Source organism: Micromys minutus (assembly GCF_963924665.1).
Source record: "Micromys minutus genome assembly, chromosome: 21".
NCBI classification, from domain to species: domain Eukaryota; kingdom Metazoa; phylum Chordata; class Mammalia; order Rodentia; family Muridae; genus Micromys; species Micromys minutus.
The window spans coordinates 30,133,631-30,205,227 of NC_137956.1; the positions used below are offsets into that span (position 1 = coordinate 30,133,631).

Genomic DNA, 71,597 nt, shown 5'->3' on the forward strand with positions numbered 1-71,597 from the left:
GCTCTGCTAGTCTACCACACTGGATATAGTTCACATTTAAAACATTTCTCAATTAATTTTTGCAGTTGGTTGCTGTAAGGTGTTTAATTATGTGATTATTCATCTCAATCACGTAACATCTCATTACTGAGAGAAAAAAGTTGTCTTTACTGAGAAAGAATAGTAAAAATGGATCTTTAGAAACTGCCCGAATTTTTGTATATGGAAAATTGAGGTGCATAAATCTCCCAAGAGCCAGGAACTTCCTGCTGAAAACATCCTTACCTCTCTCAGGCCGTACTCTTGCTTTCTGGAAACCTAGGCTTTTCTCCCACCAGAGGTTTATAAGCAAAGGGCAAGTTCCATTTGTTTCATAACATTATCTTTTTAAAAGGTGTGTGCATGAAATCAGTACACAATGCATTTGGACTTTTCTTGGCAATCCCTAGGATGTGATATTTTCTGAAATTCATCTAACTTATTAAAGATTTACTTTAGCGTAGCAGATAAGAGCACAGGGATCCCAGGGCATATCCCTACTGAGCCCAGATCCTAACAACACTTCTTACTATGCCATCCTGGCCAGTAAACCCACTAGCCATACTTTCCTAATCAATAAAATGGAAACGACTCCGTGTGATGTGGCGGTACAATCAGCTGAAGGTACATAACCACACCAATGACCCGGCGGATGTTCTTTGAAGGGCAACCATGCAACTGACTCCGGGAGGCTCCAGAAACAAGGTTTCAGGGCTCCTCTGAGCACCGAAGGCGGGAGACACGCCCACATCTTTTCGTTCCGGAGCCCACTGGAGTACACTATTTTAGAACTTTCTTTTCTCCGTCAGAGGCTCACGCTGTTCGGATGGAGTTTCCGGGTCCCTCCGCTGCTGTCTTCTTCAGCAGGAATCCAGCACTGCGCTCCATCTTCTTAGCTTTCTGAACCTGATGGAAGGTGGAGCAGCCCGACCGCTCCTAGTCACCGCCCTAGCCTAACCAAGCAGCCAGCTCAGCAGCAGGAGACGCGGAAGATCGCGTTACCTAGGAAACTGGGGCGGGGACACACAAAGACAGGCTTACGGAGAGTTTGCGCAGGCGCAGAAACTCGCTCCGAGTATCGCGAGAGCCGCTTCCCGGAAGTTCCACGTCAGTGGGTCCGCTGGTCCGCGGGTCGGTGTGTTTCCGAGTACCAGTGTCGTCCGGAGCCTTTGAGAGGCTGGGGCTCGGACAGTCGTAGCCATGGTAGGTCGAGTCTCATGGGACAGAGAGCGGAGCCCACCGGCTACGGCGGGTTCCCGGGCTTCCGGGCTAGGAGCCGTAGTTACAAGCGGTCTGCGCTGCTGCTGCTGCTGCGGCCTGGCGGAGTCCTTCTGTCCTGTTGGAGTCCTGGGAGGAAGGCCAGACCGGGAGGTTTCAGTGGTGGTTATACGGTAGTGTAATTGGGTGCCTGTGATTTAGCAGCTGCAGACTCTCCTGGCAGTTAGGGTGCCTGTCAGTGCACTTGCAATTTGCACTGAGCCCAGTAGTGCAAGTGAATGCTAAGAGGCAGGATTCGGACGCCAAAGGCTACTTTGACAAAGTTACTTCATTATGTCATTGAGGTGGTGTTTGCTAACCCAGTGTGCAGACACAGAATTGCAAACTTAAGCAGAGATGGGAAAAAGTTAAATGTATATGGAGTCAGAGGTGGAATTTCAAATGCTTTGGCGGCCCAGTTCGTTTTCTTCTAGCTGATGTTGATTGGGACTTCTGTGTTCACAGAGGATGACTTTTTTTTTTTTTTTTTTTTGGCGGGGGGAGACCCTTAGATCTGCCTAATTTCATTTTGAGACATATTTTTAATAGTGAAATCTTGCTTTCATTATTTCAATGTATGTGAGTCCCCATACCCACAGATCGAATCAGCTTTTGGTGGAAGACATTTGGGGAAAACTATTGTGTGAACTTGTGCTGTCATTTTTGTCTTGTGATAGTATCCAACAACTCTTTACCAACTTTGACCCTCTATTGGTGTTGCAACTAGTCTAGAGATGACTAGGAATAATGGGTAAATTATGAGCACTTAAATAACTGCAGGGGTTGGGTTTGGTGGAGGGAACCATGTGCAGACACCAAAGGATGACTGCATTTTTACGTCTCCAGTAAAAAGTACAAGACATGAATTTATCTATTTGCTCACTACTAGGAGTAGTCATTTTCCTGCATTTTGCCAAACATTTACCAACCGATTGCCACAGCAGCCTGTAGATAATGATGAGTAATGTTTATGATGGTTACTATAAGCCTTGCTCTGCTCTAACTGAACTGTGATTTTAAATCTTGGATTGCTAAGAGAGTTACTACTATCCCTGTTTATACAAGCCAAAACTGGGAGGTTAAACTTACTACCGTGTGTCTGACTTGAGTGCCGCCGCTGAGACTTGAGTGTAGCAAGAGTGTGGGTGTCAGCTAGACCACCTGTTTTTCCCTGTTCCCAATAAATATGGTGTGGAGAGAAGGACCTGAATAAACAGTGATCCTGCCCTGAAGAAATAATCCACTCCACAAGCAGGGAGAGCTGTGTACGGGTTGTGCCGTAAATGGGGAAGAATTCTCTGGCTAGGCCAATTAGAAGGGGCGTAATGGTTCCAGAGACATTTAAACTAGGTCTGGAGTTGAGGGTGCAGAGTGAGTAGTTTAATCATCTAAGACCTAGTATGATATCTTTAAAAAATAACCATGACTGAGATGGTGAGTGTGACTACAGGAGCAGTGCCTGCAGTGATGGACATTTTTAGATGGCTGTCTTTGCTTTGGAGTATGTGTGGCTATACTAGGTAGCAGAGATCCCTGGCCACTTTGAAAACTCAATTTAAAAACGTTGTTAGGATTTATCCTAATAATCCTATTACACACACACACACCATACTTAGATGTGGTGGCTTGTGTTATGGTGAGGATCCCACTATGGCTCCTGGCATAGTAATGCTTCTTGCTTGTTGTTGACTCAAAGATGAGAGGGAGAAGTTAAAATCTGTGTCAGTAATTAGTGGGGCAAAAATTCAGAAATCATTGAAAAGGTTTCCTGAAATTAGCATGTGACTTAAAGATGGTGTCTTGAGTATGTTAGAGATGTTCAGGACCACACAACAGTGGAGGCATTCTCAAGAGAACTGAAGAGAGAGAACGCGGGTCCTAAAGAGAGGGAGGCAAACATTGAAGACAAGTAGAAGTAGACAGCTACCTACATTTGACAGACAGGAAAAGAGGTCAGTAAAAGCCTTGTTAGGTGTTTGTTTCAGGATATTACCTCTGCTGGGTCATCATTTTGTGCTTAGAAGCCACCTTAAATTTCTGTCCAATTCATGATTGCTGTGGGACAGCATAGATACACTAGCACAGTGACTCATCCTGGCAAATGAGCTTTCAGGTTGTGCATTAGGTTTATTGAAGGGGTTGTGCATTTTAAATGAGCCGACGAGAGGGTGGAAGAAAGTCTTCCAGGGCATCATTGTCTAACGAATTAACTTTTCTTCTGTGAGCACATCCCCTGGAATGGAACACAATCACTCAAATTCTGTTCTGTGGGTCAGATAAGGAATCTGACTGCAAAGGGGGCAGTTTTAAACTATTGCTATTTTATGGCTTAATTTTGTTTAAATTTTTCTATTTTTCAGTATGTTTCTGTACATTCAGAAGGCCTTTATGAACATGAGTGAACCCTTATTAATCAGACATTACTACTGTCTACAGTTTAAATGCCTTCCTCATCTGATTATTTTTACAGAGCTCATTTAATATTATGATTTAGGATTAATACAGCTTTATGAATGACTTATCTTCACAACATTTTCTGGTACAACACTAATGCATGGACAAGAAATTGTGATGTAGTTGATGTTTTAAATTTATTTACCTATCTATAAACTGGGTGTTCTAGAAGTAGTCTCTGTAGTTCCTTAGAGGTAGGTCTCTTACTGTTTCAGGAAGTCACAGATGAGCAGTTTTAGTCAGATGCTCTTGGCCTTCCCGCTGGGTTTATATTTGCACTGATGAAAGGTAACCGTGCTGGTGCAGTGATGCTCGAATGTGCTGGGATACATTTTTTTTGAGACAGTTTTATCTTATAGCTCAGGCTGACATTGAACTCCTAGGCCTCTTTCCCAGAGGATTCTGGGAAACACCATCACATTTAACCTGATAACATTCTGATTGTCAGACATTTGTTTGTAAGAAGCCAGGTTTTAGGTCAGAGTGCCGTGGATGAGACAGTAAATTGTTATTAGTGCTGTCGATCTCAGCGCCTAAAGATTCTGTACTAGTATTACGAAATAAGGATGCATAAAATCCTTGTAGAGTAACATGTGTCTGTTGGACGAAGCACTTTAATAGAGATGAAGGTTGAGGTTGCAAGCTTTCCTGAAATGGCTGAGTGGGATTGCAAGCTGGTACAACCACTCTGGAAATCAGTCTGGCGGTTCCTCAGAAAATTGGACGTAGTACTACCTAAGGACCCAGCTATACCATTCCTGGGCATATACCCAAAAGACACACCAACATATATCAAGGACACATACTCCACCATATTCATAGCAGCTTTATTTATAATAGCCAGAAGCTGAAAAGAACCTAGATGTCCAACAGAGGAATGAATACAGAAATTGTGGTGTACTTACAGAGTGGAGTACTACGAAGCTATTAAAAACAATGAATTCTTAGAAAAATATGGAACTAGAAGCTATTATCCTGAGTGAGGTAACCCAGTCACAAAAAAAAAAAAAAAAAAAAAAAAAAAAAAAAAAAAAAAAAAAAAAAACACATGATATGCACTCACTGATAAGCAGATATTAGCCCAAAAAGCTTGGAATACCCGAGAAACAATTCACAGACCTTATAAAGCTCAAAAAGAAGGAAGGCCAGAATGTGGATGCCTCAGTCCTTCTTAGAAGGGAGAACAAAACACTCATGGGAGATAATACAAGTAGAGGAGCAGAGATTGAAAAAAAAGATCATCCAGAGGCTGCCTCACCTGGGGATCCATCCCATATGTAGCCACCAAACCCACACACTATTGCTGATGCCAAGAAGTACTTACTGGCAGGAACCTAATATGATTGCCTCCCCAGAGACTCTGCCAGAGCCATACTGATACAGATGAAGATGCTTGCAGGTAACCATTGGACTGAACACTGGGACCCCAATGAAGGAGCTAGAGAAAAGACTGAAGCAGCTAAAAAGGGGTTGTAACCCCATGGGAAGAACAACATTATCAACCAACCAAACCCTCTAGAGCTTCCAGGGACTAAAACACCGACCAATGAGTCCACATGGAGAGACCCATGGCTCTAGTTACATATGTAGCAGAGGATAGCATTGTCTGGCATCAATGTGGGGAGAGGCTTTTGGTCCAGTGAAGGTTCTTTCCTAGTGTAGGGGAATGCCAAGGCGCTGAGGTGGGAGAAGGTAGTTGGGAGAGGGAGCACCTTCATGGAAGCAAGGTGAGGGGGATGGGAGTAGGGGAAAAGGGGATAACATTTGAAATGTAAATACAGAGAATATACAATCAAAATGAAAAAAATGATGGCTGAGAAATCGCTTGTTCAGATACAGTTAGTAGACATTTCCTTATGCCTGAAAGAAGCTTCCATGTCTGTTACTGATGACAGAATGCTAGTTTTCAAATGAAATTTTGAATTTTAGAGACTGAATTTCAAGACCTGTCAGTTAAAGTAGGAAGTGGTATTAATAAATGTGGCTTTTGATTAAAGCTAATGAAATTTGTCGTCTATGTGGATCTATATAACTCAATGAACCATCATTTCCCAAATGGCCAGTGTATTCTGTTGTAAAAACCAGGCAGGAGTTAAAAATCTGCAAAGTGTGGGATAGACTAGTGGATGTTAATTTAGCCAAGTGTAAACAGTTACTCCTAAGGCTTCAGATCTCACAAGTGTTCTCTAAGTAGCCCCCGCTTCTCAGGCAGCATCAAAGCAGAACAGCCCATTCTCCAAAAATGGCTTATATATTCCACTTCCTAACTATATGTGTTTGATGCCAGATGGTGGTTGTTTTGTTACATAACAACCGAAACAGTATACCACAACATACTGGAGACAAAGCCAGATAGAGCAGCCTTCTAAAAAATCAAACTGAAAAAATTTACATAAATATAAAACATTATTGCTTGAGGCCCTCTTAAATTTTAAGGGTGTCAAGAAAGAGGTCAGGATAAGTAAAATTGGAACACCACCTCTGAAAGACAAACATAAAAAATACCCCATTTTTGTAAATGTGATTAACATAGGTGCTTTAGACTTGAAACTATTCACAATTTAGGAAAGTAAAAACAGATTTTTTTCCCCCCATAAGCCTCTTAATACACCATTTCAAGCATATTTTATTTGGCTTAAGAATTTAATTTTAGTCCACAATTGTCTTTTCCCCTTAGCCTCTGCGACTTGACATCAAGAGAAAGCTAACTGCTAGGTCTGATCGAGTCAAGAGTGTGGATTTGCACCCAACAGAGCCATGGATGTTGGCTAGTCTTTACAATGGCAGTGTGTGTGTTTGGAATCATGAAACTCAGGTAAGATTTTTCACAGAACTTCATTAGCAAAAAAAAAAAAAAAGCTATAAAATATCAGCACTAAATATGTGACGATGCTTCTCAAAGTAGGAAGGAGTGTTTTATTTTTAGGAGCTAGGTTTGTGTGGGTGTTGCCTGTAGTAGAAGATCTTCTGGGCATATTATATGTGATATTTAAACATGGCAACCTCAATGTAGGTAGTATTAGCAACAGATTCTGTTCTGCTTGTTTCTCCCTCCCTCACTAGTGGCAAAGAGGTAGCTTCCATTCGTGTGTATTGAGAGTGGAACAGCATTCTCACACAGCTGTTCTGCATTGGGTGAGTCCAAATGTTCTTACACTTCAGATAAGGAAGTATTGGACTCTCCTTGAGGTAGCCGGTCAATGTTTTAAAACAACAACAGTGTTTTATTATTTAAAGACCCCTGCTGCTAGTTTACTGGCAAGTCTTAGACACTGAGCCTCCATTTATTACTCTAAATGGATGACAACTGTTGTGGCCTTTGCATGAAGAACATGGAATAAAATGTTAGGCAGTCGTTTCTCACTCACAAAAAACCATCTCTGTTAGCTGTTGATCCTTAGACGTGGCACTCCTGTGGTCTGAGAATGCAGCTTTTCTGCTCGTGGAGAGTAAGTTGACTTTTCTTGCCATTTGTCCAACCAGGGCATCTCATGTGGTACTCAGTCATGGAGGTTCTGTAGCTGGCCTCTTTTACTGCTCCACTTATCCTTGGATTTGTTGATGTCTCAAAAGATTTTGTACATTTTTCTGCTGTCTTAGCTACTGCATGCTCAGCTTGCTCTGTTCATGTAGTCACCTGGGAGCAACTATGTATCTGTGTGGAACTCAGTTTTGTCTTAACCTGGGAGACCAGGTGCTCTCAACAGTGAGCGGTAAACTCCTGAAGTACTCCATTATGATTTTCTTGGTACAAAAAGAGACATTAAAAATGATAGCTTAATTTTCAAAATTTTAAAGAGCAGACATTTAAAATGGGACAGCAAAGAGATCTGCTCATCTCTGGTTTTCCTAGGTCTCCTGAATTCCTACCTTTAATTCATGTAGATGAGTCATTCTAAACACCCAAAAGACATCTAAACCTCTTAGTTTTTATGCTTACTACAACAACCAAGCAAACTCTCAGCATTTTTTTCTGGAAATGTGTTGCTAAGATATAAAAATAAACAAACCAAACCAAAAAGCCTAAAGACATCTAGTTTGAGTCATTTCTATGGGTTCAGTTTTTTATTTTTATTTTTTTGGAGACAGGCTCTCACTATACAGCCCTGACTATTGTAAAAGTTACTATGTAGAGCAGGCTAGCCCTGAATTTACAGCGATCTGCCTGCCTCTGCCTCCAGGTGCTGGGATTAAAGGCATGTACAAGCCACTATGCCTGGTTTATGGGCTCAAGTTTTTAAAAAAGGAAACTAAGCTAAGAGATAATTCACCGTGGAGTGAACTGCACAGTGGCTGAATGAGGAACTGTTGTAGGTGTGAGCTGTACAGTGGTGGTGAGTCCTGCTTGAAGAGTGAGGAAGAGTGAGCATGGAGTTAGCGCTTGGCGGTGGTGCAGGAGCGAAAGGCAATGACGGAAAGGAGAGGCAGGTCAGGCCAGGGTTTGGAGTGCCATTTGTCCTGTGACCATCTCTTTCTCTTCTAAGTTTCTGACTTTCAAATCTACTAAAGAAAAGTTGATTGGTCCTTCCCCCCCCCCCCCCACACTTTAATGTTAAGCTGCTTGTTTTTAACTAGAAATACGTTATAGCCTGATGTTTTAATTACAGCAGACTAAGATTCTTCAGTTACTTGTTCATAGCTTAATGTGTTTGTTCTTGTTAAAATTTCAAGACACTGGTGAAGACGTTTGAAGTATGTGATCTTCCTGTTCGAGCTGCAAAGTTTGTTGCAAGGAAGAACTGGGTGGTGACAGGAGCAGTAAGTAGTTCTGATTATCAGACCCTCCCTTCTGATTGGTCAGTGTTATGGATACCAGCTGCAAAGTTGTAATGCCTTGTTCATTAAGCTAATTAAATGAAATGTTCTAAAGGTCGGAGGTTATGCCTTGAGCCTATAGTACAGTTTAGTTGTTGATACAGTTTATCTCATAATAGTGATGCTTTAAAATCTCTATTCCTAGGATGATATGCAGATTAGAGTGTTTAATTATAACACCCTGGAGAGGGTGCATATGTTTGAAGCACACTCGGATTACATTCGTTGTATTGCTGTTCATCCCACCCAGCCGTTCATTCTCACAAGCAGTGGTAAGAGACAACCTGCTTTAGTCTTATGCACTGAGGAATGATTTGCTTTCCAGGAGACATGTTGTGCTTTATCTCTGCTGTTACAAGTGGAGCTCTCTCTCTCAGCATCTCTTAAACTATTTGAATCCATTACTGTGCTGTTGACACTCTACACCTGTGTATTTTAGTATTTTAATAGGATTATACTGCAATTGCTCTAATTTCTGATGAAAAATTTGAAGGTGTAGATGCATCAGTATCTGGGGAGCTCATTAGTATGCTGATGAGCAAGCTGTTGGCTGATTGCCACAGGCCCTGTTGGTTTATCTGCATATTCAGACTAGCTAGCTAGCTCCCTGGTATAGTGGAAAGCAGTAGACCTGCAGGAGGGCGATTACCTGGGTATCCCTGAGTTGGTAGTAGCCTTTGAAATATTTTTAAATTTAACAAGTAATAACTTTTGTAAAAACAATTTATCTCATCAGGCACATTTTCCTCTTTCCACAGTCAGCTTTTTCAGCCAGACTTAGATGGTCAACACAGTTCTTTTTAAAATAAAATTTAAAAGTTGTCATGTGTTTTGTATGTCTTTAGTAGCTGTCTGTATGCACTTTGTCCCCACTGTTCTGTAGTTAGGTATGCTCTGAGGGTAGATGGGGACTTGAAAGTCTTTTTCAGCATTGGTTCTATGGCAAAGATAATGGGATGTGTGAACTGTGCTACATTTATTGCCTTAAAACCAAGACTGTCTTACTACAGAGATGAAAACAAACCACAACTGACTTGGCTTTCTTTTGGTCTAGATGACATGCTTATTAAGCTCTGGGACTGGGATAAAAAATGGTCTTGTTCACAAGTGTTTGAAGGACATACGCATTATGTAATGCAGATTGTGATAAACCCCAAAGATAACAATCAGTTTGCCAGTGCATCTCTCGACAGGACCATCAAGGTACGTGTCCACACTGTTGGTGCTTTGCTTTGGCTGGCCAGAAAGCTACTCCTGTGCTCCTGTGCCAGGCAGAAGCAACATGGTATAATGTTGGTTTCCACTCTAGGATCTACAATTGCATTGCCATGTTTCTAGTTTCTAGTTCTCTCTCTCTCTCTCTCTCTCTCTCTCTCTCTCTCTCTCTCTCTCTCTCTCTCTCTCTCTCTCTCTCTCTCTCTCGTGTGTGTCCTTTAGTCATTCTTGTCTTCTCATCATTGGTCTGTTTTACGTTTAAGTTCTTTCTGCTGCCATCCCCCCATTCTGCCTCTGTTTTCCTCTTTCTGTGGACTGCCTTTCTTCAGAGTCTGTTTGGTTATTTTCCTCTTGGAGAATACATTACAGATGTCTTGAAATACAGGATGGTTAGGGCTAGCCTGGGCTGATAGTACAGACACCATCAAAGTATAACTTTGACCTACTCGATGTCTTCTAGAAGTGCTGTGAGTGTTCACAGAGCATTGTCTTCATTTCTTCCCCCTGACTGTCTGTCTTTTCATTTCTGATTTGCATTTATTTTTCTCTGAGCATCTTCATAGCTCTCTAAGGGTTAGCACAAATAGTCATTCTGAGAAATTCCAGTCTAGCTCTTAATGGCTTTAGACAGAGTGTGTGCCATTCGCTTTAGCTTTGTTTCTATTAACAGTCTTTACATTGAGTCATAATTCATGTAATTTGAATCATTTATCCCCATTATATACTGGATATTTGGGATAGGAACTGTGTCTGGAGAGTAGCACAGTGCTTTGGCTGTACTGGATACCGAGTATATGTTTCCGTGACTACAGTCAGATTTTCTTCATTCTATATCTTAGTACAGTGACCTAAAATAAATTTCAAATCACATTAATTTTGCTTATACATTTGCTTACATGTGTATAATATTTTTAGTAAATTAACTCATATAAACCATTTTGTGTTTAAAGATCTTCAGGTTTTTAACCTGACTTTGTTACTGTTTGTTGCATTGCCCTAGCTTTTGATATAAAACATTAGTTTTAACTTCTTTACTACATTAAGTTTACCTGTTTTTTTGAGTCAGGGTCTATAATGTATGCTAAGGTGGCCTAGGATTTACTGTGTATCCTACACTGGTCTCACATTTTTGATTTTTCTCATCTTCCCAGATATTGGGAATATCGGCTTGTAGTTCTCTCCCTGAGAAGTTACTAATCACTAAATCTCCCATCAAACCAGTACTTACTCTAAAGTAGAGTTTTTCAGAGTGTTGTTGATTCCTGCACTTCACCTGTAGTTTTCTTAGTTTGCTTTCTGTTGCTATGATAAAACACTGACCAACAGCAATTTGACAAGGAAGGGCTTCTTCCCTTACAGCTTATAGTGTCGATCGGCCAAGGACGCTGGGTTAGGAGCTCAAGGCAGGAACCTGGAGGCAAATGGAAGCAGAGCTATGGAAGAACAACATTTATTGGCTTGCTGTTCATGATTTGCTCAGCCTGCTTTCTTATACCGTCCAGGTTCACATGCCCAGGGGTGGCACCATCATGCCTCCCAAGGGTTGTGTACAGGCCAGTCTGATGGAGGGCATTTTCTCATGAATCCCCTCTTCCCAGATAAGTATTGTGTCAAGTTGAAAAAAATGGAACAGGGTCACCAACTGAATTCTATATAATCTCCATGGAGAAGCCTAGGAATTGGCATCTTCAGAGAGCAGTGATTCTGCTTTCTGAAAATTAACAAGAGACCAACAGCAAATTTCCTTGAGTGCACTCTGTCTTGGACTGTGGTGTTTGATGTCTTGTCTTAAAAGTGGGTGGGACTGCCTCTGAAAGTGCTGACTGGCAAATGCCACTGTTCTCTGAAGGTGTGGCAGCTGGGCTCTTCATCACCGAACTTCACTCTGGAGGGACATGAAAAAGGTGTGAATTGCATTGATTACTACAGTGGTGGTGACAAGCCATACCTCATTTCAGGTGCAGACGACCGGCTCGTTAAAATATGGGATTATCAGGTACAGTTTCTAGAACCTTCCTTGCTGTATGCTAGACTTGGTCTTTACTGCTTCCCATAGCACCTCAAGGCTTAGATGGAGCTCTTCACAGAGTCATAGGTTAAGTCATAAGTATTTGCACCTAAATTATGATCCTAGTATTTTCCCCTTTATAAAAACAAATGCAAATGCATTTAAGATTTTAAAAATAAAATCCAAGCATGCTTACTGTTTGTTTAAAAGGGTTTTTACACTGTCATATTAAACCACACATCTCTGAGTGTCCTTGTTACCAGACATCTGTATCTGAGTGAAGCAGGCACGACAGTGAATGTTGTGATATAATTGTGGTACACATTTCACCACACAGAACAGTCATAAACCTAGTTATTACCCACATTGCTATGCTTTGTGTCTCTAAGGTTTTCTTACACTTGTCCCCCTTTGCTTCTAACACAAGTTTCCCAACAGTGGAACATAGTGGCTTTCTATGTCTTGATTTCAGAATAAAACTTGTGTGCAGACCCTGGAGGGGCATGCGCAGAATGTGTCATGTGCAAGCTTCCATCCTGAGCTGCCCATCATCATCACAGGGTCAGAAGACGGTAAGTCAGACTCCGTGTTATGTATGTGCTTGACATGGCTCACTGGTTATTTAAATCAAGTGCTGGCCCTGCATTGCAGTGGGAAGTTTCTAGCAGCTTCCATATCTTGATTAGGATTCTAGACTTAAAATACAGAAGAATAAAATGGCTTTATCATCATCACCATTCCAGTGCCTTTTGACTCTATCATTTAAACAAAGGGGCATCAGATATTCTAGGGAAAAACTGATAAAGCCTGTGCATTAGTGTTTGACAGGCCTGGGTTCAAAATCAGGCCCTGTCACTTTGCAAATGTATGGTTTGGGTAGACTAAGAGATAAGAACTTGCTAGTGTACTCATAGGATTATAGCAAGAGAGAAGACGAAATCATGACAGCAAACATGTAGCACGTGGTAAGCACTCTACCCAGGAAACCTTGTTATGATTTTATGATTAAGATTAATTGCCTACTTCTAGTTTTCTAGTTGCAAGTTTTTGTTATTGTTGTTGTTGTTGATTTGTAAAATCAGCTAAAGAATAAAAGATCTTAATGTCATAAAATTGCTAGAAAGTACTTGCATTGAAATAGAAAAACTTCTAGTAGCTCATTCACCTAGTAGGTTATTTTGGATGTTCACATCCAAAGGGAATGTTCACATTGTTGATTTTTAGGAACAGTGCGAATCTGGCATTCCAGCACCTACCGGCTTGAGAGCACACTGAATTACGGAATGGAGAGGGTGTGGTGTGTGGCCAGTCTGAGAGGGTCCAACAATGTCGCTCTGGGCTATGATGAAGGGAGCATCATTGTTAAGGTAACTGCACTTTCTTTAAATGGATGGAAATAGGCAGAGCCATTCCAAGTCACCAGTTTTGTTAAACTAGCACTAATGTTGTTAACTAGAAAAGATTAGACAATGACAGTTTAATGTGGAAGGAAGGAAATAAGACTCAGTGAGGAGAAATTGGTCTGTTCTCTGGTTTTTGTTGTCCTTTTAGTCACTAAGAGCTATCTGTCATTGTTCCAGCTTGGTCGGGAGGAACCTGCCATGTCCATGGATGCCAATGGAAAGATAATCTGGGCCAAGCATTCAGAAGTTCAGCAGGCCAACCTAAAAGCAATGGGTGACACTGAAATTAAAGATGGAGAAAGATTGCCACTGGCAGTAAAGGATATGGGCAGTTGTGAAATATATCCACAGACCATTCAGCACAATCCTAACGGGAGGTAAGCTGTCGGTGACATCAGTCTCTAAACTTGTGAATGTTGGAGCAACTTTGCATATGCACAGTATCTCCAGTCTGCCTCCTGGAGTTGTGCCCTGGCCCACAGTCTCCACGTGTCAGCTGTCAGCTCAGTCCATGGAGTTGGCATGCAAGGTGGTTCAGTTACACAGTATTATTTCCTTGTTCTTCAGATGCCCAGGATTTGTGTTCTTGGGCGTCTAGAACCTGCTGCTGTCCTAGGAGTAGGAGCTATGTGCTGCTTACTGCTCTTATGGAAGACTAACTCCAGTGTGTCTTCTGCAAACGTTTGGAATTGTGGATCTTCTATTTCTTATCTATAATTTGAATAGTCAGTTCTGTTTTCCCTTAAGATTTATAAAATAATGGTAATCATGTGAGAGAACATATACTTCTCTAAACAGTAAGTTGATGTTCAAACCTCTAGAGCAGTAGTTCTTAACCCTCCTAAATGCTGTGACAACTTAGTATAGTTCTTCATGTTGTTCTGACCCCAACCATATTATTTCATTGCTATTTCATAACTGTAATTTTGTGACTGTTATGAATCGTAATATAAATATCTGATACACAGGATATCTTATAAGCAACCTCTGTGGAAGCGTCATTCAGTCCCCCAAAGGGATTGTGACCCTAAAGGTTAAGAACCACTGCTCTAGAGCTTTCAGAATCATTTACAGTCTATCTGGATGTCTTAAGCTGTATTCACTGACATAAATGACAAAGTCTGGTATTAAAGCTCAATCACTGATGCCTATAACCATTTTTAAATATCTTATGAAAGTTAAAGGCATTGCATATGTGTGTGTGTGTGTGTGTGTGTGTATTTAATAGCTTTAGACATCTTTTCTGTAAGGTTTTAATTTTACCTGAGAGTCCTCCAATCACTGACATTATCATGTTCTAAAAAAAAATTTGAAGAGAAGTATTTTGTCTTCTGGGGAAAATGTTTGGCAATGTAACATTCTATTTTTAATCATTATTTAAAGGTTAATGGTCCTATTCATTTTAATAACAGTTGAATACAATTTTTTGTTCACTTTATGATTCGCATTGGTGCACAGGTAAGCATGCTGAAAAGCAATGGCTTCTTGTGTTGTGATGCTGTGAGCACAGTGTAAGCCTCGTGGTGCTCAGCAAGCATTACTGCATAGTTGGAGACATCGGCATCTCCAGCTGTGCTTGCTCATCCCCAGGCTCTGAGACTGGGAGAGAAGGCTGCTGCAATGTTTTCATCAGTAACCTCATACTGATAATTGCTTTTGGTTTTGTTTCTTAGAATATTTATTTATAGCATATTCAAAGTATATAACTCTAACATTTTAAATTATAATAGAGTAACATAGTACTTGTTAGTGACTTATTTTATCATAAATATGAATTACTGTTTCCTGATACCTTTGTCATTGTCCCTGACTTCCGTCATTTCTAGGTTTGTTGTGGTATGTGGTGATGGAGAGTATATCATCTACACAGCAATGGCATTGCGGAACAAGAGCTTTGGGTCTGCCCAGGAGTTTGCATGGGCCCACGATTCTTCAGAGTAAGATACATGATGCTCAGTTTGCCCTGATTGCAAATAGGGTGTTGGTAGCAATAGGGCTGATACTTTTTCATGGTAAAAGACAGTTCTACCATAGCTGCTTTGTTGAGGCATTCAGAGTATAAACCACTCTTGCCCTGTCTGAATTACCATGCTGCCTCATCAGGTGGATGTAATCAGCTGGGGATTCAAGACCAGTATCCTTGATGGAACCTGTGATGTAACTTGATGCTTGGGTTTAAGGCAAAGTAGGCCCTGCATCAAGTAGGCCCTTAGGAAGCCCTCCCAGACATGGCCTCCAAGGGGCTCCTGCCCTTTATAAACTAGTTGGGAGGTGCTGATTATGCCAGATCACCTTGATAATTTTAACGCATCTTTTTAAAAATTCAATTTCTGCATGCCTCCTACTGCTCATTCTTAACCTATTTCAATCTGAATTTATAATATTCATAAAATGCTCTAATTAAAAGCAGAAGTCACATTAATTCTTTTCAATGTTTACAGTTCATAGCCATCATCACAGTCAGAATATCCCCCACCCCAATCAACTCACTCCCCAGGTCCAGGCCAATGCTGATCTTTTTGTTACTATATAGGTCAGATTTTCCTTAGTCCTCTTGATATTTTATATGAATGGAGCACTACAGGCATGCATTCTTGGATCTGGCTTTTGAGATCATCTGTGATTTTTACCAGCACCAATAAGGGGTTGTTTTATGTACAGAGTAGTATTCCATTGAATAGATAGACCACCATTTAAGCATTCACCTTTTGGATATCAGTGCTATTTCTAGGTTCTAAAATGGTTTCTAGGCTTTAGTAACTTAGATAACATATAGCATAAAACCCATTCACTATTTGTCTAGTAACATTTTCACTACATCTTGGGACAAAACTAAGTCAGTGAATTTTCAAGTGGAAATATATTTTTATTTTTTAATAATTAATATTTTATCAGAATATTTGAAGATATTTTTAACATTTATTGGAACTATGGCTTAGTGTTTAATATGCTGTTTCCCCTGTCCCTCAGGTATGCAATAAGAGAAAGCAACAGTGTTGTAAAGATATTTAAGAACTTTAAGGAAAAAAAATCATTTAAACCTGATTTTGGAGCTGAAAGTGAGTGCTGTTTGTTTATCATACACTTTGAGAATCTTTCTAATGTCTCAAAACATTCAAGTGGATTCTTCCTGTGTTCTCTTTAAGGTATCTATGGGGGCTTCTTGCTGGGAGTCAGGTCTGTAAACGGCTTAGCATTCTATGACTGGGAAAGTACTGAGCTCATCCGCAGAATTGAAATTCAGCCCAAGCACGTGAGTTTCTCTGTGGTTGCTTTTGGGAGGTTTATCTTTGAAATATGAGTTCTTCATGTCAAGAATGGCTCTTTGCACACTGCTAGAATGGTCCCATTGTGCTGAACACTGTGCTATTTACCTAAGGAGTACGCAGGATATTAGTTATGTATTGGAATCAGTAATCAATGACTGTTTGTATAAGTATAGAATACAGATACAAATTTCAGAGCTCATATTTTAAATGTCTTTAACAAAATGAACATGTTGAAGACAGAAACTGGAAATATTGATGTGGGGAGGCCTTTTCATACTTCATGTGATGACGGTTAGGAGCACTGTAGTAGCAAACTTAGAGCTGCCAATTGGTGTGTCCGTTTTCACTGTTAGGATGTTGCCGTTAGACAGCATTTTACCTCGTTGTGGTCCTGGGTCTGTCTAGAGAGATTGGGTCCATGAACCACCAAAGGTACCGGCTGGTGGTATTATTTTTTCTTTCTTTATGTATAAGTGCACATATGTGTGTGGAGAAAGAGGAAATAAGGAGTGAGAAACACTGTTTAAGGAACAGGGAGCAGCTCACCCCTCCTGAATGACAGCACCATTTCCCATTGGTGTTCCACAACAGTGCTGTGCTGTCTGCCTTCCCAAATGTGTGTAGAAGTACAGTGCACCAAATGCTAGTGCACAATGACTGCCTTGCTGTGAGACTTATCCTATAATGAGCAATGTGAATACAATGTAGGGTGGCTGCTTAGAAAGACAGTCAGTCATCTGTCTGTCTGTCTATTGGATTGCAGATCTTCTGGTCTGACTCTGGTGAGCTGGTCTGCATCGCCACTGAAGAGTCATTTTTTATTCTTAAATATCTGTCAGAAAAAGTCTTGGCTGCACAGGAAACACATGAGGGAGTTACTGAAGATGGCATTGAAGATGCCTTTGAGGTAAGTGTCTTAGTCCAGCTTTGGCTTTGTTTTTAGTATCCTTAAAACATTGATTTTTAACATTTCTGTATAAATTAGGTTTGGGTAGGGTAACAAATTTTAAGTTCTGATAACATACAATTTTGGCCAAAACAGAGTTTGAAAGCATGTGTCTTAGTTAGTGGCCATGATCAAGGCCACTCTTAAAAAGAACATTTATTTGGGCTGGCCGTCCATTGTCATCATGATGGGAAGCATGACATCCTACAGGCAGACCTGGTACTTAGAGAAGCTGAGAAATCTACATCTTGATCCAAAGGCAGCTAGGAAAGAAAAAGACTAGTGGTTTCACACTGCTGGGCAGAGCTTACCTCAAAGCTCAGCCTCTGGTGATATGCTTCCTCTAATAAGGCCATACCCAATAGCACCCATGGGCCAAGCAGTCAGACAGGTGAGTTTATGGGGGCCATACCTATTCAGACCACCACTGTATGTTTAAAATAAATATGTGCTCTGACTTTTAGGAAATTCTCAGGCTTGCTTTGCTATCCTCCACCAAGGAAATGTGAAGGTGTTTGGTTCTAAGACTGCTGAACTAGAATGATTCAAATGAGTTCTGAAACTGGAAAAACAAACCACCCACTGTTGAGAGATACTTAACATCCCACTTTTATGTGTTGGGCAGTTTAGATAAATACTTTCTTGGTTATGTTTATGTCAGGACTCAACAGTGAGGTTTCACACTTTAAATATCCACTGAAAACTGGCTTTAGAAAAAGAAATACAAAAGTTCTTAGGAAGAATGTTCACGAAATTGATTTTTCTTTGCACTCCATATCACTTTCATCATATCTAGCTTTTTGTCTGACTAAGATTGCAGTAGTCTTGTTTTCTTTTTATAGGTTCTTGGTGAAATTCAGGAAATTGTGAAAACTGGTCTGTGGGTAGGTGACTGCTTCATTTACACAAGTTCTGTGAACAGATTAAACTATTACGTGGGAGGAGAGATCGTCACCATTGCCCACTTGGACAGGTACTGAGTATCATTTTGCTTTTGTCTTAAGCAGCCTAAATTTGAAAGTGCTTTATGAACCAAATGCGTGTTGACTTGTGTTAACAGTGACAGGGTGATTTCCCCCACATTAGTTTGAGATTTTCTGATGGTAACCAAAATCACATCCATCAAATGTAAGGATTTGAGCAAGAGGGGTGTGTGTGCTAGACTTCTAAGTTTCTCTTTTTTTTTACAGGACAATGTATCTTCTGGGATATATTCCAAAAGACAATAGGCTTTATCTGGGAGATAAAGAATTGAACATTGTTAGCTACTCCCTGTTGGTTTCAGTCCTGGAATACCAGACCGCTGTCATGCGAAGGGATTTCAGCATGGCTGATAAGGTGCTCCCTACCATCCCCAAAGAACAGAGGACCAGAGTTGCACACTTTTTGGAAAAACAGGTGAGAAGTTTTGCCTGCCTACTTTTAAAAGTAGCATTTGACAGAATGTTGACAGGAGGTTGTAGAATGTCATCTATTTCTCACCACTGACGTCTCACCAAGTCAGGTTTCTGTGGCAGCTCATAGCACATTTGGCCTGAACTCTTACTTCTTTAGGCTCAGAACCCTCAGTGCCTGTCAGTGTTGGTGCTGATTTGATCACTCTTCTCCTTACACCTCCCTTTAAAAGTTCTTGATATTTTTATTTCTAGCTGGAAGTGGTGATACACACCTTTAATTCCAGTACTAGGGAGGCAGAGGTAGATCCAGAGTTCCAGGCCAGCCAGGGTTACAGAGACAGTACAAGCAACCTTGAGCTGGACTTTTTTTTTTTTTTTTTTTGGCTTGCTTTAACTCTTTAAAAATGTAGTTAAATGCTCCTAATAAAATTTATGATTATCAATGTGCCTTTGCATTGTGCAACTTTTTTTAACTCCAGTTACATATTCACAGCATATAATGTAGGTTCTGCAATGTGTAAGTCATGTTCTTTCTTGACTCCTTTGTATTTCCAGAAGTACTGATTCTGTTTTCATGCCCAAGGACATAGCAATACACTGATTGTTCATGTGAAGTGAAGCCTATGAGTAGGGACATCACAGGAAGCACAGCTTTTGCAGAGGACTTAGGTCTGGTTCCAGTAACCTACTTACCAGCTTACAATTGCCCAAAACTTCCATTCCGGGGGGGGGGGGGGGGGATTCAGTTCTCTCTTCTGGCTTCTATAGGCACCAGGCACATATATAGGCATGCATACATACATGTATGCCAAGCAGTCATACACAAAAATAAATCTTGCAACAAAAATTCTCTTTAAATTTTGGTCATATTTTCTCTCCTTTTGTAGTATGTCCCTAGGAATTTATGCCCCCAAACACAAGTTACGTTAGTGTCACCTTAGTGGAGACTGGAAATACAGCAAAAGCAAGGACACGCCATCCTCTTCCTCTGTTCTGCTCCATCCCTACCTGATCAGTTGCAGACATCTGTTGTTTATTCTGGGGTTTTCTGCCATCTGTGCTAATGAAGAAAAGCAGTAACTTGGATTATTTAGAACCAGTGTTTACACTGCACCAGTGGGTAGATGGGAGAAGCGGTGTGGCATGATTCCAGCAACAGGAAGATACAGTTGGGCTGAACTGAAAGTTGTCCTGCTTCTCTGTTCCGATCACCCTACACTAAGCATTTTCCTTCAGTGTGCTGAGAAGTAAATCACCTGACTTTCCTTCTGACTGCCACATTCCCATTGCCCATCAATGGTTTTGTCTTACAGAAATTAACTTTGTAACTACAAAGTTAATTTAAAAGCCTGTCCTATCACTTTATGCCCTAATGGAGCACAAGAAGAGAGGGATACTTGATAGGCTGAATCCGAAACCAAACTAAAGCCTAACTGATGACAGCCCCTCAGTGCGGAGCCCAACTACAGGCTAAATGGCCTACAGATAAAGGGAATATTGAAGGCTTACCTTTGGCTTCCCATTCTCTCCCCATTTCTGTCACTAACCTCTATGAGTCTTGGAGTAGATGACATTTATGGTTCACTTCTGAGGTTTCCAGCAGCTGAATTTACCTGTGCCATATTTTATTTTGTATTTAATCAGGACCAAAATTATATGATGTACATCAGTTCTCTAGTTCTGATCCACATCCCACTCTCCCAGAAGTCTTTTAAATTTACGTATTTATTCCTGTAGCATCTTTGTTACAGGATGATCTTAAAGACCTAAATATAAAATTTGTGCAAGTAGACATTTTGAAGAAGAAATGGGAACGCAAACTTGATTTGATAAAAAGTGGCTCCCATTTTCCATTGTTGGTAGCATATTCAGATGCTAATGGGTATCTGGTTACTGGGGTTAGATTCCATTTGGTCCACTGAAATAGATGGCTGTGGAGTCTTCTGTCTGTAAGGTCTTTTGAGAGAGAAATAATTTGTTGTGTGTATACTATGTATTCTCATTCTTCTGAATGTCTGAGTCACACATTTTCTTTTTAAAAACGTATAGGGCTTCAAGCAGCAAGCACTTACAGTATCCACAGATCCTGAACATCGTTTTGAGCTTGCTCTTCAACTTGGAGAGTTGAAAATTGCTTACCAGTTAGCAGTGGAGGCAGAGGTATGTTCTAATCTAAGACTTTTCCATAACTCAGGGAAGGGTTAGTAGGTACTGGAGTGTTGCTTTTGCTGAAACATTGTTACCAGTGATTCATTTCAGTGACACTGTTGAATCTTTGGTCTTTCTAAAAAGTGCATTGTTAATCCTTGGATAAATTTAGTGGGTTAAATTCGGGGTGCTCTCAGTTCTATACTCTGTTTAAAAGTTTTTTCCTGTCTGGGTCTCCATGGCAACAATTTGCCATATTACAAATTAGTAAGAGACAATGATTTTAAATGAGAGTTCTGACATTTTGTAGATCTTTGCATATAACATGTACTGGAAATTATGGGTTAAGTATAGCATTCATGAGTAAAGTAATTTCAGACTGTACAAAAAATTAGCTGTCAAGATCATTTAAATGTACATTTTATTTGATTTCTGAGAAGCTACAAATGACCACATTCATTAAATATTTAAGGATGTAATTTTCTACTCTTCCTAAAAGTGTTACTAATTTACTTGTTAAAATAATTGTAGTCTAATGACATTTTAATTCCATTTACATGGTTTTAGATTCAGTTTCACTGTGTAAGTAAAAATTGAAAATGAGTTAATTATTCAAGTATCATTTGAATTACTTGTGATTTTTATTTCCTCATTACACATTTTTATCATGCCTTTGATAATTTACCAAGTACAACTCAAAAATTATATATATCTATATATAGGTAGATATATAGATACACACATACACACATACATATGTCTTGTATACATATCTTCTAATTGTCATCACAGTGATATTCAAAGTAACAGGATGTTGATGTTGAAATGCTATTTCCAAAGATGTTTCATCTTAAATTCTTACAGTCGGAGCAGAAGTGGAAACAACTTGCCGAACTTGCCATTAGTAAATGTCAGTTCAGCCTAGCCCAGGAGTGTTTGCACCATGCCCAGGATTACGGTGGTCTGCTGCTCTTGGCCACTGCCTCTGGAAATGCTAGTATGGTGAACAAGCTGGCGGAGGGTGCGGAGAGAGATGGCAAAAATAATGTGGCATTCATGAGCTACTTTTTACAGGGCAAGTAAGTATTATCTCAGGGTCTAAAAACTTTAAGGAGTTGTAAGCAGTATTTCTCCATTGACTGTGAGAATGGTATTTGAGAGGAACATGAAACAAATCCTGGGGACAGAGCTGGTGGTGGGTGGCTGCTGTGAATAGTAGAGGCAGCCAGAGAACAGTGCTACCTACCTTGATGGCACTGGCCTTCAGCAAGGAATGCTCTGGTAACTTCTGACTTGTATCTTTATGCTTGAGCTGTTAATTAAATGTGTGTTTCGGAGTCAAAGAGCCTATCAGTTACGTACTCCTAGATGATTTTACTGAATGTTAGGGGGCTGCTTTCTCCTCCAGTTGGTACCTAATGGCAAGCAGAGGACTGTCTACACCAGGCAGTTCTGATGTGCAAAGATAATAGGATTAAAATGCTATTGACTATTTGAGCTCGACTGTGAAAACATAATGAATTTTTAAGTCTAGCAGAGTTAATGTGAGTTAAATCAAATGGACATCAATTTACCTTACAAAAGTATTACTAGTCTTGCTGTATATGCCAGTTCTTAAAAAGTCCTAGACCTCACCATCAAACATCTTTATGGAGGTATGCAAAGGAACCCAACTCCAGGGATTTGTGTACACCAGGTAAGTGCTCATTACTGAGCTACACTTCCAAACCTGCCATAAAACTCAGTTATTCAAATAAGCTGAAAGCAGTCATGAACACTGCTGTGCCTCACACCCACAAAGTTTCAACACTGAGACAAAAGGCTAAGCAACAGAAATGAATGTGTTAGGGGCACTGGAGGATTTTTGCCTCTGCAACAGGTTCACACTTTCAGCTTTATTTGCTATTACTGTTTATTTCTCTAACAGTATCTCTGCTTTATTCTGTAGGCTTGATGCTTGCCTAGAGCTCTTGATCAGAACAGGAAGACTCCCAGAGGCTGCCTTCCTGGCCCGAACTTACTTACCCAGCCAGGTCTCAAGGTATGGTCTTAGTTTAAAGAGAAATGTTTCAACTAAAACAGGGCCCATGTTCTTCATCTGTTTGGTTCTGTGATGTCTTTTATATTAGGGTAGTGAAGTTGTGGAGGGAGAATCTCTCAAAAGTCAACCAGAAAGCAGCAGAATCCCTTGCTGACCCCACAGAGTATGAAAACCTTTTCCCTGGATTAAAAGAAGCCTTTGTTGCTGAAGAATGGGTGAAGGAGACACATACGGATTTGTGGCCAGCCAGGCAGTACCCTCTCGTCCTGGTGAGTGGCAGAGTGCCAGGCTGACACAGACTCACAAGTCCAGCTTCAAAATGTGCTACATACATTTTAAAGAGCTAATGTCCTAAATTTGGGCATAATTTTTGATTTTTAGAATATTTCATTTTATCATTTTATTCTAACAGCCAAATGAAGAGAGAAATATTATGGAAGAGGCAAAAAATTATGGGAAAGCCACGACTCAGCAGGTCTGTAGAGAACCGCATATGACAACATGATTGACATTGCTGATTTCAAACGCTACCTGCCACTTCCTAATCCTGGGCTTCCTCTGCATGCTGGAACATTTACATCTCTGGGCCAGTTCCTCTGGCTTCATATTTACCTCTTATTTTTTAGGAACCTGATGGGAAACCTGCTTCTAGCCCAGTTATCATGGCCTCCCAAACTACTCAGAAAGAAGAAAAGGTGGGTTAGCCATCCTCTACCCCAATGTCAGGAGCAGGCCTTTGAGGTTTAGATATCTTTGGCATCCTGATTAAGAGAGGAGGCTTCAGAGTAGAATGATGCTGCTCTTTTCAGTAGTAAGGAAATTTGGCTCTGGACTGTGAACCAGGTAACACAGTACTGTGTAATATTTACCCTCTCCCTCTCCCTACAGAGTTTACTGGAACTAGAAGTTGATTTGGATAACTTGGAGTTAGAGGATATTGATACGGCAGACATCAATCTGGATGAAGATATTCTGGATGACTAAAGTGTGCCATTTACTCCAGTGAGAGATTACTATGGCACATACAAATCACCACCCTGACCAGAATGATGGAAAACCTTAATCTGCATATGTAGACAAGGCGGACATAGCCACTTCATCTTCAGAGGAGTGGACGGGCAGCCTTTAAGTTACTGTGTTCTCCTTGTTAACTGAAACAGACACTTCTGCTTTTTTCATATTGTCATTAAACCACCCCTCATAAAAATCTTTTGAATTAATGAAAAACCCTGAGTTTTCTTCCTAATGAAAATGAACATTGAGTTTAGGTGGGTGAGTCAAAACACCTCACTCAGGATTAACGTCACCCTTAACGTGAATAACTAAGCGCATTTTTCAAAACCTTCTTCTGACCTTGTATCATAGCTTGGCTGCCAAGCATCTGTCCTGACTTGTCCAGCTGGGCTCTCAAGATTACCCGCTGGCCTCTTTGTATTGTGGCAGTTTGTTTTGTTTTTTATCTGCATTGATATAAAAAGAGAAATGCATACCCAGGTACTCACATATAAATGTCAGTCATCCTGTGTCACCTAGAAACTGAGTAGGAGAGCAAATACTTGACAATTTAAAAAGCAAAAACAAATTACAGAAAACTTTACGTCAGTAAGTATCTTTTAATCCTGATATTTTTAAATGTTCAGCTCAGTATTACCAAAATGGAAGGACATTGACATGAAACGTATTTTTAGTTGTTCTCAGGATGCTGCAGAGTGGCTGATGACTATCTCTTGATAAGTCTGAAGTGCTAATTCTATATATGCTCCTCTCTGTGCTTCTGTTTTCGCAAAGACCTATGGAAATAGAAAAACAAGTTCTAGAATCTAAAGCAACAGGCTACTAAGTGTATGAAGTGAGTTTCAAGATGTCATTAACGTTTTTGCCGTAGGAATACGATTTCTAATAAGGTCTTTAGTGTCATGACCTCCCTGAATAGAGAAGTGTATGTGGACAGAAGTACCTTATCCAACTGCTGCAGCAATAGTAATTCTAAACGTTAGAATGGCTTTCATCTCTATTATTAATAAACTATCAGTAAAGATTAAGACCCTGAGAGAAACCAGCAAGAACGAGAGCTAGCAAGCTTACTTTTCACACAAAAAAGTTGACTGTGTGAGTTCATGTCTTAGGGGTATCACCTGTTAATTCTGTACTTAGAACCTGACACAGAAAATTTCCGTGACCTTCCCTCCCATGTGAAGATACCATCTTAACCTAGCACTGAGGATGTGTCTGGGGAGCCCATGGCTTGAGAGGTGTGCTGTTCCAAAATGACCATAAACCAAGGTTTCCTGACACGCATCTGTCCCTGATGAATGTGGGGACTTGACCACCTCCTTCCCACAGTCTGAACCTCTCAACTACAGCTGCCAGCTTGCCTACTACAGCACCTAGAGTGCTACGTAATTCCCCACATGACCCCTAGTCCAGGTAACAGGAAATATGGAGTTTATATTCACAATCATGTTTTCAAGCCTAAAATGTTCCATATTCACTATGTATCATTAAATATAATCCACATCTGGATTTTCCTAACTCAATCATCACCACAAAACTGACGAAAGGACTCTACCTTAATTAAATTGACTCCCTCAGCAGCCTGCTCCTTGGCCTCTTGAGCTGACTGGCCATCTGGATGGAGCATGTGGTACAGCTGGACCAGGCTGGTGGCATCGTCAACCCTGAGAGTGAGAAGGCCTAGCATTACCATGGGGTTTTCATTAGTTTCACAACCCTGTAAAGGTGTCTGCCAATTCTAAGTTAAATTACATTTCAGACTTAACTCTGGTGAGGAAGAAGGTAGTTCTGTAATTCCAAAGCATTTGGAAGGCAGAGGGGATGGTTTAGCGAATAAAAAGCATTTGGTGCACAACCCCGATGACCTAAGTTCTATCCTTGAACCCATGTGAAGGTGGACAGAGAGAACCAAGTCTACAAGGCTGCTCTCTTGTCTTCTGACGTATGAGGCAGGTAAGACAAGGCCATATAGGAAGTGGCCACTCTATGAAAATATGGCTGTGTTCTTTGGGAGATGAAACAATAGAAACATAGAAATAATTCCTAGTGGCAAGGATTTCCAGACCAGGCAACTTGGTCAATATGAAGTAGGTTGATCCAACTCAGGCTACAAATTCTGCTTTATACTTCTCAGTTTCTATCAACATGAAAACTCTTAATTGTCCCTAAAACAGTCTTCCTACACAGTCCACACCTTCTAGGCTGATCAAAGCTGAGGAATGGGGAGGACATAAAAATAACCCCAAGTGTTCACATGTTGAGGCTCTGCTCGCTGTGTACACTTAGCTCCTGGCTTCCAGTTGGGGAGATAAGGGTGAGGACACCATTCAGTTTATAGGTCACATAATACAAAAAGGTGCAACTAGGCCATCTGATGATGAGGTACTGATGCTGTCTTCTGAACTGAATCGCACTAATGCTGATGAAGCAAACTACCCAGGAATCATTAGGAAAGCTGTCCTGATGAAAAGCAATGCTGCATCTTAGGTGATATGAGTGGAAGTGTTGAGTGTGACTTTGAGATTGCAAGTAAGATACTTCTACCATCTGAGGATGGAATAACTACTGATATCTCTTATTCAATCTTAATAGTACAGCAAGGGCTTTGGAGAAAGTTAACTTTCTTACAACAGCCATGATGGTTCCTTCCCCTGCAATTTTTGATTTTTCACCTGATGTACAAAGCTGTTTTCTTTCCAGTTTTATCTCAAATAGTAATACTACATACATTCCTCAGAAATACTGAGTTTTGTTCAATAAGCAAGTTATGAACTTTTAAGTTTACTAGTATAGTTACTTTAAACTAAACAGTAGTCTACTGACTGCACAAAATATTTAGTCATTTTTACAAAATGTTACTTTTAATAAATAATAGCATCAACAAACTCCCTTAACCAAAGATACCAACCATCCTTTCTTTTTGTTTTTAGACATGGCCTAAGTAGACCAGGCTGGCCACAAACTCAAAAGATCCTCCCATCCCAGCCCCCATGCACCACCACACCCAGGCAGGATTTAATGTGTAAGATGTAAAACCTTCACAGCACAGTATGTTATGTTTATGTTATTTTCAGCTAGCAACTCGGGAGCACATCAACTCGATGCCGAAAATATTCTTTCAAACCACTTTAAAAATAACTTTACTGAAACCTTAGAAGCTTTCCAGAAAACCAAGGGCCATCAAAAGTTATTTTCATAAGTTAAACATGTTCACAGGGAAGTCCTATGGGTAGAGTAGTTCTGCTAGAAAACAAGTGCCTACCAGATCTGACATTTACTTTACAATTCCCATGTAATAGCCCTGAGTGCTAGAAAAACAGTCAATATCCAGGAACACTGGAAAGGGTGATAAAAATCTCAGTCTACTATTAGGATCCAAAGTCATATATGTTTTTCTAACCATCTAGCTCTGATTATGTAACACAAAAGCAAAGACTAGAAGACCTATGCTAGAAAAGCAAATCCAAATCACTGGACAATACACTGCCATTGCAAAAAGACTGTCTTACTGTTAGGCAATAAATGATTAATTATTCAGCCATTCATACTTACAAGTCTCTCTGGATCTGATCGATGAGCAAACCATCAATCTTTTTTTTATTTACAAAATACCAAGCCATTCCACCAAAGTGCCTTGTTGAACGTAAAAGCTCATATTTTCCGTGTCTGTCTATATCTTCATAGGTCTGATGATGAACCTATTTACATACAATGCACAGAAACATAGAAAGTGGGTGGCATCACAAGGTTCATACCAACTAGAAGAATGCTACCCCAAGTCAGAGCATAACCAGGACTACCTGTGAGCTGCCGCTCTAGCCTAGCTCAACTGAGTAAAGCACTTGCCTTACTCATAAGCACAGGGCCTGTGTATGATCCCCAGAACCCACATAAAAACCATATGTGGTGGGCGCACTTGTGTTCCCAAGGATGGCAAGATGGATCCCTGGAAGTTCACTGGCCATCTAGCCTAGCCAACTGAGCAAAGTTCCAGGCCCATGAGACCCCGTATCAAACAAAGCAGACTACCTGAAGAACCCAAGATTGTCCTCTGACCCATACCTAGGAAATGAGCATTTGTCTACAACAGCATATCTTGTGCCTTCCCTACTATAGAATGTATCAGGCTTGTGTGTGTACACCTTTCCTGTGAGTATATACTTCAACAAGGTCAGCAGGATCCCCTAGTCCTTTCCCCTCCAACACTGGAGTCACAGACAGGTATGTGCCAATTTTACACAGTGTTGGTAATCTGAACTCAGGTTCTCCTGCTTACACAGCAAGTACTTTACCTACTGAGCCCTCTTCCCAGCCCTGTCCTAAAGGCTTCAAAACTGATGAAGAGAGTATTCCTCACCTAGTACTGAGGTCACATTTGACACAGCCCGTCTACCTTGAACCACCCCCTGCACATGCACCGTATGTACAAACACATACTTGGTTATTTTCTACCTACTGCTTTGTTTGTCGTTTGATACACCTCTACTCACCAAACTCCCCTCTCACACTGTTCCTTGCACTTCTAGAACCCCTTCCAAAACACCTAGGAAGCCTTTTCTGAGCACACTCTTAACACTTAACATTTTAGACTAGAGGTGTCAAGTGTCTGCAAATTCTTATTTCTGTACATCACTGCTGGAGCACAGGCCCTGACGCCCACTCAATCCTGGTTCCTGGCATCAGCTATGCTACCCACAATAACACTGCCCACAAACCTGGCTCTGTGAACACATCCTTACTATGCTATACGACACACACTGCACTTGGACAAATTCTAATGGATAACTAACAGTTCCTATAAGGTGAATGGAAAGGAAAAAAGGCTTTGTCATCATCTGAGTCCTAAACCAACCACTTTAACAGCAGTGCAACCAAGAGCAAGCCAGTTCACTCTACAAGCCCAGCTTCCCTCATTCTTAGAGGTGGCTGAACACATAAAACATGTATCTGCACTCAATGATTTCAAGGTAATTCCCTTTCCTATAACCTGCATCAAAGCCTGTAGTAGGATTCAAGGGTTACATTAAACACCTTCTGCATAATCATATTTAAAACACATTTTGGGAACTATTAAGTACACTCACCTTGATATACTCAGTGGAATCTGGCTCAAACTGGGCAACACAGAGATTGAGGACGTCAGCATGCCGGTCTTGGCTGTACATGGTCTAAAAACCACATGGCATAATGGGAATCAGCTGAGCACATGAAAGTTTCCATCTGTCCTGACATCCTGGCAGGCCTGCCCAACATACAAGTCACCTGTGTGCCTATCAGGAGCACATAGGGAGCTGGGTATGACGGTGCAGCCCCTTAATTCCAGCATTTGGTTGGAGGCAGAGGGAGGCAGATTTTTATGAGTTCAATGTCAGCCTGGTCTACATAGTTTCAGGTCAGCCAAAGCTACATAGTGAGACCCTGACTCAAACAAACAAAACAACAAAAAAGGAAAAAACAAAGTTTTTAAAAGCATATGGAAGCAGCACAGGCTTTGTAAATGCCACACTTGGATTCAACACCCCCTCCCCTTAAACTAACTAAGAACCCGCATCAAGTTACTGCTACATCAGTGCCTGTGTTCACCTTTCTGAAATTACCAGCCGCACCAGAGCCGACTGCTTCAACAGATGATCATCATGGAAACGGAATTCAACGTACCTTAAGGTTTTCATCTTTGAATATTACTGGTGGCAAAACTCTACGACCTTCTTTCGGAAAATAAATTTGTATCACCCTGTCCCGTTCTTCCCACGAAGCTTTGCGCAGTGTGCCACTTGGTTCTCTAACAACAATAAAACGTTCCTGAAACAGAAAGCAACCAGAGGTAAGAAAGTTGTGAAAACTTCGGTTGAGCTCTTGTGAGAGCAAATACTATCACCGTGGCAGTAGAGTCACTCTGGAGACAATTTATAGGTGTGTGAGAGAGAGGGGCAGTATCTAGATTGGGTTGAGGCGGGCAGCCCCGCCCTGATGTGGGCAGCATCATTTCATGAGTTGGGTCCTGGACTACACACAAAGGGAAAGGTGAGTGAGCTCCAGCACTCGTCCCTCTGTTCCTGACTGGATGCAATGTGACCACAAGTTGGGCCAGAGATAAAGACAGCTAAAATCCTAAAATCCTGACTTCTAAGCACAACTGTGTATAAGCAGAGCGGGGAGGGGCCACCTTTCTAACCTCAGCATTCAGCAGCATTTTAATGCACTCTGAGGGCCCAACTACAAATCACTCCTCCTACCCTTCACTTACAAGGTTCAAATGAAAACCTGCTGTTTTCAGATGACACGCTGCACTTCTAAACTGGTAATCAAGGGAACTACAGTGGAAGCATTAATGTCTGAAAACTATCTGTGAAACTTCTGATGGGTTTTACTAAAAAGTGAAAAATCTATTGGGAAGTTTGGGTTTCTTGCATTACTGACCTCAGCACTTGGGAAACAGGGGAAAATAGATCTTTGAGTTCAAGGACAGCTGGTCTACAGAGTGAGTTCCAGGACAGCTAGGACTATATAGTGAGACCTTGTTTTGAAAAACAAACAAACAAAATATAAAAAGAAAGACAGACTAAGCTAAACAACTCCACCTTGCTCAAGTCTAAACGGGACATCTATACCACAACCCTCCAGGGCTCAGGGAACAGGGCTGGAGAAGGGAGAGGCATGCAAGAGTAGGAGAAGGAAAGGACGGCTGCTGCACTCATGTGCTCAGGGAACAGGGCTGGAGAAGGGAGAGGCATGCAAGAGTAGGAGAAGGAAAGGACGGCTGCTGCACTCATGTGCTCAGGGAACAGGGCTGGAGAAGGGAGAGGCATGCAAGAGTAGGAGAAGGAAAGGACGGCTGCTGCACTCATGAGCTCCTTACAGTGCTGGTTACCTGCATGAGACCTGCACAGATGTCAAGACCAGGCCAGCGAACATCATGGACCAGTGAGGGGCACAAAAGGCTTCACCCTTCCCTGAGCATCATTCTTAATTAGGGTTACTATTACTGTGATGAAATATCATGACCAAAAAAGCAAGTTGGAGAGAAGTGTTTGTTTTCCTTACACTTCCACATCACACTTCATAGTCAAAGGAAGTAAGGACAGGAACTCTCACAAGACAGGAACCTGGAGGTAGAAGCTGGTGTAGAGGCAGTGGAGGGGTACTGCTTTCTGCCTTGGCCATCATTGCTTGTTTAGACTGTTTTTCTATAGAACCCAGAACCACCTTGGGGATGGCACCACCCACAGTGGACTGGGCCCTCCCACATCAACCACTAAGAAAATGCCCTGCAGACGTGCCTGCAGCTTGATCTTAGGGAGGCATTTTCTCAACTGAGGTTCCTTCATCTCAGATGGCTGTGTCAGGGTGACATGAAAACTAGCATCTATTGGCAGTTTTGTTGTTAGGGAAGAGTTATCACTTTCTTTAATCTTGTGGACACTGATAAAGTCGCCCAGGCTTCAGTAAGTATCCTCACTATGCTCAGGAAAGAACCCAATGAACTAAAAACAAGAAAACAGTAGGGGGCTTCTCCGGGTGGAGGATTCCAAGATGAATGGAGTAAGAGATGAGGCTAGAGGCTGACAACAACTAAAATGCATTATAGACATGTACAATTCTGTTAAAGAATAGTCTTAAAGAAAAGGGATAGGATGCCATGCCTCCCCTCATCCCCGCTCCCCAACACACACACACATATATATATATATATACTCAAGAAAACTCTTGATCTTCTCCAGAAGTGTCAGCTAAGGAAACTAGTCTAGCCCAAGTCAACTGAATGTCTTTTTCTTTCTGACCATTGCTGTCTATGCCATCTGCCTGGCTACACTTGCCTCATTGTATCTCAGCACAAGTGTCTTAGGGTTTCTACTGCTGTGATAAAAACACCATGACCAATAGAACCTGGGGAAGTCATACACAATCCATCACTGAAAGAAGCCAGGGTGGGGGCCTGGAAGCAGAAACTGAAACAGAGGCCGTAGGGGCGTGCTCCTTATGAGTTTGCTCCCCGTGGCTTTCTCAGTCTGCTTTAGTACAGCTCCCAGAACCACTAGCCCAGGGATGGCACAACCCCGTGAGCTGGATCTTCTCATATCCATCATCAAACAGAAAGGCAGCATAGATTTGCCCACAGGCCAATCTGGTGGGGACATTTTCTCAATAGGCTCCCTCTTCCAAAATGAAAGCAAAGGGATGCTAGCTTTGTAAAGTTAACAACAAAATCAGCCAGGACGGTGTGTTTCTGGTATTAATCTGAAATATACCCAGTCCACAGTATGTAACAACATGACCTGGACCTGCCACATTTCTTTAGAGGCACTCTGCTCTGGAAGCTTCAGAGAGGGATGTCACGTCATCCCCCAGACTCATCTCCATGTGGTATATCAAAGATTATTCAGTAATCTGGCATTTACTCACCCGATGTGGTATGTTATATGATATGTCCGTAAACACATATTTGTGTGTTTCTGTTCCTTCCAAGATCTTATCCTCAGCTAACACGTCATTTATTGGCTTTCGTTCTTCCAGAACTGGTGGCATCTTTAATCGTACTTTAGCTGCCTCAACTGCCAGTCTAGTAGCCTAAAGAAGTAAAATATCTCTTAAGGAAAGTCATAATGTCCAAAAGAAACATTTGGTAAAAGCAGATACTCACCAAAGATGCTGTGAACCTATGAGTGAAAAGCCAAACCTGGACTTGAGGACCTGGCTTTCCATGGTGTGACAAAAAACACCAGCTACCCACTTACCCGCTACCTAAGCAGCAGCAGAAGAGATCCTCGCAGCAAAGCGTGCATTTCTTCAGCGTTCACTATGTACCGGACATCAAATATGCCAAACAGATGCTGAAGTGACAGCTCAGCCGTGAAGAGCAACAGCCGCTCACGCAAGAGACCTGAGTTTGGTTCCCAGCATCTACATGGTGGCTCACGACCACATGCAGCTCCAGTTCCAGGGGTGCTGTGCCCTCTTCTGACTTCCATGGACACCAGGAATGCACATGGTGTACAAAAATATATAGGGAAAACACCCATACACACAAAAAACAAAGGAAACCAAACGTACTGGGTTCACTCAATGCCCCAAACCTACAAGAGCCAGGTGCTTTATTATCATCTCTAGTTGATGGAAAGCCAAGAGTAACAGAGAAGGTCAGTACTAGGAGCTGCTGCACTGGTGACAGAACTGAGCTCCAAAGCCTCCACTCTCAAGCAGGGACTGCTGCTTTATGCCGCAGCATTTACAGTGCACAGTACTTGTGCTCTGAGAGGAGAGAAGCATGTCAGTGTCTCACACACGCACACAGCAGAGTATACTCCTCAGAGGACCAGCCACACCTCTGTTCCTCTCTCCCTGCCTACTCACATGTCTTTTCCTCAGCTCCTTTGCCCCTCACCCATGCCTATGGAGGAACGGCCCTGAGATCTACAGTGGCCTCTGAGAGAAAGCCATTCTACCAACACTGCGGTTGACATACCTCCTCCAACTGTGCCTGGGTCATCAGCTTGTAGGTGGGCGGCTTCAGTGGTTGTACAGCAGGTCTGAAAGTCTTCTGCAAGTCCAGGCCTGTCATCTTGGTGAGGATGCTCTGGACCTCCTCATCCATAAAAGTGGGTTTCCTGACTTCTGAGCTATCCGATCCTGTAAAATGGATTTCAGTAATAAGAAGCTGCCCACAATGGCAAGCCAAGACCTCTAAGTGGGGAAGTTAACAATAAAAACCATCTGTACAGAAAACACTTCAAAGCTACATGATGCTAATATGTAGGGGATCCTGAGATTCACCACGACACGCACTGCCTGCCAAAAGGTGGTCTATTACTGTGAGCACCATGGAAACTAAAGATGACAATCACTGTGACCTCGCACAGACTTGCCTCCTCTTTTTAGTTGTTATTTTGGAGGTGGTGGAAACAGAAGGGAGGACCTGCCATGCAGTGCTCCATCCACCAGCAAGCTACATTTCAACACTCAGACAAACCGGGTCCTAACTTCCCAATTTTACCAAGGAGGGTATCAATGCTAACCCAAAGAAAACTAGCTAATAGGAAAAGGTTCACTTGGGTCTAGAGCCTCGATCACTTCTCATCTAAGCCCAGCTCTGGCTCACACATTTCCCTCTTCCTTTGACTCACTTCTTGTTCTCTTTCCTACAAGCATAATGTTTTTTTTTGTCCACTGTATAAAGTTTACCCTGGGGTATTCATATACTGATTTCCCTGCCCTCATACCTGTTTCAATCTCAGGTTTGTGTAAACAGTTCTTACCATTTATTCTGTGCTTGTCAATAAATGCTGATCACCCAGTGGCTGAGCAGAAGAGAGAAGAGGGCGGGACATGCACCAGCCAAAGGAAGGAGAGAGGGAGAAAGCAAGGAGGATGGAGGACTTGGCACCATGAGGAAGGGGTCCAGAGGGAGATCACAGACTCATAAAGCCCAAAGAGCCAGGTCATGGGATAGGGCTGGCAGGTAGCCAGATTAGCACAGAAGGTTAAGATAGATCATTTAACTGCTTGGCTACTGAAGTGCAGTTTTAAATAAATTTTGGGTTCTTTGTGTGGATACTGGGTACTAGCATCAGGTAAACAAATACAGCCATTGGATTAATTTACTGCTAATATTTATATTAAAGATAATTAACATTTTCCAATGAAAAGTAAAAGGCAGTCTGTTCCTGGGTTCCTCATAGTCCTATAGATACTAGTGCCTTGCAGGACCCTGACCTATTTCCCACTCTCCCTATTCAGTCTCACTAGGTACATTTCTAACTTTCTATGACTTTAATTACATCCATCTGCCAGAGACTCTAAAATCCCAATCTCTATCCAAGATCATTTACATCCACTTCCCAATGGACATCTCACCTGTAGTCCAATACTAACAACCCCCACAACCTTTTCTTGTTTCTTATCTGCCGACCCTATCACAGTGCGGTTCATTGGGTCATTCAGTCCAGAATCTTAAAATGAGTCCTAACTTCTTTCATACCCACCACACCCAGCCAAAAAAGCAGTCAAAATGACAGGAATGATCATTATTAACACACAAGAGATATTTACTGTGTGAGCTAAATGCATGCCATGCTCAAATATTCAGTAGCCCTATAAAGTAATATTACAGTCACCCCAGTTCTACAAAAAGCACACTAAATATAGCACTTTAGTTCATCATCTCCTTTTAGATCTATTCCCAACTGCCATTACTCTAGTGCAGGCCTTCCTCACTCCTTACCCTGGATTTCCTGACTCTTTTCTGACCTCACTACAAACCATTCTTACAAAGAGATTCCTTGAGAGTAATCTGCTATAAAAAAAAAAAAAAAAAAAAAAAAAAAAAAAAAAACCCGCAATCGAGATGATTCCCATGCTTAAAACTCACATGGTTTTATGGTTTGACTGTGTCCCCCACTAAGAGATTAGTCTCTGTCCTAGTTAGGGTTTCTGTGACTGCAATGGATCACCATGGCCGTAAGCAAGCTGGGGAGGAAAGGCTTACACTTCCACACTGTAGTCTATTATTGAAATAGGTCAGAACACAAACACAAGTTGTTTGGAGGCAGAAGCTGATGCAGAGGCCACGGAGAGGTGATGCTTACTGGTTTGCTCCCCCTGCTTTCTTACAGAACCCAGGACCACAACCAGCCCCAGACATCACACCACCTACAGAGGACTGGGCCCTCCCATTTCAAACACTAATTAAGAAAATGTCCTACAGCTGGATCTTATTGAGGTGTTTCTCTTCATTTGGGTAACTCTTGCTTGTGTTGACACAAAACTAGCCAGAACATTCTCTGAAGACCAGAATCCTGTTTTCATTCTCATGGTCCCCCATGAGCTCCAGTAAGGATAAGTGCTCAGCACTACACTATCTTACGACAATCTCACCCGCCGGCCATGCATCTGTATCTAACCGTATATTGTGCCTGGAATAACAAACACATCTCAAATTTTACACAAGTATAATTCCACCTCCTTTCTCATTTTAATTTTCATTTTACCTAGTCATCAATCCAAACTCAAAAATCAAACACACAAACAATCTCTGTTTCTATCACTAATATTTTCTAGTTTGGCACTAGTCTCCATTCAACAGCTTACTATCAAAATCTGGAAACTTATTTAGACATTATCAATCCTAACGCCAAAATCGGTTCCCCAAAACACCAGCGTTCAGTTTCTTATCTATTCTTCTGGTTATTATGGTTTCCCCTAGTTCAGGATGCTTGTTTTCACCTTAGCGAAGTTAGCCTTGGTGGCAGCTTTGGCTGTATTTTCCCTGAAACTCATCCCTGTGCGTCCAACTCAGTTTGAAAGGCTCCGAGGTACCCCCCTACCCCCACCCCCCACGATACAGCCCGGATCACCATGCTCTGTCCCATCGCCACTGGTTTAAGAGAGCCCAGGTCAACCTTACAAGCATACCCCAAGATAGTGTCGTGTAGTGTTTTGCAAGGAGTGGAACGCAAGCGCTAGTGGCTGCGTGAATGAATGAATTAAGGAAGGCTTAGGTAAGTTCTGCAAGGATAGACGGAAGCCGACGCAGTCTGATAACTTGCCATGCAGTTTTCAGTAGTTAGAGCAAACTCTTAAGTTTCCCAGGCGCTCAGCCGAGCTCTGGCGGTCACTCACCGGCCTCAGAGCTGAGCGGGCGGCGGAGCTGTCCCACCTCGAAGGGCTGGGGCCACGTCGCGAGTAAAGCATCAGGGTGGTGCTGGGCTGTGACCCGAGTAAAGACCCGCCGTGCTCGCCGAGAGCCCAAATGGAACCTCCACAGCAACAACGGAGTTCTGACTGCAGCCATGATTACCCGACACCCTTTGCTCCGGGATCAATTTCCGGCTTACAAGGCTTTGTACAGCATTCTGGGAAATGTAGTCTATATGGAGGTACGACTCTGCAGAAGCATTTTTAAAACTAATAAAATTCGAGGCTTTGTCCAAGCAAGAGCTGTACGAAATGAGCTATATTCCCAGCCCTGCTCCCCACTTAGAGACAGTCTTGGCCTCAAACCCGCAGCAATCCGCCTTCTGCCCTCTGATTACAGATGGGGGATTGAACTTTTAAAATATTTTAAAATTAATCTTGTTTGTGTGTGCACGCGCGTGAACGTGTGTGTGTGTGTGTGTGTGTGTGTGTGTGTGTGTGAGTGTGCGTGTGTGTGTGTGTGTGTGTGTAGGTCAGAGAATAGCCTAAGAAAGTCGCTGTTCTCTTTTGACTCGGAGATGAAACTCGGGTCAAACTTGGTAGCAGGTATCTTTACCACCTGAGCAGGAATCTCACCGGCCCATTTACTTATTGTGTGTTTGTTTGTAGTCTAGCTTTCTCATTTGTATACAAGACATATTGATAGTACATACAAACACATGCACATACATACATGTCAGAGACATGTTAAGAGTACATACATTAAAAAATAAAATAAGGGCTTAGAATATAGCTCAGTACTAGAGTACTAGAGTACTTGCCCAGCCTGTGTGAGGCCCCAAGTTCAGGTCCCAGCAGCGCATGCACACATACAACATCCCACCAACTGCTTATTCACAAATTTTTGAGTCTCTCACTATGTGTACAGTTTTTTGCTATGTGCTCCTTTTCTTTTTTCTTTTTGTTTTTATGGTTCTAAACAATGAATTTGTATTGCCTGCCTAGACCTTTTCTCCCACCTCAGGGTTAAATCCAACTGCTTGCAGTTCTTTCAAACTTTTCATACACACCCCAATCCATAACCACCAATACCTTCCCTTTGTAGCCCCTTCTACAGTTTCTGGTTATTTTGCTTATTATCTGCTATTATAAGAGACCACTGTCCCATGCCCTTAGGTTGAGGTGATGGTTTTGGTCATTTTATGGGTTATAGATATGCTGTCATTTTAGGGGATGGTTACAAATAGCTATGGTCTTGGGCAGGGGGGTGAAGAGAGAAGATACTATGGGGTAGGTGAATCTCGAGGACAGAGCCAATTGGAGTAAGAGCAGCCTAGGTGGAACATGGTAAGTTGTATCTCAGGATTATTAATAGGGAAGTAGACAAGATAGCATAGAAGTTGATATCTGCCCAGCTCGGTGCTTTTAAGACTATTATAAATATAAATGTTTTGTGTCTTTTATCTGGGAACTGAATGATGTAAGGTGGGGTAGAAACCCCTCGAATAGTTTTTACTACAACAGACATATATGACTGCCTTCAGGTCATGCTGATAATCAAAAATAATCTCTCCATTTTGAGATCTTTAACTTAGACACTCCTGCAAATTCACTATTCTCATTCAACTGTCACAAACTCCAGGGATTAGGAAATACCTTTGGTGGTAAGGTAAGTAAGAAAGATGGTTTTTAGCCTACTCAACTTAGACTCCTCAACTGAGCTGGCACCATGAAGATTTTTCTCTCAATAATCCAGATGAAGAGACACAGAAACTACAGTTGTTGGTAGAAATTTGAAGCAAACAGAGCTTTGGAAATTTCAGCCTTTTCCAGCCATGTGCTCAGTGATCTGTCAGTAGAGAAAGCCAGTCGGCAGAGAGGAAATAGGGACAACCTCAGAAGCAGAGAGGAAAGGTGCTGCCCTGCCAGAGAACCTCCCACTCTCCCGTCTGAGGCCATGGCAGTTATGGTAGGAAATCTCTGTTCCTTCTGTGGGGAGAAGAACATAGAAGTTATGCAGACTCTTCTCGGAAGGGAAAAGCAGCAGAGAGTAGCTGTCAGAATGTAGGGCTGGTGGAACCACTTCCTGTCCCCCTGGCGTTATCCGTTTTGTCTCTAGTATTCCACGGGACACTCTATCTATTTGGGCAGCATCCACAAGAATCCATTTCCACACTTGCTAGCCAAGGCTAAATCTTTTTGTGATGGCAGTCATTGTCCTATCACACTGGGCAGAAATGCCAAAGCCACTGAAGCTGGATCTTTCTTGCCACCTAGGTGTAGGTGACTCAAACGCAGAGCAACAGCCCATGTAGGTCACGGCCATCACGGATATAATCCTTAATAGATGATGCTTGGCCCCTTTGATCCCGAGAGTTGGTTGTTGTTGGGTTTGGAATGTGGAACATTTTGTCTGAGGGACAAGTTGGCCTGGGTTGAAAGTAATTCCAGACATCCCAGAACCGGGTGGTCTGTCACAAGGCTATTTTTCAATTCTGTCTGGACCCAGGAAGTCCTTTGGACTGAGATCTGGGATTCTTAAAGGTTAATAAACCCATTGGGAATTTCTTTAGTGGGAAGCTGATTTGATGGTTTTGACTTCTATCTAGTTTCCAGAGCTGAGATCTGTGCATAATTTCACTTTAGACTTAGGGCTTCCATGTTCTGAAGGTTCCCAAGGCCAGGTCTTGGGAAGATTGAAAATGGTATGCCTAGATTGCTGCCTATGGGGAGCCAGGACCAAATGTATGTTCTCAGGTGTCCCAGATGTATGCCTGTGTGTATATTTAAGTAGATGTGTGGTAGATGCATATGTATGTGTATGTTCAAGGAACACTTGTGAACATACATCGTGCACGTATGTGGGCATTTGTGGTGGGTATGTGATGTGTAAGAGAATGTAGGAGTGTGGATGCAAGCATGAGTGTGTGCATGCGCCCTTGTGTGTGAGCACAGATGCATGCATGCTATGGCCGGTTCAGACGACAGCTTCAGGTGTCACTTCCTGCTTTCTGCCTTGTTAGAGATACACTCTTGTCATTTGCTGCTGTGCACACAAGGCAAGCTGGTCCACACGTTTCTATGGATTCTCCTGTCTCTGTCTCTCATCATTGTCTCAGGAGCTGGGATTACAGACCCATGAGTCAGTGACAAGGAGCTGTCAACATCACTGTGGCCATCATCCCTTTCCTGTCTCATCTTAATGGGTGGTATTTATTTCCACCTGCTTTATAAAATGTCCAGGACCACAAACACTTCACAATGAAATGAATTTATCTGAATCATACTCCAGGGACCTAAAGGACCAGGTATGGACTCTCATCTACGTGCCTCTGGCTTACAGTACTAAGCCAATTCCCCATCCATTAAATGGCCCTAGGAAACAGCCTTATCTAATGAGCTGCTTCTACATAGGTGTGCCTTGTAGTGAAGCCAGAAAGCAACCCTTTTTATCTCTACCAACATACATCGGCCCAGGAAAGAAAAGAATAAAACACATAACCATCCACCATGATTCCTCAGTGCAGTTGACAGACTTTTTCATTTATAGTATTATATTAATATAATATGTATTGTAAGTAAGGATTATTCAGATAAATTAGCATATAGTAAACTGCAAGTATTTAAAACATATAGTTTATTATGCTTTGAGATATAGATACTATACAATTATAGCTATAGTCAAAACAATGATTATAATTACCATCCCAAAAGCCTCCTCGTGCTTCTCTATCTATTTGGAGGCTGTGGGTGGCCAAGTGCATGTGTTCTTGTGTGCATGCATATAGATGTGTGGGTGTGCATGCATACAGATGTGTGGGTGTGCATGCATATAGATGTGTGGGTGTGCATGCATATAGATGGCAGCCAGAGGATGGCTTCAAGAGTCTTCCTCTATTGCTCTCCAGCCTGTGTCTTGAGATATAGTCTCTCAATGGACCTGGAGCTCCATATTGGAAAGACTAGCTGACCAGCAAGCTTCGGAGGCCTTCCTGTCTGTACATCCCCAGAGCTGGGGATTATAGGCAGCCAGTGTATTTGCCTTTTTATGTAGATGCTGGGTATTTGAACTTGGGTCCTTGTGCTCATGTGAGACACTCTTTACTAACTGAGCCTCCTTCTCCTCATTAATCTCTTCCTTTTTCTACATACCTCTATCCCTCTTATAAGTAATGCTTAAGTTCATCTTAGATTATTTTGCATTGTCTAGAATTTTATATAGAAGGAATCACTTGTTATTAATAGTCCTTTGGATCTGGCTTCTTTCACCTTGCAGTTATTTTAAGACTTACCAACTAGTCACATGTACCTATTGTTTTCCTTTTTGCTGTTGAATAATATCCCACTGTATAGATGTCCTATGGTGGTTTGAATAGGAATGGCCCCATAGACTCACGTGTTTGAATGCTTGGCCCAAAGGGAGTGACACTATTAGGTGGTGTGGCCTTGTTGGAGTGGGTGTGGCCTTGCTGGAGAAAGTATGACACTATGGGTTAGACTTTGAGGGCTCCTATGCTTAAGCTGCACCTTGAGTTGTAAAAGGCAATATAAATTCTATCTAGCCTGTATAAAAGACACACAGTCCAGGTATTTTATTTACAAGCTGTAAGTGTAGACTGGGCGGGTTTTGGAGTTGCTCTAGCTCACATCCCAGACGTGTGTGCCTCGTTACTTGCTGTTTCTCCTGCTCCTGTGCTCAGGCTTCACCTCCTCCCCTGTGTCCTTTCTTCTTTTCTCCCCCCCTTTACCCGAAAACCCACCTACCTCTATCTACTGCCAATTCACAGGCTTTAGCCTTTTATCGATCAATCAATTTGGGGAGCAAGGTTCTTATAAAAGAAGCCATTTAGCTAGGCCGGCTTACAGGTTCAGAGGTTTAGTCCATTATCACCGTGGTAGGACACATGGTGGCATGCAGGCAGCCACAAAAGCTGATGTACATGAGTATTTCTTCATGGGGGCTGGCAACCAGATCCTGGGGGCCGGCAACCAGATCCTGGGGGCCAGTATTCTGCATTCGCATACATAGCAGCACCAGACCAACCCCTCACACAGTCTCTCTTTGCTGCCTGGGGATCTGGATGTAGAACTCTCAGCTCCTCCAGCACCAAGTCTGGCCTTTCTGGGAGGATAGTCTGACATAGTAAAAGTGATGGGAACACGGGTGTGCTCCCTCACCTGCCTGCCCAATATTTACACCCCTTCCACCCTAGTAAATGCTAAGTTCTCAGTGGCTGCTCGTGATTGTCCATTTAAGTTAGTACCATGCACAGCAGAATAATCAACACCCCCCCCACACACACCCTCAAACATACTGATATTCATTTCGCTCACGAATCTGCAAACGGGGCAGAACTTCAGGGAGGACAGATCATCTTTGCTGTCTCTTACACGGGGGTGGCACAGAGACTGGCTAGAGCCACTGAGGGCTCATTCTCGGTTGATGCTGGCATTGATAGGGATCTCATCTCAGCACACTTTCCCTCGGTCTCTCAGTCTGAGCACTCCAGTGCCCCTATCCCAAAAGGCAACACCCAGGAAAGACAGACCCAGTCAAAGCCATGCCACCATTTCTAAAGTAACCGTCAAATACACACAGGATGTTCCTATCTCGCCTTATTCATTAAGAGCCGATAGACAAGATCATCTCAGATTGCACAAGAGGTGAGTTGGGGAAGAAGGCATGTCAAGGCATCGCAGGCATGTTCCAGAACTGTGCAGAGTTCCCGAAGAGGGAGGGTTATCGGAAAGCACCCCATTCTGGTGTCAGGTGGCTAGGGGGCTGCAGTGGTGTATGAGAAGTCCCTTACCTGAGGAGCTGGGGTTCTGCAAGGAGATCTTTCTGGAGGAGGGATCTGAGCTGTGGCAAGAGGAGAGGGCACTTTTGGGGTAGGTCCTTGTGTGCCAAGGTCTAAAGGCTGCTGAGTGGCTTAGCACCCACATCTGGGTGGTAAGAGAACCCATGTTCTTCTCCTCCACAGTTGCTCTAGAAAGATGCTTTTCCTCATGAAGCCAGGCACCCCCAGGCTCTATCCGGCACTAGCAGGGTGGACTTGCATATGACTTTACTTTTCTGAAAGTCGGTTTCTCTCCCACAAAGCAAGAGAGATAACATCCATCTTTCAGTGTTGCTTGGGGCTTAAGTGATAACCGTCCCAGAAGGTTTGTTGGGTGCAGAGAAGAATCCAGGGAGGAACACTTTTTTTTTTTTTTTTTTTTTTTAACCTGTTTTCATTACAGTCTTTTCATTTACATCCCCGAAAGAACTTTATAGCAGGAAAGGGCACGGAGAGTGGTTATGGCTACAGGTGAGGGAGGAGCTGTGCTGGAGGTGGGCGGGGATGTCCTGGTCCTTCCATTCCAAGGAAGATCAGTTTCACTTAGTGCTGTGCAAATAAGTTTCACTTACTTAGTGCTCAGCCGTGTTCTCCTAGAATGGCGCTAGATGGCGCTGTGGGACCGCTGTGGGTACCCAGGCTGGCCCAATGGTCCTCCCTGGGGGTTTATTTAGCTTTGGGCATCCTTCCAGGCTAGGCCTCAGCAGGCCTGCCAATTCCAAATTTCAAGTTCAGCATCTTTCCTAGGGACAGGGAGCATCCTTTAGTGTGTAGTCTCTCACGTGTCTTCTCCACTGGTCTGGAGGACAGACTACCATCTCTGCCCTCCTAGCCAGAGACCAGGTATGTCCCAGTATTGGAGGTGGGGGTGGCAGGGATGCAAGAAAATCTTTCTGGGAGAGAGGGTGACCTATCTGCAAAGACATTTTCTATCTCCCAAACACCAAAAATCCCATAGACTCTCCTTTCTGGTTTTAGAGCTTAATGATAAATCTTCATGGTTCCCTCTACCACTCCCCCAACCCCCACAGGCTTCATTTTCTATTTTGTCTACTTGGAAGGGCCAATCTGGCACTTGGACCTCCACTGTGCCTATACCCTTATCATGAGTCTTCCAAAGTAAAGTAGATGAAGGAGAGAGCAGGCATCAGGTGCCCACCAGAGCTCTGTCTCCACAGACTTTGATATCAGTGAACAGGTGAGTGTATCTTAGGGAAGACTTGGGCCTATTGGCATATGGGGGGCATCTGTGTTAAGTGGTTACCATACACACACACACACACACACACACACACACACACACACACACACACGATCGGCTTCAGCAGGGTTGGGAAACGCACCCTGTGGCTGGGTAGACACTGGGTGTTGGGAGGTTAGGGGAAGACACAGGCCCTGAGCTAGATGGTTAGAAACACTGAGAGTGAATACATGTGAGCTAAGCCATGACTGTAACGGTCCTCACAGCTGAGAGAAGATGACAGCCTAGATGGGGGTGTCTTCAGTGCCAGAAGCCAAATGCAAACCTAGCATGTCCACCACCACATCTGATTCCCCAGTCTCAGTCACAAAAGAGGGACCCAGCGGCGGCAGAGAAGGCAGAGAGGGGAAGTAGCCCGCAGGCTATGGAAACCGCTGTGTTTCACCCTGTCCTTGATGAGGCTGAGTTATTCTTCCTCCTCCAGCTCTTCTTGACTGTTGCGAAGAGCAGAGAGTCAGGATGACCTCATGCTTCTGTCTCCAGAGGAGAACTGGCCAGGCGCAGCGTTTACACAGCCTGGTGCTGTGCACATGCCTGTTCCTGTCACCCTGCAAAGTCCCTGAGGTCTCAACTTTCATCCCCTAGAGAGGCAGGCAATCAAGCCCTAAGTCCTTCTGAGATATCTTGAGAGGAAATCTAGTCTACACTACCCAGGGCAGCCCCAACACGCACATGAACACACACACACACACACACACTCACACACACACACACACACATACACACACACACACACACACACACACACACACACACACACACACACACGGAGAGCCTACAAAGGGAAGTCACACAAAACAATGGGACCACACTCTATGCCTACATGCTAGTCTTTGAGGCTGTGGTATACAGCCTGGCCTCAGTATCTCCTTGTACCACAACCTCATCACTAGTCCTTGGAGCTGACCCCACCTCCTCCCGAGGCCTTGGCTGTCACCAGGAGGTCGTGGGAAGTTGCAGAGTGAAGAAGTATCTGAAATCACTTTATCTGCCCACAGCTGATAATCTCCTGAGATGCTTGCACTCACGGTGGTTAGAGCTTTGGGTAGCTTTGGACAACTCTCTTGAATACAACTTTGAGCCCCGGCAACAGAAAGACAAGAATATGACACTTGGGAGAGCTGAGTAGACCTATAGATCCATGTGTGGGAAGCCTCTGGAAAAAGTGGAGTCATTCATGCCTCATGCTTCACCCTCCTGCAGGATGAAGGTAGAAGCTGGGACTTGGGGAGACTTGGCTTATGCAGTTTGGGCTCAAGAAGAGATGATTCTGAGATTCAGGAGCAATTTTACATGTCATGTGATCTTCTTATGTTAGAGCCTGGCGAGACTCTCGAGTCAGGAAAATGTCAGAAGCTGCTCCCCTTCTGTGTCTCCTGTGCCGCTTCAGGGTCCCCTGGACAACCTCCAAAGCACACTTTGTCAGTCCATGTCTTTCCATGTGTGGCAAGGGGCGAGAATCGCTCAAAGAGGCACTTGGAGCTATCATAGGATTAGTGGGGAAGGGCAGTGTGCCATTTAGTGAAGGGCTTCACTCCACAGTGGGGGAGAAAAGAAGCAATATGTTCTTACTACACACAAGCCAAACCTCCGCCCTCAAAGCCAAGTGAGTTCAAGACACCGAGCCCAAAGCAAACCTGAGGGCTGAGGCTGGGATTCTGCGGAGGAGGCCTTTGAAGTGAGGACTCCCCCCACCCTCCCTGGCTCTGGCAGCTCCTGCAGCCCGGCCAGATGAAAGAGGAGAAGGGCTCTGTTGTGGTTTGACACATGCCCCAGATGTCAAGTTGCAACTCTGTTGAACAATTAGCTCTCGGAGGTGGCAGTTGGATGCAGTGAGGACCAGGCTTGGAACTGGGGTGCCCAGGTCTCAGTGCCAGCAATATCCCCACACTCCCCTCTGGGGAACTATGCAGCGTTTCCAGTAACCTGGAGATGGCACTAGCAGAGGCTTCCTTCTTGGGGTAGGCAGGTTGAGCAAATAAAAGTCCATTCCATATATCCAGATAAACATGAACCTCAAATAACACTTTCATCACAAGTTATATCCCACATAACATTTAAGTACATACTTGTACCAGAAATACCATTCAACATTTATTTGGGATTCCAATTTAACTGGTCATGCTGTATTTTATTTGGCAAACTTATTCCTTCAAGGGATTTCATAAGCAGCCTCGAGGGTGGAGGGGCTTCAGAACTCCAAAGTGCTTTGAGAATGTAACAGGGGAGATACTCTTCTGCAAATTAAATGGTTGCTTTTTTATTCTAACTTCCAAAGCTACTTCTTTTCTTCCCACTTCTCTGGGATATCTACCTTTCTGATGTTCTCCCCTGCCCTTCCCACCGCACCCCTTCTCCCTCCTACCTTTCACATACCCCAGGAGTCTCCAGAAGGCCCTGTAGGTGTTTAGAGGTTGCTGAAGGTACTCTCTGCTCTGCCTCTTCCTGGTCTCTAGTCATCATGAGTGTCTGTGATCAATCATGGCCTGGCAGCTTAAACCGCAGAGATCTGCCCCTCTCAGTTCTGGAAGTTGGATGTCAGAAGTCAGGGTACAGTCTAGAGCTCATGTTCTAGAGGCGTCTGTCCCTCCTCAGAGACAGGGACGTCTCTCTTTTTACAAGTGGCCTTCCTTCATGACTGCTCATGGGCAGACAGGAATCTTAGCTTCCTCTTCCACCCACATGCATGCATGTGTGTATGTTCATATATGTGATGTGAAGCACAGGTTAGTGTCAGGTATCATTCCCAGCCATCCTCTACCCTGACAGCATTTCTCATTGGGGAGTGGGGCTTCCCAACTGAGCTTGACCAACTGGCCAGTGAGCCCCAGGGCTCCGCATTCTTATCTCCTTAATTCTGGGATTACTGGTACATACCACCATACCAGCTTTTTATGTGGGTCCTGGGGATCGAACTTGGGTCCTTATTGCTTGCATAGTAAACATTTCAATCAGCTGAGCCATCTCCGCGGTCCTTTATTTTAGTCTCTGTATAAGGCCACACAATCTTGGGGGCTCTAGGGCCTCAACAACCCTTTATTACCTCTTAAAGAGCTTAGTCACGTTGCAGCATATGGGTCTCAGCGTGTGAGTTTGGGCGTGGGGGAAAGGCAATTCTATTCATCATGCACCCACCCCAACCCTGGTTTCAGTGTGGCTTGGACTTGTGACTGGAACAGCCAGACTGGGAAGGCAGGTAGGGATGTGGAAACTAACCCTGCCCATAACACACGACTTGGTAAGTGTGAGTTTCCGGGGTTTCACTGTGGCATTCCAAGGGTGGCGGAAGTAGTTTCCCCCCCATCTTTGGCATTCACTTGTGGGTACACCCCCAAAACAGGCTCATTTGTACCTCAAAATCCATAGGGAAAGCAGTCTGGATTGACACTCAGAGACATCTGCATCTTGGCTTGCCTCTCGTAACCATGCGGTCTTGGACAAGTTACTTGACCTAGTTTCTTGAGTACTAATTGCATCATGCATAAAAACCACTGTCTGTATCATGAGGAACTATCCATGCTGGCGTGAGGAAACACGAAGTAATACATTGTAGCAGAGAGATCCTAACACCCAGAGTTCAGTAACTACCTCCAATCAGCACTGTGAACCACACCCCTACAGCTGTGGGAACCACCACTTGATAGGAAAAGTAGCTTAGAGGGAGGGGCTGCCCCGATTCACATTTAGCCCTGCCCTGTGCCACTGATAAAGTTTTGGGCTGCTGGCATTCTCTCCATCAGAATGGAGTCCCCCAATAATGGATGGCTATTACTATTGGCTGATTGAGGAAAACAATAAGATTAACCCCTTATGTATCCAAGGGAAAGAACTTGGGTCCAGGTCTAGGATGAAGCCTTGGAAAAAGGACCAGGGATTTTCCGGCAACAGGCAGTGGACTGAAAATTTACACAAGAGGAAAGATGGGGCCCCTGGTCCTTCTCTTGTTCTTTCCACATGTACCCTGGTTCTCCGGCTGTAGTCAAGCCTCAGCTTTTTTTCCAAAAACATCATTGAGTGTCAGGTGGTCTCTGAGGGTGACAGATCACTCTGACAAGGATTGTTTGAGGATTGTGTAACTGACAAACTAGTCCAAAGTCATGTAATGTGAGCGAGCTGTCAGAAAGCATCCCAGACTGCAGAGACTCTGAGATGGGAGGCTGCCTGGGTTGCCAGACAATTTAGATAGGAGGGGTTTGGGGACATGGGGAGCGTGGACACCCTTGCAGGAATAAACATGGCGCTCATCTTCCTCTCAGGTCCAGCTGGCACCCTGCTTTAGGCTGGACTAACAACAGGCAAGGGCTATTCCTGGCACGCTTTCTGGGCAGACTCCTGGACACAGAGAAGGTCATATACGAATAGTGCCCAGCACAGGTATGTATAATGGGGCTTCATTTGGAGCTTCTCAACGGTGACGGGTCTCTGTTTTGTGTGTCAGACTTGTGAAGAGTGCTCTGTGCCGAGGTAGTATTTTTTAAATCAATCTTATTGGGGTTCAATTAACAGATAATAAGGTTATGTGTTAGTCATACATTTTAGTGGCAAGCGTATGCACCCACATAAATACTGACACAACGTATAGAGTATTATCCTCAGACTAGTGCTCTGCGCAGGCCTGAGCAGTCACTGGTTAACTTCCTGTCACTGTGGATTCCATTTTTCTTTCCCAGAGATCACTATAAATGGTCCATGCTCTCTCCTGCATCTGTGTTTAGCCTCCTTGCATCCCTCCGAGACCCACCCACATCGATGTGCTCACTGAATTCATTGCTGAGTTAGTCTTCCACTGGGGCTAATACGCCACAATGGTTGGACATGTGGATTGTTTTAGATTTTGGCCATAGTGAGTAAAACATCCATGGACATTTGCATACAGAGCTCAGTAGACACATGTTTTCACTTCTCTCAGGTAAATATCTCCGAATGGCATTGCTGGGTCACATTATAAGTATGTCTGACTTTATAAGAAACTGACCCTTTTCTGAGGCAGCTGCGTTATTATTATCACTTTTGCAACCCACCAGCAATGTGCAACAGTTGCGGCCACTCCACGCGTTTGCCAACACTCGGTCTCTCCAGTCCCTTAGCTGCAGCCAGGGCAGTAGGTGGAGATGAGGTTGCATTCAAATGTCTCTATTGAGGGTTTTAATAATAACCAACCACGCTGAGTTGTTTTCTCATGTGCTTGCTAGTAGTTTAGACATCTTCGTTCCGAACTACCTGCTCATATCTTTTGCCTAATTGTTTTAATGGCCGATGATCAAATTGTTGTTTCTTACAAACCCATGGTTTGCCCCCATCAGTTTTTAAACGGTGTAGTTTGAAGTTCAGAGGTGGCTAAAGTTTCTTACTAAGGCTCTTCTATGATTAGGCTGTGCAAGTAAAAGGACGATTTTTCCTTCAGGGCCTCCTGTTCTCCATTCTTTTCCAACAGTGCCTCTTGTGGTATTGTCTCCTCCCTTCGAAATGTTCCCCCCACGGCATGGGGAGGGGGCTCACCCAGTCAACAAGAAAGTTACCTGACTCAGGAGTACTGCTCCATGCTATGGAAGCAGTAAGCAGATGCCTGGGGGCAGGGGGATGACACTGTTTGGTGGATGGTGTAGGTAACTTCCCCAATGCAGCTTGCACCCAGGTGATGCAGCCACCTGTGAGTGATCCAGACTTCAGCTCTTACCAGGTGACCCCAGTCAATCACTGATTCAAGCTGGACTTGGGTGTAATCATTTCTTTGGTCTGTTGTTCTCTGTCTTGGGTGAGTACAAACAGATTTTCCGGGAAAAGTAACAAAGTATCTCCAGGGGAGACAACTGGGACCCAGCATGAGCTCTTTGAGCTCTTCTGTCTCCCCTTGATCTGAAACCAACCTGAGGGGCCACTTATGCTTGAAGGAGCCTGAATAGGATCTTGTTGAAGCTGCTGTCTCTTTACTGAAGTTCCCCCTCAGTGGCAGGCCTGAGCTACAACACCTGTCACAAGCATCTGGCTGACTCCTCATAGCCACTGTGTGGTGACACCCTTGTCTCCATGAGATGAATATGGATGGGCTGGAGAGATGGCTTAGCGGTTAAGAGCACTGACTGCTCTTCCAGAGGTCCTGAGTTCAATTCCCTGCAACCACATGGTGGCTCACAACCATCGGTAATGGGATCTGATGCCCTCTTCTGATGTGTCTGAAGACAGTGACAGTGCACTCACATGCATAAAATAAATACATGATTTTTTAAAACTTTGGAGAGATGAAGAAGGAAAGTGACTCATGGGCAGGCATGTCTATTCTGCAGACAGCAAATTTCATGAAAGGCAGACAGGAAGTTTCGCAATGGAAACAACAGCATAGATACATGGCAACACACTGATACATGTAGATTCCTACAAGAATTAGCTCAGATTTTCAAAGATGGGCACATGGTTTAAGACACTTAAAAGAAACACCAGATTGAAGAATGCTCAGCTCAGCTCAGCAGTAATCCCCAAGGGGACAGCAGCAAAGACAAAAACTGGAGGTTGAATATGTGGCCCTTGGGAAAAGGGCCTCTGGAAGTGTCCCCAGGGTTGGCAGGCTCTGGAACTGTGCAGAGCCAACACTTGCTGCCAAGGGTAGGGGGTGCAGGGTCTGGTTGGTACACAGTAGGGAGGAACAGGAAGAACACAGGAAGGTGCAGGTACCTTCTGCCTTCAGCCTTTCAGGTGGGATTGACCTTGGGATGGTGAAAATGTGTCTTCAGCTATCCTAGGGCCTCCATCATATTGTAGCGAAAATGGCTGCAAACTGTAGCGTTCCCATTCCCACTGAGATGGAAGCTGAAAGGACCTGAAGCTGGGGTTGAGGGGAAATGCTTGTCTTTTCAAGCCAGAGCCAGAGAAGTCTAAAGTATGGGACACTGATCAGGGCAGAGATCTGGACAAGTGGCACCACTGTGGGGACCAAGAGGGTCACCAGAGATCCTAAAACATAGATCTAGATAGGTATGGGTCTAGCCTGCAGCAGCAGGAGGTTCCGGACCATTTCTGTTTTATTTTTCCTCCAGTCCTCTTTCTACCTTTGTCTAAGAGTGTAGCCCAGAGTGTCATTCACACATGAACATCCCTAGTTAGCCTCCTTCTGCCTACTTGGGTACCCTGTCTCCTTTCCGAGCCATGGTCTGCCTATTCACGGACTCAAATCTTTACTTTGTGGCAAGTTAGCTGTGTGAAGCTAAGTGCAGTTCTCAGTCCTGTTGTGAGTTGTTAACCCAAGTAAACAGAACATCTGTTTGAGTGTTTGTTAGGATGACTAGCTACAGTAGTGCCAGCCATTGTAATTACCTGTGTATTGTTATAAGATACTCAACAAAAGCAACTTCTTCTTTTTCCTCCTCTTCCTCTTCTTCCTGCTCCTCCTCTTCCTCTTCCCCTCCTTCCTCTTCCTCCTCCTTTTTCTTCCTCCTCCTCCTTCTTTCTCCTCCTCCTTTTTTCCCTCCTTCTCTCCTCTCCTCCTCCTCCTTCTCCTTTCTTCCTTCCTTCTTCTTTCTCCTTCTTCTTCCAGAATCCCAGATCACAACATGGTATCACCCATGTTTAGGGTGGGTCTTCCCAATTTATTCAACCTAATCTGGAGAATCCCCCATAGGCATGTCTGGAAATTTGTTTTCTTTGTAATCTCTAATCCCATCAAGTTGACAAAATGAGCTGTCAAGCGTATGGATACTGGGAGTATCCATATCCCACCTTTTTCTTGGGGCTCTGAGAGGGTGCCCACACTCCAATGGATGGTTCCATACCTATGCGTGTAAATGGAAGAGAGTGAGAGAGAGAGAAAGAGAGAGAGAGAGAGAGAGAGAGAGAGAGAGAGAGAGAGAGAGAGAGAGAGAACATGAGGCTGGAAGGGAAAAGCTAGGGGAGTGTGAAGAAACAGAAGGAGTGGGGGTGGCTTGGATCCAAGCACATTATATGCATGTATAAATATTAAATAAAATATTTAGTTAAAAGATTAAGCAGTATAAGCCGTCTGGCAACTGAGCTGCTGTAGTCAGTTCTACTCATCTTCTCGGCTTTCCTTTGGTCCTTCACCATACAGGAAACCTCTTGGACATAAGCACACAGCCCCTACAGGCCTGCAGGGACTGTACTCCTCATCTATAGCTCTGACCCATCACCCTGTACCCACCTGATTCTCTGGGCTCTAGCTTGGGAAAGAAGAGGGGGCTCATCAATCCCTTCTACACTGAATCTATCCAAGTGGACAACTGGTCTGCATTGTGAATACAGGGCCCCTGGACTGTAGCTGACAGGCTTGTCAGCCTCAAGTCCCCACCTGCTCCCCGCATACTCTACTCTAGCCTCTGTGTGCAGGATGCCGGCCTCTCCTTCTTTGATCAGGACAGGGGGGTGTGCTGCGGTTAGTTTTGGGACCATCTCTGTGATGCATTTTGACAGCCCCAGCCAAGCATATGCTTTAAATCCTAATGAGCAAGGGTCTTTGTAAAGTGGAAAGGGAGCCCACAGCAGCCTTCAAAGGGCTTTCTGGACAAGTGAGGACATACGTAGAGGACCTCGTGCTCAGCACCATCCTGGAATCCTTGGGGACAAGGTCAATGGCACCCAAAAAAGATGATTCCTGGGATGTCCTTTAACCCATACAGGTGTCAGTGGAGTTGAGCTATGGATCAACTTTACCCCAGCCGTGCCAGGTTCAGTCCTCTGAGACCCTTGTCTGACTCCCTGCCTTGACAGCTGATTGATGCTGGTGTTCTCCGCTGCAGCTAACATGGTGGCTTCCACAAGCCCTGCGTACCTTTCAGTGGCCTCAGGAGGAGTTACATAATTTGCAGCTGACTCACCTGGTAAAACTTAATGGAAACAAATGATACCCAGCCACAAGAACTTAGAAGTATAGACAGGCATTCCAAACAAAAAACATCTCACCCTTTTATTCTTCTTTTGTAATTAGTCCCCCTGTCTTAGCTGATACAAACATGTCATCTAGAGGCAACTGCCACCCGAGGTCATAGCTCTCTGGCTGACAGCAGGTCAGCTTCTCTTTCCCAAGGTGCCCAGCCCTAGACTGCGCCTCTGGAAAGGCAGAGAGGGAGGCTGCTTGGGGGCTGGTGTGCCCTTCTGTGTTTAATTTTCCCACAAGTCAGCTCTGATTATGAGGATGGCCTCATGTTTCATGTATTTGGAGCTGAGTTCTGCAGAGCACCTTGTAGGGGCAGGGGAGCCCCTTGGTTGGCAGGCGGGGGCAGAGGGATGGCCGCTTGCCAGGTCACCCAACACACACGGCTGCTACCTATCAGGTATCACTGGAGGAATGACCCACTGGACACTGAGCTTCCCGACCAGCAGCCCCCTTTTAATGAGGCCCAGGGCTGCTCCTGACTGGTGCAGAAGACAGGGTGGAGAGGGACCCTGAAACCTAGGGAAAGGTTTCCCAGTTTGCTTTCCTACTTTGGTAGGCCCAGGAGTTTCAGGGAAGCAGGTACCATCCACTTTCTGCAGAAGGCCATTGATCTCTGGCCCCTACAGGGAAAGATGGATGCTTCTAATACTTCCTTGTGGTACTCAGCAGCTTTCTGCAGGCTCTCTGCTGATGGCTCTCATCCCATGATCTTGCAGTCCTAGGGAAGCAGGACAGAAGCATGGGGCAAGGGGCATCAACATATGCCATGTAAAAGGGTAGTGCTGTGCCCAGGGAAACCCTTCCAGAAGTACAAACCGAACAGTGCATTTTACTGTTGAAGCCTCTGCTGCATCTGCCATCACTAGAAACAAAAACCCAGGCCCCAGGCCAGCCCACTCCAGTCTCTGGTCTACACAGCTTGCCACCTTACTATGATCTGATTTTTTTCTCCATTTATTAACCAGTTAATTATCATGCATGATGGACTTCGAGAAGGTAGGTATCTCCGTGGGAGAAGCATCCTTGTGTGTCCTGGTACTTCACAGTCCCCTGGCATGCTGCTGTGTTTGATAAGCCTAGCAGGAGAGACATTGGATACTGGTAAATCTGTGACAGAAGAAAGAGGGTGCCTGTGTACCTTCGCGTGGCAGTGCCTCACTCGAAGTGTTCCTCCCCACAGCTCTCCGTAGCAGCCAGTACTACACAGAAAAGATCTCAGTCCCGTGGCTTGCTAGTACACTTGGCTCTCTTCTAAAGGAAACAGCAGGGCTATCAGGAGGAAGGGGTGTGATGTATGGTTTGTGTTCCCGGACTTGTAGCTCCCACCTCCCCTCTATCATCTCCCTCACCACCACGGCCATCACCGGTGTCATGACTGTTCTTGATCATGAATCTTGATGGGATTTAGAATCACCATGGAAACTAGTGCTTCTGGGTGTGCCTGTGAGGGTGTGTCTATCTAAAAAGGTTTGTTTTGGGAGCATGGAAGACCCACCCTGAATGTGTGTGGCACTCATGCCCTGCCAGCCAAGGGCTTGAGTGAGACAAGGACTCCAGAGCAAGAAGCTTTGTGTGGCCGAAACGGAAGCCAGACTAGAGAGACGATTCCAAGTGGCTGCGATGGTGGGAATTAGTGGTGGAGGTGGAATCCCCGACAAAACAAACTGAAGGAAGTGTTTCCTTTGGCCCGTAGTTTGGGGACACGGCTTCTGTGGTAGGGAAGACATGGTGATAGGACTTGAAGGCAGCTGGTCCTGTTACATGTGCAGTCACGAAGCAGGGAGAGAGATGAATGCTGGAGCTTGGCTCTCTTTTCTCCTTTTTATACGGACCAAGATCTCACCACAGAGCAAGGGTGATGCCCTCATTCAGGGCCTTCATCTTCCTGCTAAATAGTGCGTTATCAAAATTCACCTTTAGTTACTCGGAGCTCCGAAGCTAAAACATCAAAGATGGTTTAAGACGGTCTACCAGGCTCTGACTGACATGCATCAGACTGTTTCCTAGGCAACCACTCCACACACCTGCCCTCTGAGGATAGATGCTAAACTAGGCTAGGTGGTGAAGGCACCCACCTTCTCCCCCACCCATGCCCCATAGCTGGGGAAGAAGTACGTGTTGGCTTTGCCAGGGCTCTTGGAGTTTTAATGAAGATAAGGGGGCTGTCTCATGGAAGCTCTGAAAGGGAAGGCTTCCCTTACAGAGAGAAATGTCACAGCACTGCTCCAGCTGCCACAGGGGAAGGTTTCCCCAAGGCTAGTGTAACAGCAGGGAAAGGGTTTCTCCAGTCAAAGTGTGACAGTTCCTGTGCAGAGATTGGTGGGCTCTCGCCTACAGCTTGATCAGCTCCTGTTTGAAGGGGGGATGGGACAGAATGTCTTTAAAGGCCTATTATCTTGGGTGTCTATAGTGATGGTCCTTAGGGTCAGCAAGTAGACCTACACAGATGACACTGACTTCCGCCAGGGTTGTTTGCTGAACCCAAGATTCACCTTGAGGCAAGAGCAACCATTTAAGTCTTAGACACTGGAAGCCCCAAAATGAGGTGCCCTCCTATTTCCTGTGATTTATCTATCTGATGAGGCGGAAAGGAGGGAGCTGAGCTGAGCAGACAAGTGCCTTTCCAGGAAGCACTTGTGGTCTCTTCTGGCTTCTCTTCCCAAGATGGCTCCGAGGAGTTGAGAGAAGGTGTTGGATGAGTCTCTGTTGGATGTGAAAGGAAGGGCTTGAGAACGGAGAAACAGAAGGCTGAGTGTTTCCTCATCCCTCTTACTTCTGCTCAGAGACTTGGGTCTCCAATTCTCTGCCTGCAGGGATGCTGAGGAACTGGCCCTGCTCAGTCTGCCTTAGTCTGTGGGAGCAGCTCTACTCTCATGGAGGCACAATGCCTGGCGGGAACTTGAGGACAGCTCCGGGCTCCTGTAGGGGACCGGAGATTGTCACTGGGCTTGTGGGCTCTTGGCACAGCTCTGATGCTATTTTCTGTGGCAGCATCATGTTGGAGGCTACACTTCTCTGAGAAAGTTCATTTGTATCCATGGAAATAACGGGATAAGACCCACCCTCCAGCTTCCCTGTGTGTCCTGATACCAGGTCTCTCTTAGGATTCCTGAGGGGCAGTGGAGAAGCTGGATAATATGGCTTAGTTTTCTCTCTCCTGTAGTCTGATGGGATTTCCCTGGCTATCAGTCTTCAAGGCTGTGCCTGCTCTCCATCCTGGAGCACCAACTTCCTGACTGCCTTTACAATGGGGTGTTCAAAGGGCACAGCTGGGCCCTGGTGTTGGGATATATGTTGAGAGACGTTTACAGTTAGATGTGCATACATAAGCTCTTCAGACGCCCTCCTAGCTGTTACAAAAACAGGGCTCAGCCTTCAGACTCCAGCTATTTGATGCTCCACGGGAAATCATGAGTAGTGCCCCCTGCTGTCTTATCAGCAGATAACATGGTCTTTCCTTCTCCTCCCCTACCTTCTTCAATTCAATAGGTCTGGGTGAGCTTTCCCATAAGCTGCTCTGTTGCTCCCCTTGCAGCTTTCTGGAATCTATCCGTTGGGTTCCAGGTTACTGACTGTGCACCCCACCAAAGGTCTTAGCCCAGTAACTGGAAAGCAGACCCCCGATTCATGGTTATCACACTCATTAATGGGCTGGGTGGCCTTGGTGAGCTCCAGAACCTCTCTGAACCATGTTCCTCATTCAATGTGTAAAATCACAGCCTGTCCCTGCAGTGGTCTGGGGGTTGCATGCTTTCACGTCTGCAGAACACTTAGCACATCGTAAGAACTCAGCTAATGGAACTATCTATCTCTTCAAAGCTCATCTGTTTAGGCGGTTCCTACAAGTTTGTCTCAGGCTTCCTGGCAACCATTATTGAATACCATCATGGGGGAAATGTGTCTTCCCTGCAGGGCTTCAGTCATCTCAGGCTCTCCAGACGCTTTGTCACCCCCGCTGGGACTCTAGTGTCTGCTTTTTGTTGTTGTTCCTTGTGAGGCACATCAGAGGACAGAAGCATTGAGCCCCCCTCGAAGTCCTGCTAGCTCATCTCCTCAAATGCTCACCTCCTTCAACATGCTCTCCCGTGCCCACCCTCACAAAATCAACTCCCGTGTGACTTCACATACGCACATGGCTACGGGTAGCCACACGCACACTCAAGACACATTTGGTGTTCAGAAGCAATGTGCTAAGTTTTTGGCACACCAAATACACTGAGTAAACTGGGGGGGGGGGCAGTAGGTTTAGATGTCCCTGTGGGACAGAGAGGTCAGTCCCTCTCACCTAGGAAGCAAAGCTCAAATACTTGACGGTCTATGGCAGGTTCTGTGGCCTCTGGGGGTTGCCATGGTCTCATCTGGAAAACCCGGACAGCAGAATTCACCTTTGCACGGGTTGTGAGAGTTAATTCAGATCATATGTACACAATGCTGGACACAGACCAGGACAGATCCCATGAAAAACCCTCAAATTCCAAACCAACTGGAGGCCCTTGGCCTCCGAGAACATCCTTGCTGCTACCATGGCACCCTGGTCTATGCAGTTAGGAAGCTCTGGTCCAGACTTTAGGTCAGAACCCTGTTGAAAGATCCGGGATCCATTCAAACAACAGGGGAGCCTGCAGAGACTGGGGCTTAGGAAGCAGCCGTTCCAGCTTCCGTGCTAACTTACAGGCCACCGGAGACACGTTGGCCTCTCGGAGCTTTATGACACAGGTCTGAGCCAGAGTCTGGCAAACAGCAGGTGAGGTATGATGGATGGCTGTCAGCAGCTGTGACCCTGGTGCCAGTCACCTCCTGGCTCTGTGTCCTCCCCAATCCCTTCACTCCCATGTGAGGAAGACTAGGACCATGTGGTCTCTGCCCATAATCTTCCTCCCTCCCCTCGCTGAGGTTGCGGATGCTCCTCTCCTCTCAAAGAATTCAAAGGGGCCTGGAAACTTGTTTATTAGGAAAAGCTGTGGGAGTCTGTCCTGCTTGGTGGAGGCGCTGACCTCTCCCATCCATTCCTGCATATTTCTTCTCAGCGACATCTTTTCATGTTCTCTGGCTTTTTTGGGGGCGAGTCACAGATCTGTAAATCCCGCCCACAGAAAGCTTGGCAAAGTGTGTTAGGTGTTTATTGGAAGGGGAAAGAGGCACATGATCAAAACACTGGCCAAGTCTTGAGTCCCGGACACTTGCAAGAGTGAGTTTTAAAGGTTAAACTTGAAGCATCTAAGCAGGTTCCCAGGGCACTCCTCCACTCCCAAGCCACTTGGAGGAGATTATAAAATACCCAGCTGGAGTCGGGTCACTAGGCTATATTTGTTTAGGGCCAGATACCCAAGTAGAAATGTAAATAAATAAATAAATAAATAAATAAATAAATATAAATAAATCAATTAATTAAAAGTTTTGTTTTCAATCTCTGTGCTGTTTAGATGCAGCCTCATGGACACACATGCTCAGGCTGCAAGGCTGTCACCCAGGCTGCAAGGCTGTCACCCAGGCTGCCCCTGCTGGCCTTTGCACCTTTGCACACACCATTTTCACTGCTGGTTCCTCCTTCCCACTCTCTGGTTTGGATACAGAGACCAATGCGACAGGTCAGACACAGCTCTTTGTCTTAAGCCATAGTGAAAGAGGGGAGCAGAGGAGAAACCCCACCCTGAATCCTCAGGATGAGCAAGAAATCTCCAAATAGGCAGTCAGGAGAGAGCCTCCTCATATAAACATATCTGCTCATCCTGCAAGAGCTAGCTGCTATCCTATCCCTTAAAAGGTGTCCTGTGGTTGAGGTAGACACTTCTTATATCCACATAGCCCCTGGGACATGCCTTCCCTTGCCTGTCCCCACAAGGACAGCCATCGCCCATGTTACCACTGTCTGCTTGGTGGTCTAAACTAGAAGTCCTCAACTCTCATACTTTATGATTTGGAAAATTTTATGTGACCCCCAAGTGTATTGGTACACACACACACACACACACACACACACACACACACAAAACTGTACAAATTGAGTGTTTCTCAATAATGGTAAATCATAAAGAAAAAAATTTTAAATTGGTACACATATCATTTTGTCATTTGTCTTTAACAAACTAATGAAATGTGTGGATTTTGCATAAAGGGTATTAACCTGGTTGGATATTGATTCTGTAGGACACTCAGCATCTTGAAAGCTTTTCAGAGGTGACTGATAATGGTAATTTAATTTTGTAGTCCTCAATGCTGAGAACACCGTTCCACATAAATACGTAGTACTGAATGGTAGGAGTCTGTTTAGGGCCACTTCTCAATTGTTAAACAGTCTGTCATAATCTCAAGCCAAAATTTTTTTGTTTGTTTTATGAAACTTAATTCAGAATCTCAAATAGCAATTTGTAAAATTAATACAGTTCAACCCAAAGACATACCCATCTGAGACTTTCATGTTGAGAAATGAGGGTAAGAAAATATTAAATCTTTTTTTTTTTAAAGGCTGGAAAGAGAGGCCAATTGGTAAACTGTTTGCCTCAAAATCTTTAGAACCCGAGCAAAACACCCAGAATCCACACGAAAGCCAGGTACAGTGATGGGTGCTGTAATCCCTGCACTGGAAGATGGGGTCAGGAAGGTCCCTGGGCTTACTGGACAGTCAGGTCTAACTTGGCTGGTCATTTACAGACCAGCCAAGAGACCCTGTTAAAGTGGAAATTTCTGGTTTCTTTGGAGACTCAGGTTATAATGACGGTTTCCTGGGGCAGACAGGTGAAAGAAGGTTTGGCTGAAGCAGACACAGGTGAGAGGGTGTTTTACTATAGCGAGTTCCTGAAAGGACACATGATGTTTAGAAAGACTATAAACACCTCCCCACAGACAGTGGGAGCTCTGCCTTGCTCTGCCTTGCTCTTCTTCACGGACATGTATGTATTGGTTCACCTTATTTACGTGGCTGAGCTCCACTTGTGGTAACATCGTAGAGAGAAACTCACCAAAGAACTTACAAGGTTCCTGCAGTTTCTAGCTGCTTCAGCAGACGTCGGCCAGTTGGTGAGCCGCGTGGTTTCTTCTGGATTGGACTGCCCCCGCTGATTTCCATGTGGTATGGCTGAGTGGACCAGGCTGAAGCTGCTGATTCAGGTTTAGTGTGTTGCTAGAGGACTGGACTGAGAACCAGGAAGATCGGAATTGCCCCCAAAGAACTCCTAGTAACTCTTCTATTACCTCTTGGTGGGTGCTGGGCTAAAGGGGAGGTTGAACCCTTATTAAAGTAGGTTGTCAAAAAATATACGCCTCCACCCTGTCCCAGAAGGAGGTGGATGATGCTTTGAGGATGATACCTGAAGTCGTCCCCTGGCCTTGACATGCACTACATGTACCTGCACACACACCCACACATTCCTATCCGTACCTACCTGCCCATGTACCTGCTCTCACATTCACCTGCGTACATGCACAGACGCAGAAAGAGCCCATTTCAGTAACTAAGCCACCACAGTTCTATAAAAACAGATAACTTCATATCTGAAGTAAAAACACTGTGATTCACGACATGCAGTAGTCTCAAACCTGAACCAGGCTGGTTCAGGCAGTATTCTCCAGCGTTTCATGGCAAGGTGGCATGCATGGATCAAGGAGGGCAAATGGTGTGCTTGGGACCAGTGACATCACACGATACAACACAGGCCAGCACTGCCAGAAGTGCCCGACTCATTGTGCATTTGATTTTAAATTATTTTTGGTCATTACTGGTTCAGAAACCTGTACTACATGACTTTATTTGGGGTTTCGGAGCCACCCTATAGACTAGGGGTTGGCTGAGCTGAGGTTGCTTTCTCCTATGACTCCCCAGTGCCCAGCTCCTGGCCTCTGCACACATGGTAGATTCATTAGAGGTTTGTGGTGCTTACAAGCTGTATAGCACCAGCATCAGTCAGCAAAGGCAGAAACTCGGGGCAATATTAAAAAGGTCCTGAGGAGGAGAGCACCACCCAGAACCCCAGCACTGAGCCCTTTGAGTCATGTTTCTGAGCCCCACAGTGCCTGGGTAGGATTAACCCCTGGATCTCAGCCTGATTCCAGCATCTTGGTTTGGCGGTAGTAGTTGGGAGGCCATTCAATCAAGGAAGAAATATGCTTTGAAATGAAAACGCTTCCCTTTCTGATCTGCCTGCTTTCTCCTGCTCCTGCCTTCTTATTATGCATGTATGCAGCCCCCATCTCAGGCCTTCCCCTCAGCATCTCCTCTATCCCGATGGCTGAGCTCAACTCCTACACACACACACACCCCTCCAGGCCTCTCCAAAGACAAATTGCTTACATCTGTCAAGGCTTTGCTGATTAATAGAGGAATACGCCATGGGATGTCATCGGGGGTTCACCGGCTTTTGATCAAAGGGGTGGGGGAGCCAGGCCACACATCTCCACTAGTTCATTCATTAGGTCAGTTCAGCACCTTTCCCTCTCCTAAGTGCCCCTGAAGGCCTCCCCACTAGCCACCATCAACTCTGGTGCTCTGTGGAGGGGAGCAGAGAAGAGATAAAGCCATCGGAGGAGTAGTGGGGAACCAGAGGCAAGAGAGGAATAGAAAAAGTGGGGGGAAGGGCACAGTCTAGGTATGGGTGTTCTCCAGATTCTTGACACCCTCGGCAGCCACAGAGCAAGGAGTGGAAGGGGGACAGGTGGGAGGGAGGCGGTGGGTGGATGAGTGACTCTCAGGATGAGGGGGAGTCTAGGGAGAAGAGTGTGTACAGTAGGAGAGGGGTCATCAAGTGGAGTCAGCGAGCGTCTCGGTGAGCTGATGAAGTTAGCATTAGAGAAGGCTGGGCTCTCATCTCCTCCAGCCAGTCATGGGTCAGTATCATCGAAGTCCTGTGGTGTGACACACATGGAGCATGCGTTAGGACAGCTGTGTAGGGGTCAGGTGTTAGTTCCTCCCTTTGAGGGACATTTTCCTCTAGGTCCTTTTGGTGACTGTAGTACTGGGGGGTTAGGTGAGGTGCAGGGCCCTGGGGTGGAAGAACAGCTCATAGTGAGACTGAAGCAACTCAATGTTAGGCACTGGTTCAGGTTTCCTCTTGCTAGGTCCCCGAAGAGCAGCTGGTGACCCTCAGGGGCCCCGTGTCCTCAGCTTGCCAGGCCATTACTGTCTCCAAAGAGCATGCCTGCCTAGGACTTTGCAATAGGAACTCCAGAGAGCCACAGAGAGGTTGCCTGGAGGCTGCTAAATTAGGCTCTGAGGATTTAGATTAGCCTAATTCAATGACACGGATGGATGGCTGGACTGAAGTTCCTTACTACAATTTTTTCCCCTTTCAACTCACTTAATGTTTTTTTTTCCCCCCAAGTTGGTTGCAGATGCAGCCCGTGCAGGAATTATAATCTGTTCCTTAAAGTAGGCCAGGGGAAATGTTTGCCCCATCCGTGTGCACACCACCCAAGCAGGGGCCTGCAGGGTGGGCAGTGCCAGGGGCGGTGACTGTGCTATGACTCAGGGCTTCCAAAGAATGTCATGGAGAGTCCTGTGGAGCTCAGTTGGCTTTTCTGGCAGCCTATCAGGCAAAAGGCTCCAGAAAGATACAGTGGCTGTTTCTGCTCAGCAATCAGTTCACATAAACATGTAGCACACAGAACACACTGTTGTGGAAGACATATGTGGATAATGTGGGATCACATACGAACACACACACACACACACACACACACACAGTACTCAGCCTCAGGATAAAACCTATCAGCCACAGAGCATTGTGAGGCTCACTAACACTCCACGGCCTTAGCCTGGAATCTCATTCAGTTCAATCCAACAAGCACTATTTAGAGTGATGACTGGCACAGCTCTTAATGACCAAGCAAAAGACACTCAAAGCCCAGGACCAGGAGACACAGAGACACTTAGTCAGTGCCAGTGGATGGGAGCATGGAAGGCCTGCAATGATTGTTGGAGGGCATGTTGGAGGACAGACTCAAGACCTGTCCTCACAGTTCTAATGACAGTTTGCTGTTTCACTCAAAACCTGGTTTCAGAGAATGTCTGTGCTGGGCTGGGCCTTGGATGACATATTCCATGCTCTCTGGGACACCCCTCCCCCATGCACACACCTGGCCAGGCATGCAATCAGAGAGGCAGGATACTATCCACCATCTATAAGGGCTGTGATGAAGGGGATTTGAAGTCCCAAGGAGCCCAAGAGTTTATGTAGGGCTTCCTGGAGGAGACGGAACCTGCCAGCATGGAAGAGCTATTAGGAGAGGGCTGGGCCATCAGCAACATCTGGGGGAACATCTGGAGGGAGTCAGCCTGGCTGTGCTGACCCAGCAGGACAACATTAGCTTATGGCATGGAGGTTGCTGTGACTCATGTTAAGATTCTTCCCCTCTGGGGAACAGCCCCATCAGGATCCTGTCTACCACTGGTTTTCATATATGAAAGTAGTTCCTGTTATTAAGGAGAGAGCAGTGTGTACTGGGAGGAGGTTCCTTACCAGTCTTACCTGCTAGTTTGCTAGAGTTTAGCTAGCCTGAGACAGAGTTTGGGAGGCCATAGTCTAAACTGCATTTTGCCCTGGGCAGATAGAGGATTGCTAACCCAAGGCCCTGTTGGATGCTCAGCTCTTGAAGCAGTGGTTCTGAACCTGTGGGTCTAGACCCCTTTGGAGATGAATGACCCTTTCACTGGGGTCACCTAAGACCACTGGAAAACATAGATATTTATTTTAAAATTCATAAGAGTAGCAAAATTATAGTTATGGCAAGCAATAAAAATAATTTGATGAACAGGGTCACCACAACATGAGAAACTATTAGAGGGTCACAGCGTTAGGAAGGCTGAGAACCATTGTCTTAGAGAAAGCCTGGGTGGCAATTCTCTGCATGGTCACTTCTCAGGGCTTGTCTCCAGTCTAGGTTCTTCTTCTAGAGTGTCTCCTCCTCACACTTTGCTCATCTCCCATCATTCCCTTCCTCAGTTTCCTTGGGAAAGGAACTATTTCTGATCCTTTTAGATATGAGCATTAATGTCTCCCATTCAGCTCTTCTGAGGGCCCAGAGATGCCCACCCCTATGGGTATCAGGCATACTTCCTCAGAGTATCACTAGCAGTTGTACTGAGCAAGCTAACGTCTGCCTGTTACCTGGGAATCTCCCCAGAGAACCCAGCAGCCTTTCTTTCCCAGCTTTCATAGGACTTTTATATCAGCTGCCAATTGCTGTGTAACAAATTGTCCCCAAACTTAGTGACTCAAAATAAGCCATCTTTCAGCAGCAAGGTTTCCAAGGGCAGGGCTTTAACACAGCAGGAGTGTCTTGTTCACAGTGCCAGGACCTTAGTAAGGGTTCAGAACCATCTGAAGGACCACTTACGAAGTTCAGTAACTTACTCTGCTCACTGACTGGGGGGCTAGCTGGGTCTCTCTGTGTGAGTGTCCTCCTAGTGTAGTATAAACAGTGGAAGGGAGGGAAGAGAAAGGAAGTATGATAGAGGGAGAGAGAATGACACTATGTCATTTTTGACTTCAAGTCAAAAGTCATATACTTCTGCCATAGCTGGTTATTTGAAAGGAATGAATTCCATTTTTACATGAACGATAAGACATTCACACCTCAAGGGAATTATACAGAGTTGAATACACATGGAGGAGGGGCATATTTGAAAAATAAAGTCTGCCATAGTCTGTTACCTACAGATGTCCAGTGAAGAGCTGGCGAAGGGATGGATGGACAGACAGATGGATGATTCCTGCTCTGCCCTGCTCCTCTCTCCTCTGACCTCAGACAATTCTTCTCAAGTTAAGACTCTAAGTAAACTCCACCAGAGCCCTCCCCTTTCATCTCTTGAGATCAAGGACCCAGGAACTGCCTTTCAGAGTCCCAGTGGCATTTGCTGTGGCCTCTGAGGACAAGAGGTAGGGTCAAGAGCTAGGGGCTGCCAGAGCGGAGCCTGGCTTAAGTCCCGTCATGACCCACAGACACGGTTCCAGAATCCCATTTGTGGAACTAAACACAGGGAAAAGATGCTTTTAGAAGGTTATCAAGATGTGAATAATCATCTTCAGATACTTGTTTTTTTTTTTAAAAAAAAAAAAGAAGAAGGAAAACTACTCTTTCACTTGTGGATATTTTGGGGCTCTCATTTCTAAACAATTATCCCAAAGGTTTTTCACTTTTCTAGGTAATAACGGAATTCAGAGGCTTGATGCAGGGTGACCTCTGTGTTAAGAGTTTAGGGGGCATTTCTCCAACAGATGAAAACTTCTGAATGCAAGAATAGCCAGACACCTTTGCAATGTGCTATACTGATCTAGTCAGCTGACCAGCAGGGATCAATCAACCAGAAATGCCTTGGGTAAGTGAGGGTTTGGGAACAAGTATAGGGTACAGAGAGCTAAGGTGCTGTGGAGGGTGACTCTGAGCTGTGGCATGCATCTCCCAGAAAGTTACCCAGTGAAGACATTGACTACTTTGGCTGTTGGATTGATCTTCAAATGAAACTGCATAGTCTAAACCAGAAGGGCCTATTGATTACATTCCACTTGAGATCCTTATGGTGATAGCAATAGAAACTGTGATCACCTCGGTGTTAGGTTTTTGTTGCTATAACTGAATACCTGAGGAAAACTACTTAAAAGGAAGAAAGGTTCCAGAGGTCTCAGTCTATGCTTACTTGACTCCATTACGGCCAGGCTTGGTTGGCACAATTAGAGCAGGTGATGAAAAGAGTTGCTTGCAGATATCGAGGGAAAGGTCTGGAGGCTAAGTAAACCTTTGAGGTCACATCTCATTGATGTTCTTCCTCTCATGATGTCCCAACTGGGGACCAACCAGTCTTCTAACCTGTGAGGCTCTGAGTGGTGTTCTAGATACAGCCCGAAGAATCCTTTCTACAGACAAAAGGAGTGATCACAGGAGTGTGTGCACCAGTCCTCAAGCATCCTCCGGAGAAGCAGCTGAGCCTAGACCAGAACCCAAGGCTCTCTCATCTGGAGCTAGTCTCTTGCTCATAACAGCATGCTGCGCTGCTTCTTGCTTATAGGCAGTTGGACAGGAAGCAAAGAAGCATTTTCCTAGAAAAGGGTTTCAGATAATCCTCCCTGGGAGGGAACTGGGAGGGAAAGGTAATTTCCATTCCAGATGGGCCCAAGAGTCTGTTGTTCCCTCATCAGGAATGTCCTACGTTAGTTGTTAGTTGGGACATCAAAGACAAACACCCTTTCTTCCAAGAGTCAACCCAGATGCCACCTCCTTGGAGATCACCTGTGAGCACCTCAGCCCGTGTGTGGAACATGGTGTTGCTCTCATTGCCTCTCTTAGGTGGTAGCTCCCCGCATGTGAGATCACCTCTGTTCTTGTTTCTTCTATCTCCTTTCGCCCCACCCCACTCAATCCACTCTTTCCTGAAGCAGCTAGCCCATGCCCAAACCCATGGTACACGTCCACCAAAACACTTTGGATTGAATGGAGGGGGAAAAAACCCAAGTGTCGAATGTACCCTGAGTAGACTGAGTGTTGGTTAGCAGGCCCTTGCCTCCCATCATACCTTGAAATCTAATTCCAGTGTGAAGATACTTAGAGGTAAGGCCATGAAGTAATTAAGCTATGAGTATGAGTCCTTGTGAAAGGGATTAGTGCCCTATTAGGAGAGGCCAAAGAGCTATCTCATGTTCTTCCTTCATGGAAGGATATGACCAGACAAAACAAAACACAAAAACCCAGCCATCTGCAACCCAGGAAGGGTTCACTGCCAAAATCAAACACAATGACACCCTGATCTGTGGGAGCCGTGAGGAGTAAGTCTCCATATTATACAGTGAGGTGTCTCCTTGGTTTGTATGGCTACTTGCAGGAGTCTGGTAGATTTTCTTTGTGAAAAATCAAAGCTAGTGAGACACATGTGATTCCTTCCAAATCGAGTCCCGACCGCTCCCGGGTTCCCAGACCTGTGGTTTTGTGCTTTCTAGGCATGGTCTAAAGAACACAAAAATAAACCAGTATCAAATCTAGCAAACCCCAGACTCTTCGGTCAGGGCTCCTGCCCTCTTTCAGCCCAGAGCCCTCTCAGCAAGTCACCATGGAACCTCCCGTTACTTTCTGCCGTGACTCCTCGGGGAACTGCCTAACTTCTCTTGGCCTCAGCTACCGTGACTCAGGACAGGGGTGGTACCGAAATAAATCTACAGAAACATCTTTCTATGGAGGGGTGGAAGGCATGGGTGACCAAATAGGACTATTTCTAAGTAAGGGCCGGAGTGTGCAATGTGCACACAACACATAGTAGTAACTGGAAACAGGTGGAAAGACTAAATAAATAAATAAATAAATACACAAATACATAAACTACACAGTTTTCTTGCTACTCACAGCCAAACCTTTTCACCTCTTCATAACGTCACGTCTAGTCTATCTGACCTAGGGATTATTTTAAAGAAATTAGCGAACAAGTCTCAAACCAAAACAATTAGTGAGAAGCAACCTGTAGCCACTCCCTGTGACCACACAGATGCCAAGCATAGCTTAAAGGGTCAGCACAGCTGCCAAGTGTGAGAGTAATGTCCTGGTGACCTGTAGCAGAGCAGGCCTGAGAGGGCTCAGTGAGCAAGTCAGACTGGAGACTAGGGCAGGAGGTGGCAGTGTTTCTGTGCAGTGCCTAAGTGTGTGTAGGGGCCCATCACTGGGGTTGAAAGCTCAACTTGGCTCCTGTGTCTCAGGGATGGAGCACCCTCAGGAAGGAACAGAAAGGAGATAACCATAAGAATGGGGGATGGGCCAGAGTATGCTCAGGTCTACCCAGGTCCAGAGCCATGTCCTCAGCACTGTTTACCGACTTCCCAATATGGAAGGCCAGGTGGAGTGGGTCCCAGCTATCTAACAGAGGTCCACTCAAATACAGGTCATCCCATGACCTCTGAGAACATTCGAGTAGCATCTTGGGATGGGGCCTACCCCATCAGGACAAGAGTTAAGTGAGTAACAGCTACCAATATTATAGCTGCATACCCTACACACAGCTCACTCTATCTGCTCACTAAGCCAAGCATGTCCTGCCCCAGGTGCGGGGCATGTGGACCCCTTACTCCAAGGCTACTGTGCCCTGGATTTGACAAGGCTACCAAAGCACCATATCTGAACTCAGTCAAGCACCTCGGCTATCAGTGTTCTTGTCCCTCAAGTCTTCTGTGCATGGAGATGGGTCTCAAATTAGATCTTCTCTGGTGTGTGGGCTCTGCTTTCTCCCATCCTTTCCATAACCCTCACGACTTCCTTAAGTATTCCAGGCTACCATAGGCCGTTCTCCCAATGGGCATGAGAGGAAGCCGGAGCAAATACAAGCTCTTTGCTCTCTAGTTGGCTCTCTTGGTGAAGTGGTTTTCCTCCAGCAACCAACTAGGAAACTTTGAATGCTGAACTTGCCAAAGCAACGGGTAAGGCAGGCTCTGCCAGCTGCATGCAGAGACACCCCAGAAACAGCATGGACGTGCCCCCACCCCCATGCACACTGTTCCTCCAGAGAGCACCAACAAAACCACAGAGCTCCAGTCCCCCGAGCAGTGCACGGGCACGGGCACTTGGCACTCCCCGAGCCCTCCCTTGCCTGAGCTCCGTGGGAGCTGGCCCTGTCCTCACCATCTATCGAGGCCCTAGCCATCTCCCATCACTTATTGTTGTGGCTGGATAGTTGTTTTCTCCAACTACCGGAGAGGGCAATCATGTGGGCTATGCAATCACCAAAGGCTGCAGAAAGAGGCCACCTGTGCTGTGGCTTCTTGCCTTTAGCCTTCCATGGCCTCCTCCCAGTAGATTTCCTTACGTTCATGAGATTCTAAAGTATCTCGGATTCTGAGTATGTATGCACAGTCCCTCACATCCCCCCCACCCAAATCGGGAATGTGGCTTAGTATGGGTGAGGTCTTTCTCAGGGTCTTGGATTCTCTGTTCAGGCATTATCATTACAAGCCCGTCTTCCCTAAGTGGGCCAAGGAGGGTGGATGTTGGCTCACACAGGTTTGTTTGTCGGATTTGCAGTATTTGAAAATCATGCTAGCAAAGGCTCACTTACATTTCAAAGTAATGCTTAGAGGTGGCTTCTCAGAAGTGGAATTATCCGGTAGAGAACAGGAACATTTTAAGGTGATTGGTCTGTGTTGCCAATCGCCTCTGGACCACTGAACTCATTTCTGCCTTGTTAGCGGGGGATTCAGCATATTACATCCAGCAACACTGGCAAAGAATTCTTCAACCACAGACCTTGCTACCAGCAATCTTGGCCCCATAACCCATTCAGGGATTTCCAAGCAAGCAGACACCTCCCTTTCTCCCAAGCTCCACAGGCCACTTTCTCCATAAAAGCAAGCAGTGCTTTTACATTTTTACTTATGTGTACCTGCCTGTGAGATTGCGTTCTGCCACACATAAGGGTGCCCGTGCTGCCCGTGGAGGCCAGAAGAGGGCGTCAGATCCCCCAGAGCTGGAGGTACAGGCATTTGGAGCTGCCCATTGCCAGGCCTTTAGAAGAACCGTAGACAGAGTGACTTTCAACACCTTTGGAAACAGCTCTGACAGAAGGCAGGAAGGACCAATCCTCTCTTTACTGACTTCAGGGAAAGAGATGAACTCGGGCATTAGACTCTCCATGAGTTCTGCAGAGGAATTTAATTAGTTCCCAGGCAGCCTTGCCAGAAAAGAGTCTATCAGCATGGGTTTTAGGGGTCCTGGATATAATGTCCATTTGCTTGAAATCAGGTCCTGGCCTTGGCACTGCTAACAGCGTGATTTGGGGCAAACTATTCGACTGACCTAAGCCTTAATTATATCACCTGTAAAATGGGAGCAAAACCAATGTAGTCATTTAGTGAATGATCATGTGCTAAAAATGTAATTCTATATCATGCATTCTTGCCCTGTTTCTGGTACCATACAGATATGATACAGGGGTTTTCACGCTCTAGCATTTGTTTGCTTTAGATCCTATGCCCGTGGAGCTGAAGAGCTCTAGACGTGTAGAAACGGGGAGAGGCTCAAGCTCTTTTCAAGCTGCCTTGCGCTACCTCTCTCCAGCCCACGTAGGGCCTTTACTTTTTCATCTGGCCAGAGGTCTGGCTGCAGATGGTTCTCATGCCGGCTCCTTCGGGAGGAGAGTTGAAGGCCACTCCACCAGGTGGTTATCAAAGCTCTGGCTGCCACAGAGGCTTGGGAACACAATCTGCTCAGAGATTGTCTGAACTCAGTTGGCTTGGGAGCAAGGACACCAGCCGAGATAAGGCTGAGCAGCCGCCAAGGGGGAATTGCACTGGGGGTCTCCTGCAGGCCTCAGTGCCATGTGCTGCAGGTATTTCTTGGAGATTCTGAGGGTCTGGGAGCAGGTTCAGGTTGGAGTGGGAGTGGTCAGGACTGGACCCCCTTTCTGGGTGAGGATGGAAAAAGCCTTGTTAAGAGTCACACCTTCTGGCTTACCTAGGCTCAAGCTCTGAGTATAGCTCCCAGCAAAGCCAGGACCTCCTGGTACCAACGGTATAAGGTCAGGGGCTATCCGGCTCCTGGCAGTGCCTCAGTGCCCAGCCAGTTGTGCTTAGAGCAACAGGAATCCTTGAATCCCGGTCAGGACGTCCTCACAGGGACATGGACACGAGAGACGTGTCTCATAGCTCTCACTGGGGTGAGAGCGGTTGGAAATGAACAAAGTGACAGACAGGAAGCCAAACAGGGTCAGAGGCTCCTAAGCAGGGCTCATGGCCAGCTTGCACTAAAGAGGTGACAGACTGGACCATCCACACTGCAGGTGACTACAGGAGGTGACTTGGATTCTGCCGCAAGCTCTCCCCTGCTCTCAACGGGAGCACCGGAACGTGGGTTTGGAGGTTTTTCCTTTCTGTGCACTGTGCAGTATTCACTGAATGGGTCAACATTCACAGATCCCGTCCCTCCCAGTACCCTTCCCTTGCTCTCTTAACCAAACAGGTCTTCTTCTCTGACTGGCACTGCTGTCCTGTACATTTAGCTCCAGGACTTCCAGGAGTCAAACACGATTCCCAGTTGACATACCAACACCATGGGTGATTCCCAAGCGAAGTTCTCCCTTTTCTCGGAAACACAGTGGCACACTGGAGTCACAACACCTCCCAAGGCAGCTCACATTCTGTTCTAATGATAGGTTAACGCCGAGAAAGCAGGATTTTAGTGGCCACCACTATAAAAAGCAAGTACCAAACAAGAATCTATGTCAATAAGAAAGTAAGAGTGTTCAGGCCAGTTCCCAGTGTTGAGAAATTGCTCTGTGCCCAACTGGCACACACATGCCACCAATAATTGTGGCCAGCTGACAATAATTCAGAAATGATTATTTTTCTTTTAATCTACGTGCAATATGTTTTCAAACGGTTGCTAAGTTGTTAGGACATATTTGTTAAATTACTTGTACTTAACTGTTTGATAAACAGAAACTGGTGGTTGCTTTTTGTGATCTTGGATGCCTGGTGAAAGTGAAGTGCTAAATGTTGTATAATTGAGTGTCTGGCAGCCTCCACCCCAGGCTGTGAGAACATGGGGTTTCCCTGTCCTCTATCCCCATTCCAGAGTGGGTCCTTGTCCTCATCAGATAGCAAGGAGGTCTTCCGTGCCATGATTGGGGAAAATGGTTCTCACACACACCCATGCTGGGTGTGAACAAAGGAGCTCATAGGTGTAATACCTCAAGAGAACCATTCTAATCCAGAGAGAGAGAGAGAGAGAGAGAGAGAGAGAGAGAGAGAGTGTCCCGGGCCCTGGAGATATCCATGCCACTGCATTGGCTTCCTGCAGCATGAGAGAAGGTGGAAGTTTGAGTCATGGCTTCTGTTACTTGCAACTCATAGCAGCCCAGGAGGACCTGGGGACCAGAGGAGGAATGAGGGAAGTGAGCAGAGCCCATTCTTGCTGAGCTAGGAACAGAAAGTCTCTGAGACTCCCTGTGGCTCAGGCCTGTTTACAACTCTCCAGGACCAAGGGCAAGAGGCCTGGTTCTTCCAGGGCTGAAGGTGGCACTGTCCCCCCACAGGATGGTGCCAGG

The 71,597-nt window shown here is 44.8% G+C and overlaps 2 protein-coding genes across 2 annotated transcripts; one reads left to right on the top strand and one right to left on the bottom strand.

The window, feature by feature from the left end:
- The first annotated feature begins 1,137 nt into the window (after nucleotides 1-1,137).
- Nucleotides 1,138-24,336, top strand: COPB2 (COPI coat complex subunit beta 2). Its single transcript, XM_080934277.1, has 22 exons — nucleotides 1,138-1,221; nucleotides 6,407-6,544; nucleotides 8,401-8,487; nucleotides 8,690-8,816; nucleotides 9,599-9,747; nucleotides 11,609-11,755; nucleotides 12,240-12,339; nucleotides 12,992-13,134; nucleotides 13,348-13,547; nucleotides 14,997-15,107; nucleotides 16,141-16,229; nucleotides 16,317-16,423; nucleotides 17,203-17,346; nucleotides 18,228-18,358; nucleotides 18,576-18,783; nucleotides 20,832-20,942; nucleotides 21,795-22,009; nucleotides 22,879-22,971; nucleotides 23,060-23,240; nucleotides 23,384-23,446; nucleotides 23,598-23,666; nucleotides 23,860-24,336. The coding sequence occupies exons 1-22, from the start codon at nucleotides 1,219-1,221 to the stop codon at nucleotides 23,953-23,955; spliced, it is 2,712 nt and encodes a 903-aa protein (XP_080790403.1). The 5' UTR covers nucleotides 1,138-1,218; the 3' UTR covers nucleotides 23,956-24,336.
- A 228-nt stretch (nucleotides 24,337-24,564) lies between these two features.
- Nucleotides 24,565-36,775, bottom strand: MRPS22 (mitochondrial ribosomal protein S22). The gene is made up of 8 exons (XM_080934861.1): nucleotides 36,601-36,775; nucleotides 33,449-33,612; nucleotides 32,389-32,553; nucleotides 29,644-29,787; nucleotides 29,070-29,153; nucleotides 27,538-27,683; nucleotides 25,541-25,649; nucleotides 24,565-24,761 (listed from the first exon to the last, which is right to left on the bottom strand). Exons 1-8 carry the CDS (start codon nucleotides 36,770-36,772, stop codon nucleotides 24,666-24,668), a joined length of 1,080 nt encoding a protein of 359 aa, XP_080790987.1. The 5' UTR covers nucleotides 36,773-36,775; the 3' UTR covers nucleotides 24,565-24,665.
- Nucleotides 36,776-71,597: the final 34,822 nt, after the last annotated feature.

Coding starts and splice junctions, on each gene's coding strand:
- COPB2 (XM_080934277.1), top strand. Junction 16,230..16,316: donor ACCTGATTTTGGAGCTGAAA/GTGAGTGCTGTT, acceptor GTTCTCTTTAAG/GTATCTATGGGGGCTTCTTG. Junction 23,241..23,383: donor GGCAGTACCCTCTCGTCCTG/GTGAGTGGCAGA, acceptor TTATTCTAACAG/CCAAATGAAGAGAGAAATAT.
- MRPS22 (XM_080934861.1), bottom strand. CDS start 36,772: ATGGCTGCAGTCAGAACTCCGTTGTTGCTGTGGAGGTTCCATTTGGGC. Junction 27,684..29,069: donor ATTCCACTGAGTATATCAAG/GTGAGTGTACTT, acceptor GTATGTAAATAG/GTTCATCATCAGACCTATGA. Junction 25,650..27,537: donor GATCAGATCCAGAGAGACTT/GTAAGTATGAAT, acceptor TCTCACTCTCAG/GGTTGACGATGCCACCAGCC.